Genomic DNA, 72,089 nt, shown 5'->3' on the forward strand with positions numbered 1-72,089 from the left:
AACTAAATTGTACTCCCCATGTTCAAAGCACTTCTAACCTAGTGGGGAAGACAGATCTCTAAGCAGATATTTTCAGTACAGTGTTTGTGTTGTTATAGCAGAGCTGAGTTCTGGTGATACATAAACACCTGGATAGAAAACCTAACTCAGGCCCAGAAGAGGTCAGGGAAGGTTGTTCAGGAGAAATGACAAATGTTTTGGCAAAGACAAAAATGCTAAATAACAAAATAACCAATTAACTCTTTCTTAGTTATCTAAGCACAAGAATACTCACCATCGATCAGTGAATGTTGGCTAAAATCAAAAATTGAAAGAAGCTAAAATTCCAGTCCTTAAACTCTTGCCAGTTGCCAGATCTGCTTTGAGTCACTTGGTGCAAGTGAAGCTTGTAACAGAGACTCAAGGCTGGGGCCTGAGGTTCTAGTTCCCTTTTTGGACTTGTAGTGGGGAACTAAGCAGATCAGTTCACCCGACTTTGGCTCCCAGGGTGCAAATGGGATCACTGCCAGCCTCCCTTCACATCTTACAAATGAGTTGCGAAATTCGGACTATGGGCACAAAAGCACTTTGAACTCTTAAGGAAAAGTAATCATGCCAACTTAGTACATCAAAGCCGCTCCCTATTTCGAAGAACTCATGGTCTGTGCAGGGCTTAGCCTCTGGTAGGAGCTTAGGACACCAGTAATTGGCAAGGGTATATCTTAAACTACCACTTGACCCACACAGCCTCATACATGATTTTACACGGCTTCATAGAATAGGGGGGAAAAAGCACTTCTTTTAAAGCTAATGTAAATTTGAATGTTAAGGGTTTTCAAAGTGGGGCTTTCAACTGACTTCGCTTTTTCCAGTTTTACTGAGAAATAATTGACATACATCATTGTATAAGTTTGACATACATCACTGTGTAAGTTTAAGGCACACAGCCTGATGGTTTGATTTACATATATTGCGAAATGATTACGACAATAGGTTCAGCTAACATCCATTTTCTCATATACACATGACAAAAAGTAAGGAAAGAAGAAACAAATGAAGGAAAAAAATTCACTTTGTGATGAGAACTCTTAGGATTTACTCTATTCACAACTTTCCTATGTGCCGTACAGCAGTGTTAATTAACTATGGTCATTATGTTGTACATTATACCTCTGGTACTTATTTATCTTATAACTGGAAGTTTGTACTTTTTGACCACCTTCCTCCAATCTCAGCCCCTAACCACAAGTCTGATTAAAGTGACTTTTTAAAACATATATATATATATATATATATATTTCTTTTTCTTTTCCTCTTTTTTTTTTTTTCAATCTAAAATAGGCATGTCAAAATTAGTCTGGCTCAAAGAAGTAACCAGGGTCATTAAAACCCCTAAAAGCTTATTTTCCAAAATAAGACTTGGCCTTGGCCTCCCAGATGCTACTAGCTTTATTAGACAGCAAGATAATGTTGGTCATTATCTTGTTTTCTATTGTAAAAGGGCACTGGGTAACAGTACGTGAGAAAGGGGTCAATTTCCTACAGCATTAATTACTTAGATGGGAGAGTATTTTTAATCTAAGCAAAGTTAATGAAAGATTTTTTTAAACTTAAAGGACAGATTCGAATTCTTCCAAGTATTTATCTTCCAATATTTAAGATATGGAAGAGCTGCTGAAATTTCATCTAAAATAAATTACTTTGACGCTCACCTGGCATTTTTCTTTTTTTCTTTCCTTCTTTTTTCTCTTTTTCTTTCTTTTTTTTTTTTTACGTGTTTGCTGATCTGCCTTTGAGGGCGACTTGCTTTGGCTCGGCTAGGCAGGAAGCCCAGCTTCCAAGGAGATTCCAACTCCAGGCCCCTGGAAACCTTAAATCTGAAATTGAACTGAAGGCCGGTCTAGTTCTCACACAAAACTTCCCAGCCACAGGAACGCGGGGTAGGGGGCAGGGAGACCTGCTTAATTTCAGAGCTGACATTTGCAATCCTGGTGCACTAGCAAAGGCAGAGCTGAACGCTCTGCGCTCCCCTGGTGAACCGGCATCGGCTCGCGGACGCGAAACCGAAGCTGGAGGGCGTGTTCATGGCGACACGGAGCGCTTGGGAGCCGGCTGCTCGCGCTGATCCTGGGCCGGGGTGCCCAGCCACTGGCGTCCCGGTTGGGCTGCGGTGTGTGAGGATGGCTTCCCCTACTTCCTGGGCGGCGCGGGGAGCACCGACGCCTAAAGAGGGCACCTGCCGGGAAGGAAACCGGCCGTGCTGACGCACGTGGGAGGAGCGCAGGTATCGGGGACCTTGCAAAGCTGGAAAGTGGAGGAAGAGATGGGGTTCGGACCTACCTTTCCCTAGCAAGAGTGACGGAGTAGACAGGACTTCCCAGGTTTGCAGCGACGGCAGAGTCACCCAACCCACAACAGACTCCATCCTCCCGGTAGCGCTGGTCCCCTCCCCAAGCCCCCATCCCCACCCCCCAGCCTCCCGGGACTAAAACCCGAGGAACTGCCGTGTCAGGTGGGCGGGACTGACTCTTTCAATACCTATCGGCGGGAGTCCTCAGCCCAGACCCGCCGCCGCGAGCGCTAAGTAGCTAGCAGGTCACCGAGCGGACCCGACTCGGGGCAGCACCGGCGCGGGCCGGGCAGCAGTGGGCGCTCGCGATCCTCCTCTGCCCAACGCGCTCTCCCTCAGCGCCCGCCTCCTCCGTCCCCTCCTCCCTCTCCTGCCCCTCCTCCTGCCCCTCCCCTCCTCGGGTCTGATAACCTAGCCTCGCGCCTGCAAAGTCCCCGGCTCGCGGGCAGCCACGAACCTCCGCCACTGCCTGGTCTCAGTGGGTGCCTGCGCCCGTGCCTCATCCGCCTGCCCAGGTCGTCCCGAGGCTCGCTCCGCCGGCCGCCGGTGCTCCACGGCGCTGCCCATGGCCAAGCCCGAGAGCCGACTTCGGGCGCCAGACCTGCTGGAAGGTGGCGCGGCTCAGGTGAGTGACGAGCGCGCGAGGCGAGGGCCGTCAGTCTGGGGAGTGGCAAGACGAGGGGCCGTCGAGGTGCCCTGACCTGGCAGCCCGGACTTAGGGCAAGAGCAGAGCCCAAGGTGAGTTGAGGCTGGAGCAAGTGGAGTGTACATTGGGGGAAAAAGGAAGGAGAGGCCAGAGGTTTTCCCATCCTTCTAACCTCCTGACTTGGTCCCTCAGCTGTGCAAGTCTTCAGGGACTGGCTTTTACAGGCAGGTATCCGGGTTCTGATTTGGTGAATTGGATTCTTTTTTTCCCCTTACCCCTTAGCAGAGTCAGGAGGTTCGCTCCTGCCCGAGGCTTCTCTCTAGGACCGACCGTGAGGGGTAGCAGGAGCTCAAAGCGCAGCGGAGCCCGGGTACCACTCTGGCTGAGAACTTGGGGCGCGGATACAGTCAGCAAAAAGTCAGTCTGTTGAGGGAGCATCCAGGGTGGGGAAACCTTGGTCTGGTTTGCTTTTGGAGCGGAGCAGAGATGGGGCATTTCCCGAGGGGCGGGGATGCTCGGGAGGAGAGAGATCGAGGCGACAGACAGTAAGTACCCTTTTCCCCTAATGCCAATTATGCACGGTTCTGATTTTTCGTGTTACTTTCTACTCTTTTTTTTTTTTTTTTCCCTGCATCTGTTTCTATTTCGAGCACCTTGGGTGGTGACGGCAGATGAAGGTGAGGGGAGGAGGGGCGCCAACCTGCGGTGGGAACGCGTAGAACCCGGCTCAGAACCAGGGGCACACTCACGGAGCCTGGTGTCTCCAGGTGCGCCCTCCGAGCCAGGTGGCCGACTGCGCGCTGCTCACCCTTCTGGCCCCTGCCTGTGCCGGGAGCCGGAGGGCCGCTTCCTGAGCCGGCAAAAAAAAAATGGGATGGAGAAGCGAGCGGGGGCAAGAGCTGGGATGCAGGGCGCGGGGTGTGAGGTGTGCTCTGCTCTGCGGACGTTTGCCGGTTCTGTGAGTCTTCCGTCTCATCCCCTCCGCCGGGCGGGAGTCCACGCTTCCTCGCACTCCCTGGCCCCTCTCTCGGGAGGGGATTGCATCCCTCTTCCTCCGCCCTCCACTTTGCAGGACCAGTTGTATCCGTTCCTTGTCTTGCGCGAGTCTCGCTCCTCCCCACAGCGTTGTCCGCCGGCTATTTTTATCCACTACTTCTACAGAGATGCTTTTGAGGGGATTCTAGGGAGGCGACTCCAAATCTACTGCCTTCTCGCTGCGCTCCCCGAAGCGGTGCCCTGCTAGCAGGGAGCAGCCAAGGGATGAGGATGGAGTGCGCCCACTTCTTCTGCAGCCTGAGCTCTCGAAGCCCCGGCACCACCGGCTCGGCTGCTCCGCCCGCCGCTTGCTGCGGGAGCCGATCCCCGGAGAGTTCCTTAGGGCCCGGGCGCAGGTGCTTGACCGACTTTAGTGGCCACAGCCCTTTTACACGCAGGATCCTTTGGGTCCTACACGGGCGTTCTCGCCTTGCCTGAAAATCTTACCTTATTTTGTTAAAATGTAATTACCAACTTCCACTCACGTGTTAATTTCAGGAATTTCATGTTTAAAAAAAAGGAAGGGGAGATAACCCAACTTCTGCCTCTCTGCATTTCTAAATGGGTTTCTAAAACCCAACGCCCCTCCTTTGGCTTTCGGAATTACTGTTGCCTTTTGCTTTCTCAGTAACAATTGGGTGCGATTCGAATAAGCGTGACCCAGTGAAATCTCAGGAGATGGACGCTTTTGCTACAAATCCCCGCGTTACTCTTTGTGTTTCCAGTGCTTAGATTTTTTTCTTTTTTCCCTCCCATAGGATTGCACAAATAACATTGAAATGGACCATTGTGTTACATAAGGTTTCTCCAGCGCTAGGCAGGGAAAGATCAGCTTCTCAAGGAGCTTTTCAGGGCTTCAGTGGGTCCTTTCTAACTCTTTCAGCCGAGTTTGACTGGGATCAGCAACTTCGTGACTAAGCACTCTTAAGTCGAAGCAGTTAATTACGGAGGTAACATCCAGTGAAGATCCCTTATGGAGACATCTTGAGCGGTGTTTCCGGGCTAGAGATCCAGGCTGAAGCTGCGGGCTGTTCAGGGCACCGTAGCTTTAAGATGGGAAATTCTTTGCTTGGGAAACTGGTGAGAAAGTGCTACCTTGAACTTGCAAAGGGCATCAGGAAAAACCCATGGTTCTCAGCTGTGTTGTGGTGTGCTTTGTGTGAAATTTCAAGTCCTCCACTTTGTAGATTTTCAGGAACCCTTGGACTCCACAATATAATTGGGGATGCACTTTTGTGGTGAAAAGAAGAAATCCTCTTACTGGAAAAGTCTGGAGTGCTCCTTGAAGGGAAACACAAAGTGGAAGCTTTTCTTATCTTGAACTAAAATTTGATGGCGAATAGAAAGGGGCTAGGGAGGTGGACTGGCTGATGTAAAATTGCTTGATGGGTAAACAGTGCCTTTCCCAGAACAGGGCATCTACCCAGGGTGGCCCATACCCACAGGGAGTACAGAGTCATTTTCTCTCTATTGAGGCCAGTTTGGAGAGAGGGACAGTAAAAGGTAGTGATGTCCTGATGGAACTGAGCCTGTATTCAGGGTCACAGCTGAGAATCCAGGTTCCAGGGCATGCTTCTAAGCCAGGGTCCTTGTGTGAGAGACAGTCTTGGAGGAGTAAAGGCCTGTGTAAAGGAGTAAAGGCAACTTTGGGGAGTAGCAACTTTCTAACTGCTCTGTGGGAAATGCAGTAACTTTCCAGCTGGTGTTGGAAAAGATCTGGGTTTTTCCCCATCACTTTGATGTAAGTATCTTCCTTCAACCTCACTAATGACCCAGTGCTTCTTAGCAAGGCCAACATTTTCCAGTGGGGAATGGCAAGAGTGCTAGCTGAATTTGGAGCCAGCTTCTTGCCCCAGGACCCTAAGCAAATTATTTTTTAATCTCTGAGCCTCAGATTTTACCTCTGCAAAATAGAGACTGAAAGATTAAAAGTGAGAAATGTATGTGAAGAGCATTTGGGCAGTTCTCAAACACTGGTGAAAAATGTACAAGGTTACTTAATATGCTTTTCCTGCCAATTTCATTTGGTCTATTTTAATGCTAAATTTTATTATAGTTTGTGAATGTCTGTGTGAATTACATATGCTAAACTTTAAATGAGGGAGAGGATTCCACATAATGGACCAGTATCTCCTTGTGATTATGCCACCTGAAATTCACCAGCATCAGGGCTCCTGGCTTTTGAGAACTATTAGTTTCTTGTTTGTAGAACCAGAGTTAAATTTCTGAGTGTTTTTTGGTTTTTTTAGCTTAATGCATTTCCTATGTCTTCAGGAAATATATGTTTCAGGAAGGGCCCTTATATTGATTAACCAAAAAAGGAGGAACTTGCAGATGAGTGTATCAGTTTCAGGAGATGACCTGGGTTTCCCTTGTCTACCTCTGTCATCAACATCAAGTGTCTCTCTATTGCATTTTGGTGTTCAAAAGTTGTCTCCAGGACCTAGCAAAGTGGCTAATACACGCTCGATAAGTTTTTTTTTTTTTTTTTTTTGTGGTACGCGGGCCTCTCACTGTTGTGGCCTCTCCCGTTGTGGAGCAGAGGCTCCGGATGTACGGGCTCAGCGGCCATGGCTCATGGGCCCAGACGCTCCGCGGCATGGGGGAATCTTCCCAGACCGGGGCACGAACCCGTGTCCCCTGCATCGGCAGGCGGACTCTCAACCACTGTGCCACCAGGGAAGCCCTGGATAAGTATTTTTGAAGTGAGTGAATGAACAATTGAACTGAATCTTCACAAGCAACTCCATGCTGTACACAGGCAGATGGCATCATTTCTGTTGTAAAGATTTGGAATCTGCTGATTAGAAAAGTTAATTAATTTTCTGAGGGTACAGAGGATTCCAGATTGGAGTTCAGGTCTGTCTGTTCTCATTCCATTCCTCTGTACTGCCTGTGTTGCCCTCCCTCTCCCATCACCACTTAAAATCTCCTCCTAATCCACAGTGGACTTCTGCATTTTAGAAGGTTCCCAGCAACCAAACACCCTTCTTATTCAGGGGGTACCACCTCCCCTCATGGAGGGACTTTTCCATGGTGGGGTGGGGCTCTTTCTCTGTGTCCACATCTCTGGGCCTTGAACTGGGGCTCAGCTGGATGATCCCACCTGAGACTTGGAATCTCGAGGGACTAACTAAGGGACAAAGGGACAATTGAGCATTTATTTATGACCATGGGTCATGAATCAAGTGGTGTCAGCAGCAGCCTCAATGTCACAGGATGTCCCAGGGATGCCATTCCTATGTCATTATCCTGACGGTCCCTGGTGCCAGGTTCCCTCCATTCCTTTTCATTTCCAAGCTTGGCTTTTCGGCTTCTCATTAATTCCTAGAGGTAACTCATAGTCTTCAAGTAAATTCTTTCTCTGTTTGATTTAGCCAGAATTGTAACCAGCTGATGCACAGCCGTTCACAGTTTGTCTTCAGGCCTGCCTCTGGCATGAAGCATTCTCAGCTTCCTCTACCCACAGGGAATTAAGCTCATAGCTTTTTCAGGCCGTTAGAATAATATTTACTGGGCCATAGTTTGTCAGTTGTTATGTGATACCACCAGAGTTCTAGAAAAATGAATATATTATTCTTCCAAGAAATAGTGTAAACATAACGGAAATAGATCCCAGGGGACATCTTTTCTTTTCTTTCTTTCTTTCTTTTTTTTTTTTTTATGTTACATGCTTTTTGGTAACTTTCCAGCAGGGGTCGCTCACTCAAATGCCTTCAGCAGCCAGGCAAGGAATAGCCTGAGCAAAACAGGCCTGGGAACAATCAGGGTAAAGGGGCGGGGGGCTGCAGCTCTGACCCAGCACACAAGTTGGGACCTCAGGCCCTGTCTTGCCACATCTGTTTTTTTTTGGGGTTCTTTTTTCCAAGATAGGCTGCAAGTTCACAATTTTATGTAGAATCTACTGACTTTTAAGTACCAGCCGGTAATTCAAAGCAATTCTATAGGTAGGCCTCCTCATCTATATCCCACAGGCCTCCAATTTATGGCCTCTGGGTTCTGGGAATAGAAAAGAAATTGGTTGGAATATGAGGCTAAGTAAAATCAGTTCTTGGGAGTATTGAGGCAAGGGTATGTTGGGAGTGTAGTGTAGACAGTGCTCCAGTGAGTTAAGTTTCATGTCTACAGAATTTGTGTTTGCGGTATTCCTTTTCCTTGTCCTGTAAGCAGTTACACCAATTGCATTTATCCCTTTAACATATGTTTATTGAGTTCCAGTCATGTACCAAGAGTTGTTCTTCTCATTGGTGACACAGTAGGGAATAAAACAGAGGGAAAGCCTTGCCCTTCTGCTTGTCTTCTAGTGGAAGAGACAGGTAAAAGCAAGATGGGTAAGGACAATCTATCCTAGATTAGATCGAGATGTGCTAAGAATAAAAATAAATCAGAGGAAGTATCAGGGTGCTGGGGTAAAACCTGCGGCAGGCGGGGCAGGAATCTCCAAGTTCAGTCTCTGACTCAGCATAACCAAAGTCAAGTTTCACTGTCGGAAATAAAAGATTTTGGGGTGTGGGAATTTGGACCCTGGATTATATTCTGGGAGTCGCTATTGTGGGTAAACCCCTAATAACAGACTGTTATCTTAATTTTAATGAAATCAACTATTGAGCCCATTCATTGAGTGTCTAGCAGGTGCCAGGCGCTGGATTAGGTGCTAGAATCCACTAACAGACAAAACCAATCAAGGGACAGTCCTCAAGGAAACTGTAGACCAGCATGGAAGACATGAATAAATGATAGCAAAAGAGTAGATGGCGAAAGTGAGCAAGGAGGGTGGAAAGGGTATCATAACTATTGAGTTTTGACATTCGGAATGCTGGCATTCAGCATCTTTTTAATGGAGCATCTGATATGTGTCAGGAACAGTTTAGGTCTGTGCTTCTCAACCTATTTGAATCCTGGACCCCATCATCAGTGAAGATTTTTTTAAAGCTTTTTTTACTTGGCCATGACATTTTGTGTGATTACCAAATTTCATTTTGTGTCAAGAAAACAAAGTATTTAAAAAATCTGTTCTAAGTGTGAAATGTACTTATGATTTTTGAAACTCTAGTACACCCTCTCCCCAGTCGGCCCAGCCATTGACAGTGACTGTTGTTGCCAGGGAAGTTGTGCAGAAAATTAAAGAAAATAGTTCTTGTTCTTGAGGAACTTACAGTTTAGTATGGTAGTCAGATAAATTAGCAATTTTTTTTTTTGCATATGAGCTGAGAAATGCATCCTGTTTGAGCCTTTGCCTGTGTCATCAGGTAAGCCTGTCCTTGAGAACACCTTCTTTACAATCACCCTATTTATTTCTCTCATTGCAGTACTCGCTCCCACAGCATGGTTTTGTAGCCATAATGTTTATCTGGAGTCCTCTCATTACTTCATTGGTTCACTTGCTCACTATCTCTCACGCCCCCATCAGAATATGCACCCTGTGTGAGCAGGCATCTGGAGGCACAGGCTTGTTTCTCCCACCAGCTTCCAGAACAGTGTGTCTGGTTCCAAGTAGTTGCTCAGAAAAGAAACAAGAGGCAACATTTCTGCCTGGGGGAATTAGGAAAGGCTTCATGGGGGAAAGAGAAAGGCTTGCAGAGAAAAGCCAAAGAACGATGATGATACAAGATAATCAAAATATGGCCCCAAGCCCTAGGTGCGATCTCATTTGTCGGTTTTAGGGATTCCTAGTGTGGTCAGCCCAGGTGAAGAGCTGACATGCTAAATACAAACCCTTCCCTGATTAGATCCTGGCAGCTCCAAAGCACTCTGGCATGAAAAGAATGAAAACGATTAAAAAAGACTGAAAAAAATGGAAAAAGAGAGAAAAGAGTGAAAATGATAACTCTTTACTTCCATCTAGTATGTTAATACCCACTGTCTCCTTTTTCTTGTGTACCCAGTCCTTCAAGGCAGACAGGGAGCTCTTAGCATCTTCATTTTGTATTTAAGGAAACCAAGGTCCAGGAGCGAAGCGACTTTTCTTAGATCCTCAGAACGAAGGCAGCAGACCCTGGATCCAGGGCTGTGCTTCTCCGCCTGCAGTGAGCAGATCGCTCAAGGTGGAGACTGGTTAAATCCCTGGAGGACTGAGTTTTCTATAAGCGAAGAAATATATTTAGATTTCAAACATTCACGTCTCCTTTGATTCGTTAAGAACTTCCATTTCAGCACTTTCTGAGATGTGTTTTGTGTCTTGTTGAATTTCCCCTAGAATTCTGCAGATTAGGTACACCCTGCAATAGGGTTGCTTTATGTAAATGTCTTCACTCTTTAGTTTAGGAGAGTAAATCAGAGTCCTGCATCAGCAGTTAAAATACAGTGGGAGAAAGGTGATTGCAGATGCAGCTGAAATAAAAAGGCATGCTCTTTTAGCTGTGCTCAGAAAAATACATACTCAAGTGGCATGGAGTGAAAGCAGGCTGGCACTGTCTCTGGAAAACTCACTTGCACTTGATGTAAATTACGTCTTCAACCAGATTTTTCCCAGTGTCGGGGACAGGAAGGACAGAAAAGGTGTCAATTACAGATTTCTGGGATTAGATTTCGGAGTTATTCTTGAGGTGGAAACAGCATGGCTTTTGAAGTCATGTCTGTTGGCATTTCTGATTCCCCTCCTTACTGATTGTATCACCCTGAGAAAAAGACAGTTTTTCTGGGTCTCAGATTTTTCAACATTCTAATGAGGATTAAAAGAGATTGCCCATATCAAATGCCTAGTGTAATGCTCAAGAAAACTTATATTCATCTTATGCAGAGTTGCCTGATTTAACAAATAAAAATACAGGACACCCAGTTAAATTTTAATTTCAGATAAATAGCATATACTGTTTTAGTATAGGTATATCCCAGATACTCAATATTAACACATGATTGATTGTTTTTTCTGAAATTTAAATTTAACCGGAAGTCCTATATTTTATTAAGCATCTCTATTCTTGCAGTGAGAGTTCTGGGTGATGCCTTTGGTGAAAGTTCCAGAGCTGTAGGCAGTTACAGAGGGGAGAATACAGTAATTTGGAGGTGAAATGACTTAGCCAGGGTTCCAAGGAGAGCAGGAAGGGCTGTTTTCTCTGATGAGCTTAGCAACAGATTAAACCAAGGCAAGCTTACTTGTTTGCTAAAAGAAGCAGAAGAATTGTGGACAAGTCAGATCTCTGAGTGCATTTAATAAGTTAGTCAGATATCTCCCATGCATGCACCAGATTATTCCCAATCCCTTTGGGAAGAAGGTATTTTAATCCCGTGAGGCTACCAGGGGAGCATTCAGTCCGCTAACGTAGCACATGATTCAACAATATTGCTCCGAGCTCATTTACTGCACAGGGCTGGAGTTGGAACTACGAGGCACACACAAGGGTTCCACTGAGTACACTGAAGGAATACTTTGTGCTTTGAAAACTCACACCTGCAATGTCTCCCTCGTCTGATGAATCCAAAGCTCATAAAACGGTGAGAGGGCCTTTCAGACCCGCTCCTCCCAAGTAGATGAACTCAGGTTATGAATTGAGTCTGAGATCTCCCCAGGACTGCTAGAATATGTTATTCTGAGGATGGCCATGAAAATGTGTTTCCATTTCAAGTAATAACCTGCTGGGGAATTCAATAAGCAAGACTTTGGCTGCCGGTAGACTTTTCCCAAGCAGAATTTAATGCTTTCTTCTATAGTGAGATACTGCTCATGCCAAAATAATCAGTTTCTGTTGCAGCTTATATTACTAACTCCTCATTTAACCTGAGCTGCTTACTAGCATTATGTTTATATGGAATATGGACCAGAAAGAAAGCAAAGGGGCATGTTGGTGAGGATGCAGCCTTAATCAGCCAGAGAGATCTGGTTAGATCTGCTTTGCTACTTCTTGGCCATGCAGTAGGAGGTGTTACTTCCCCTCCCTAAGCCTCAGTCTCCACATCTTCAAATTGGGCACAATTAAAATTATAGCAGAGGATTGCTTCGTGCGCATTAAACCAAATAAGCAATGTCAAGCATTTACATGGTGCCTGGCTCATAGTCAGCCTTTTAAAAAATGTTGTTAATAAGACGACAAAAGAAAGCAGTGTAGACCTTGAGATTGCAAACTCAATGTCATGTCACAGAGACCATGGACTGAATCTCATGCATCATACTCATGGGAGACTCTCTGAGTCTTTTGCCCTTTGTTTCTTTAGTCTTTATTTATATAATCCGTACAGATCTTATTATTTCATTTTCTGGGCCAATAGCTTAGAAGCAGTAATGTAGAAAAAGTTTTACTGTTAGGGGAAGACACAAAGTACAGAGAGTGAAAGGGAGGGAGGAAGAACCTGGGGAAGAGGGAGGGAAGAGAAGAGAAGGGAGAGAAGCAGGGCAGAAAAGGAATGTAAGAAGACAGAGGATTTGAAGCCCAGGGAAGTGCAGTAACATCTTGTAACAATAAGTCCCTGGTTAAATCCCATCCCGAGGTAGTCATTTAAGTAAATGCCACTCCCTCTCCCTCTCCCAAGTCTTCTCAGTACCCCATCTTAATACTTATGACCTTGAGGGAAGGACTGCAAGAACTGTAATGGTGAAACTGGAAAGAGTGTGGAACGTGATGGAAATAGAGAAACTGGAACCTTTCCCCCTGCTCTGTAACAGCATAAAGTCCTAGATGACAACTGAACACAAGGGAACCCAGTGACATTGTGTGGAGGACACAGCCACCGTGCCCATCTTGGTCCTCCTCTTGCTGCGAGGGGTGGGTCTGTTATTTTGGGTTTAGTTTTACATTTCCCTTCATTAAACATGGACTCTTATTAGAGAGAGTTTCAGTGTGGCATCTCTCCTGCCCCTATTTCTCCCTGTGAAATGGTTCCCTCCCTTCTGATCTTTAAGCACTTTCCACACCACACATCAGAGGAACTGACCTTTTCTGGGGGGACAGGTCGGTCCTCCTCAGTTGTTCAGCAAGCTGGGAGCATCCTCGGGGCCAGAGCACTCTGGAGGTCACGAAAAAGAACTGTCCCTGCTCCAAAAGGTAGTGTATTATCTGAGGTGTTTGACATTGGGAAAAATGATTTTGTTTTTCCCAACCTTGGTTGCCTTGTTAAATGGAATTATACTTCATGGACCTTTTGCTGCTAGAATCACATTTAATAACATATGTGAAACATTGATTTGAGAGTCTGGACCAAGGAAGTGTGTATAATGCCGCACTTAGTAGTGATCATTAGCTTTTCTTGCTGGTAAGCCTGATTTTGTGTGAAAAGCAGATCAAGAATGTTATTAAGACTCTAGCTGTGTATTGCCTTCCAGTTCACCTCCCACTTCCGCTGATCTCTGTCTAGGTGGTGAGAAGCCCATGGTGGCCCCAGCAGCCTCCCTCATCCCTTTGCTCTAACATAGGAAGGGAGCAAGTTTGGGGAACTCTTTTAATTGGGGAAGGAAACCTTTCTCAAAAGCCTGCAGAAGATTCCCCGTAGGTCCCATTAGCCAAAAATTTGCCCACAGGTTAGAATTACAGAAGGAGAAACTAAGGCACAGACATTTGAAACTGTGGAAGAGGCCAATTAATCGAATATGGTCATCCCGAATTGATCCCTCTTGCCTTTGAGCAACTATTACATTTATGTTTGTATCTTGCAATTGGCAATGGATCCTGCTCTGCTTCATATCATCTTTTATTTCTGTCTTCAGCTGAAATACAAATCTTGTATTCTCCTGGTTATGCTTTTCTTTCCCTCCCCAGCTCCATAACTTTTACAACCATTTGCATCTGCAGTATTTCTCTATGTTAATTTCTCCAGCCCTGACCCGAACAATCTTTACAAAACACAACTATAATCAGGTCCCTGCCCTGTCCCTTGATGAAGAATGTCCCATGGATCCCCGTGATTTACAGTATTAGTGTTTGAGTGCGGGACACTTAAACATAGATGAGATCTCGGCTCAGCCATGTTGCTACATCACAATATCCCTTTGGGCAAGGTAATCGTCTCTCTAAACCTCACATACTCTGTGATTTTTAATTATGGATTTTTTCATACACTTATTTAATGTTTAATCTGTTCCAGTAGATTAAATCATAGGAGGATGGAAGCTACCACCCTGGATCAATTCTGAACCAATGCCTGGTAGGCAGTTGGCACCCAGGAAATAACTGTTGACTAGAAAAACCTAAGAACCCAATATATTCTGTTTTTAATTCTGATTTGTCAGGATTAAATGTGGTGGTGCCTAGGGAACATTTAATGCTCAGAGTGGGTGCTCAAAACCTAGTTTTTCTTTTGCTGTTTTGTTTTTTTTAAAATATAATTATAAGTAATGATGCAATTCAAATCCTGCAGCATGGGATTCACATTCTAGTCTTTCAAGCCTCGTCCTTCACCATCCTCTGTTCTGACACACACCTTGTGTTCTGACCACAGGACTGCCCATTGTTTCCCCAGATAAATCAGGAATGTGGACATTCCACCCTTTGCCCATGCTGTTCCCTCTGACAGCCTCCCCCCCTTTTCTTTAAATTAATTAATTAATTTATTTATTTTTGGCTGTGTTGGGTCTTCGTTGCTGCACACGTTGCTGTTGCTTTTTGGGCTTTCTCTAGTTGTGGCGAGCGGGGGCTACTCTTGGTTGCGGTGCACAGGCTTCTCTTTGCCGTGGCTTCTCTTGTTGCGGAGCATGATCTCTAGGCACGTGGGCTTTAGTAGTTGTGGCACATGGGCTCAGTAGTTGTGGCTCGCGGGCTCTAGAGCGCAGGCTTAGTAGTAGTGGCACATGGGCTTGGTTGCTCCGTGGCATGTGGGATCTTCCCGGACCGGGGCTCGAACCCATGTCCCCTGCATTGGCAGGCAGATTCTTAACCACTGTGCCGGCAGGGAAGCCCTTCCCCCTGTTTTGAGCTCCAGACTCTGTCCTTCCCTTAGGTCTGTCCTGGATGCTCTCCAACCACCACACCCCCCAGCTCCATCCATAATAAATAACGTGCATGTGGCAGCTCTGCGGCTCTCTCTCTTCCAGGCACAGAGTAGGGTTGCATTTTTCCTATCTGAAGATTAGATGGCCTTGTGACTTGGTGTGGGCAGTGAAAGCAAGCGGAAGTGAAGTGTCACTTCCTGGAGCTTGAAGGGCCAGCTGAGGTTTTGTGCATTTTCTCCCCACTCTGGCGTGATGGCCTGCACTGTCTTTCTAGGTCTCTGAGAGCCTCAAGGCAGAGTCCTGCCACCGACCTGAGTGGGACAAGCTGCGGACGGAGGAGGCACTGAGATGTGGGGTCGATTCTCAGTTCTCCTGGCTCCTTCTGGCGCCATGACGTTGCTGTGATTGCTGTGGGCTTCACCGCATCCCTCAGGAAACAGCTGCCCCCAGAGAGCAGGATAAACCGCTGCTCTTAGAGCTTTGCACCCGCTCCCACCTGCTCCCTGATCTCAGTGCAGGATTGCTCAACAGAGTGTACCGCTGGGAAGTGAAAGTACCGTTATCATAAACAGAAACATCAGTCTTTGAGAGAAGCCTGATGTTTTAGTTCAGATTTTTTGAGCTCACGTGGGCAGCTGTCCTTAGTGACCCACCAAGGAATGAAAGTGACCCCAGAAAATGTCCTCTGGGTAAAGTCAGTGCCACCCGGCGCGCTGTCCTTTCCCAAGCCCTCTCACTGCAGGCAGCCCTGTGTGCATAAGCCTTCCCCTAGCCTGGGAGGCCCCTGCCCCAGGGAAGGCTCTACACTGTTTACTCTTGAAAGTGGAGCCAGCCTTGGCCTTGCTCTGATCCCGGCCACGCTTCCTCCATCACACAAATTCAGCAGATGCAGCAGAAGGGCTCGGGATTGGCATGGAGCCATTAGTGAGGATTCTGATTACACAAGCCACCGGGCCCTGCTGATTTAAACAATCGCATGTGTTCAGAATTGCCTTCACCTGCTGCCTTTTCTTACTTAAATAGTTCTTTACAGTCCTCTGCAAAGATGGTTCAAAGGGTAATTATCTCATAATTGTTGTCCTTTAAAAACATTAGATTGAGCCACTTGGTGCTTTTCATTCTGTTGTTTTCTTTGCCATCTATCTCTCTGCATAGCTCTCAATACTCAAAAATTTCCACTTTTTCTGAAGAATGCTTTTCCTTGTCAATTTTTGGAATGTTGCAATTCCTTTCTTACAACAATTATTTAGCAGCCTAGTTGTTACAAAAATCTGAATTTTAATTGCTATTATTGTCCTTTTATTTTTCTCTTCAAGCTAATTCATCATACTACTGTTGATTGAACTAATTTTGTTGAACTCCTATGCATTGAGGGTCTAACCCTGTGTCAGATGGACTGAGGTATTTTTCTGCAATATCTCATTTAATTCTTACAGCCACTCTACATGTTAGGAAGCATACCCTATCTTTGGATGGGAAATAATAAGACCCAGGGAGGCATGTAGCTTTTCCGTGATCAAATAACTAAGCCAGGATTTAAACTCCGGCAGATATCAACTCACTTGCTTTGATCTTCCCACACCGTTCTATTTATTTCTCTATTTTTCTGTTTATATACTTTACCCTGGATGTCAGTTAAAAGCGTTGAGCTTGGTTTTTGTCCTCATCAGACCTCTGAATGTTTCTTAGGTATTTTTTTCATGAAGCATGTCACAAACTTCCTCTTCCTGGCCTCCTTTAAGTTGCTAAAACAGTGTCTACCACAGAGCTTCTTCCATCTCATTGGGCTGTAAGTATATATTTCCACATCCATCTTTCCCCTTCCACAGTGGTCTCCTGGAGCCTGAGGGGGGACCTGTCTCCTTCCTGTATCCCTGGGCAATGCCCGGAAGGGACCTGCCCTCAGGAGGCCTGGTGTCTGTGTCCTGAGCAAATCACGTAGACTCCTGGGTGGTGTCTGAGGGAAGAAGGAGAGTAATATGTGTAAGAAGAAATCTTCTTGAAATCTAATTTAGTGACTCACACTAAATGTCTTTCTTCCTATGACTCTAAACATTTGAAGGAGACTTGTGGAAAGCCAAACTATGAATTTCAACACAATCTTCAAAACCTCATTTAATTTGAACACTTGTGCTTTGGCCAAGCCCCTCCTTTTCCCTGGCATGTTGGACACCAATGCTAGTTTGAGTTTGGTCCTAATCTGGAGTACAAAGCCAGGCCTGCACGTTCCTACCAGCTGATGGGGGAATGAAGGTAGTTGTCAAAGTGGGAAAGCAGTGTGGCTCAATGATCAAGGGGGACACAGTCAGATTTTTTCTTTGACAACTTTGGAAACTCATTGTCATGGAAGCATCACATGGGCAGGACCTCAAGACACGTGTTAGCTTCATTAGTGCATTGATGGCCTTGAGAGGGTGTGAAAGTTGCAGGAAGTCTTGAAAACTTAGTTCATCATTGGAGCTATCTCTCTCTCTCTCTCACACACACACACACACCCACACACACACACACACACACAATTTTATGTAGCAAATTCCTTTCAGAAGGAACTGGAATGGGGAATCCCATGGATGAGCCCTACTGAAGTTCCATCAAATCTAATCAACACCAGAAAACAAAGAGCAATGCAGAAAATCACATGAAGACTCCCTCTTCCAATGCCTTTGCTTTTTCCTTCTTGTTCACTAAGAATTGGAGAAAGAAATACAGTTATTGGGACATGATAACTCATTCCCACGCCATTTTCCATCTTTGATTTTGAAACACAAACAAGCTATTTCTAAATGTAACTCTGTTACAATTCTTCTCATCTCTTGACACATTAATAAGACCAAAATAATTTGATGTGTGATGTATGTCTTCCCATTATTCTGTTGTCTATGAATCTTTCTGCTAATAAGCAGCATATCTGTAGCCATCTCTCAGCCCTAACCTTAGTGCAGTCATCACATATTTTGCCCCCTCTCCCTCCATTTGCCTCCCAGTACACCCTACACCCCTGCGTGTACCTGAGTTATTTGAGGGAAGGAACAGGATGCAAGCTGTATCTCCAATTCCCCAGTGCCTGATACACAGCTAGTCTATTTAGGGCTTGTCTGAATTGTGGCTACGCTGAGCAGGCTGATAATTGGGTTTTTGCACGTCCTACTATTCTTCAAAGGTTGCATCTTCATTTATTTAGGGAGAGACTGAGTGTTATGTGTGGTCAGAACCAAGAAAATGGACCCCTGTGGCAGCCCTCAGCCCTTTTCTGTTGTCTTAGGCAATTTTGCTCACTCCCAAACTTACATCCCTCTCTTACACAAGCAAAAGCCCTAGAGTCCACTGCTTCTATCCAGCCTAGAAGGTCCTGAAGCTGACCCTTTGGAGTTGGGTGTGGGGAAGGCTTATCTCAGCACACACAACCCCTCAGCCCCTACCCCAGCCTGAAGGGCTTGGTTTAAATGTATATCTTCTTATCACTGAGAAGCCTTTTATATAATGCTATTTTTCTTCATCTTGTTTTGTTCTAGTGGTGACTAAGCATCCTTTGGAGATGGTTCTCTAATCTAGCTGATCCATCTCTTAATCAGGTGCTACGTTCAATTAATATTTGTTGAATGAACGCTGGATACGATCTGAATAGAACCAGAGCAGCAGGTAGTTTGGGAGACCCTACCCAAGGGGACAGTCTTTCCTGCTAGAAGCTGTATTATTTTCCCTTATATCAAAAGGACTTTGGCAGTGTAGAAATTCAAGACATGTTGCTACCTTTAACCCATGAAATGTTAGACTGATGCCAAGTGACAAAGCTTTATGATTTACTTTTAACAGTAATTGTTTTGTTTGGAATTTTGGATAATAGTATCTTGCTTTGATAGTCAAGAATGTTTCTTAATTCTCTAAAGCCTTTGCGTTGCAGATAGATATAAGAGGGCGGATGTTCTTAGCATTTGTGGTCCGATTGTTTCCTTTTGTAAAAGAGGCTTAGAGTATTTCTTTGTCTTGGCCAAGGTCACACAGAAGTCAGGACAGAACTTGGGACTAGACCCCAGCTCCTGACCCCAGTTCAGCACCATGCTCACTCTTGTGCACTGGTCCTTTCAAGCAAAGGTGACTTTGTGGAGATGCATTTTATGTGCCTGAAATGATCGGTGTTAGCAATATTGACTACCTGAATAAGACCTTTATCAGCCACTACAGTGGAAAACAGAGTTCTGCCAGGGCTGATGATGACATTTGGTGAGGGTTTTCCATATGCCAGGCCCTCTTCTTAGCGCTCATGTAGTAAATATCTCCTTTAAGCCTCATGACAATCCTACAGAATTAATACTGTAACCATCCCTACATTTCAGGTAAAAAAAAAAAAAACAGATGAAGCACACAGAGAACACATAACTTGCTCTTGGTCACACAGAGGGAGTAAGGGATGGAGATGGGATTCAAACCCACACTCTTAACCACCAGCCTGCTCCCTCTGAGCTCTTGTAATTCATCTTAGGATTCCTGAATGTCTCCCTTAGATGCCAGATCATTTCAAATATGTTATTTAACTAATAATAAATTGAAAATATTTTAAAAGAAGAAACCATAAATCACTCTGCAGCAACATTCAGAAAGAATAAATGACCAGGCTGATGATGATTGAACTTATTGTAGTGTTATATTTAATCTGAAGATACTGAAATTATAACAAGAGATAACAAGAGATCACAGAGAAGCTTGTGTCAAGTGCAAGATCTTTTCGATAGATTAAATGGCATTTAAAGATTTCAAGATGACTGAGATAATAAGGTAGGTGTTTCCTGTTTAAAGTAAATTCATTATAGATAAGTTCAAGCTCAAATCAGAGGCACATGAGACACTAATTCATTTTTTAAAACCTGAAGCTTAAGAATAAAGGAATATTTAACTTGAATAGTGTTTTTAAAAAAATTTTAAGGGATGAACAGAAATCACAGCCCTATGTGTATGCGGGGGGATGGAGGAAAAAGCCATGCACCACCATTGCTGTATTCAGTGCTGTTACAGGAACAGCAGCAATTTAATTCAAAAAAGGAAGAAAAAAAATACAGACAATGTAAAATCAAAACCAGCCATGGCACCATGCTTTAATTCTGTCCATGCCTGTTTCCCCCTCAGCGACTTGCAGGCAGGGATGTCAGTCCTCACTGCACCCCCAGTGTGTTTCAAGGTCAGTACTAAGCTGTCACTTAAATGTCTGCCTTTAAATGATCATGTTAAACCAAAAACATGCATAACCAAAGCAAAGACAAAATCAAGCTCTTAGACCAAAAGATAGCAGTAGTTTCCAAGATTTTTCATTAACTTGCCCCATCTTGGAGTCTGTGAGTGGCATTGCTGGGATTCAAGCTCAGCACTTTTTGCTTTGTTCCATTGCCATGGCTCTTTTCCCTCCACTGTGTTTCCGAATCTCAAGTCGTGGCCCCTGCTGGCTCCTGCAGCCTCATATCTGTCACCCTCCCCCATAGACTGTACCTCCACAGCCAACCCCAGCACTGGCCGAGTCCTCGCAACCTGCCCTGCCCTGCCCTGATTCTGCTACAAACTCCATTTGGGATGATTGTCCCTGGGGGACTGCCTGCTGAGCAGACCCCAAGCCTCCTCTCAGGTTATACCCGGCCATTGATCACCTTTTAGTAGAATGGCACCAGGCCCTCCCTGGTCTTCTACCTGTGTGGCCTCTCTCCCCTGGGCTCTGATGCAACTGTACCTGATCCTGCCCACACTGAACACGGTAATAGGTCTCCTTCCGCCTGTATCTTCTACTTTACAGGGTGCTCTGAGGACGGTGACTGGGTTATTTCTGTGTCCCTGGGAACTCATTACAATCTTAGAAACGTCATAGGTGCCTTGTAAAAGTTTGGGGGGGCACCTGTGGGCAAAGTATAGACCTGAGGCATCTGCAGACTTGCTTTCTAATCTTTTCTTTTTTTCATCTTCACCTGTCTTGGCAACTGATAGCCATCTATTACATTCATAAATAATAATAATCATGAGTTTTCACATAAATATCCATAGTTCAATCTTGAGAACTCCAAAGATCAGCCCACACGGGTCTCTTGTCCCCAACCACATCTGCCAGAGTCGGCAGCAGCTGGCTCCTTAGACAGACCACGTACACACGTGGCTGCTTGCTGCAGTCCCCACTGGCCAGCAGCCTTCCTAGGTGGATGTCACTTGCCTGATCCAGGAGACCGCTGTGTGCTACCCCTGGGAAAACTTACACAGTGGAAGCAGTCCCAAGCCGACTCTTTTTCTTTACTATTTCTTCTAAGGGCTATGTATGAATCTGTTCAGGTAGCTGTAACAAAATGCCATAGACCGGGTGGCTTAAACAACAACAAAAATGTATTTTTCCCAGCTCTCCAGTCTGGGCAGTCCAAGACCAAGATGCCAACAGATTCAGTTCCTGGTGAGAGCTCTGTCCTGGATGCAGATGGTTGCTGTCTCCTAGTGTGCTCAAGTGGCAGACAGAGTACCAATCTCTCTTCCTCTTTTCATAAGGACACTCATCCCATTGTGGGTCTTATCCTCAGGACTCCATCTAAATTTAATTACCTCCCAAAGGCCCCATCTCCAAATATCCACCGCACTGGGGATAAGGGCTTCAACCTCTGAATTTTGGGGGGAAACAAAATTCTCTCTGTACAGTCTGGCTCAAGAAATGAGACAAATCTGCCCTCTACCTTTGCCCACCCAGGGGAAGAATTCACTTTGGCTTGTATATATGTATTTTCAGCTGCAAAAGTATTCTAATGTTCCCTGTCCCAACATAAAAGAAACACAGATTCCCATGTGTTTGGGCCCTGGTGGCATGGGAATCAGGAGACCTTGCTTTCTGATTCATTTCAGCCCCTACACACTTGACCTTGGGATTCCCGTTCTGTGCCCACCTGTTTCTCCATCAACAGGGATACGGACAGGACAAGATGACAGCGCAGGGTTCTTTGGCCTCTGATGCTCTGTGTGTCTTTCCTTGCCATTTCTGGGGGAAATGTATGGATTTCATAGGTGCTGGCCATCTGTGGGGTGATGATGACCGTCCACCTCAGCCAGGGAGGTTCCCACAGTCAGATGGTACCTGTTGGGAGGTTGGGTCACAGCTGGAGCAGGGATCGAGCCATGCATACCCAAGTGCACTGAGGCAGCCCAGCTCCTGTCTCCTGTCTGCTAGCATGGCCCTCTTTTCCACTCAGCCGCACTGAGTAATAAGAGAGGCCCTGTCTGCCCTCCTGTCACAGAACTCTGCCTGTGCCAGTGTGTTTCTGCTTCTAATGAAGGATTTATTTAGGTCACTGCTGCCTTCTGTGCACAGCACCGCAGATTAAACATGTTGAGGAGAAGTAGCCCCTCCTCAGCCCTCCTGGGGGCCTCCCCACTGCACACATATGGCTGCCCATCACTCAGGCAGGGGGTATTCATGGAGGACCCTCTGTGTGCCCCCTCCCCAGATAGAGAGCCTGGATTGCTTCTGTGTGTCACTGTCCTTTCTTCTGTAAGCCTCTGTCTGGTTGAGTCACTGCAGTACTTTGGATCATGAACAAATGCGTTTGACTAATTATCATCCTTGATTCCCATTATACCACACAGCCTTCTTTTTTAGGGACAGAAATAGCTACCACGATTGAAGGGCTTGCCTTGGGCCAGGCAATATGGCAACTTCGTAAGCACCACACAGACTGTTCTATTTAATCCTCAAAATTGGTATATATTGGGCCAAGGCATTCAATCTAAGGCTCTGAGATTTCAATACTGTCTTGTGGATTTTAAGTTGTACAGCTGAGGTTTGAGCCTGGGTTTTTGGCTCTAATCCTCTGAATTCCAACATCTCCCCTCTGCCCGCCTCCACAGATAACACCACCTCTGTGACGGGACTGATCCCTCTCTATTTGGTCTACTGCAGGTGGTTCCAAACCTGGATTTAAAAACAAACTGCCCCAACAATCACAAGAAACAAAAAACACAGGCACATCAGCCTTCACAGCCCAAGGCCAAGGGCATCAGGGTCTGAATGTGAATGAACACAGTTGTTCCAAGCTCACTGAGTTCTTGCCATTCTGAGGGCTATGGGTGGGCAGACCAGTTCTCCTGGGAGCTTATTGAAACACAGACTCGCAGGCCTCTCCCCAGAACTCTTGGATCAGAATCTGCATTTTGAGCTACATCTCTGGCGGATCGGTGTGCATGTATAAGTTTTCAAAGCACTGTTGCTGGTGATTGTCATGGGGCAGACAGAGCTCCTGGGGGGATGCTTTAGTCACCTCCCACTTGCAACTCCTTTCTAGATGCTTCAACCCTAATCTCTCACTAATTTGGAAAACAACGTTGTATGCGTTGACTTCAGACTACCTAGGGGACAGTTTTCCTTTATCATCCTCATAGTATCATGGAATTCTCAGAAGCTCGGTAAAACACTGTGACTGAAATCTTCTGGCCCTAAAGCCTTGCCCCACCATGCTGCCCTCCCTGGTTGGCCCAGGTCCCTCCTTCCTTCAATCCTGAAGAATTACATTTATTATGCAGGTAACCTTTCGTATATATGGAACCTCCCAGCCGTGCCATGGAAGCAACAGAGCATAGAAAGTCTGGAAGAGGGAGTGTTGGAAGAGTCCTGATCTTTTTCAAGGGGAAAACAGGGCCAATTACTCCTCCTTTTCCCAGATAGCCAACGTGACCCAGAGAAACTTATTAACATTATGTGGACTGACCTGGGGTCTTTTCTACCCTGGACTCTTTCCACCCCATCCTACCTCACAGCAATTACCATAAGTAAACCCAAACAGAAGTGAATGTCAACACTGGATGACAAGTGTCATGTGTAGGCAATTTCAAGAAAATAAATATTAATGCAAGTCTTGAGATCTCACTGTCCTTCTGTAGACTGACAGGCATGAGCTAAATCTGTTTCCTCTTTCTTGGTTTCCAAGATGATCTGCCAAGGATAGAAATTTGACAGCTCTGCCATGCACTCTTAAGTTAGCAGTGCAAAGGTAAAAGAGAAGACATTTTTTTCTCCTAAAGATGAACAAAAAATCGTATACTGTTGATTGCTTAGAAGTTTGGTTGGATATGGAAATGACAGTTCTGATCAAACTGTCTTGGCTCAGGTATCAGTGCATTCCAGAAAATTAAATCACTCAATACTCGGGGATGCTTGGAGAGAAACAATTCTTGTAGAGCAGCACAAGAGCTCTTATCCTTCCTGCTATGTTATCATCATTCTTTGGAGTAAGCTCTCCCCTCTGCCGGGAATGCACTTGCCACTGCCCACAGAAGGCATCTCCATTCAAAGGCAAAGCAGCACAATGGGCTTTACAGATGGCCTGCGGAATTTTAGTCATCACACTTCCTGGTTCTGTGACCTTGAGAAGGTCATTTAACCTTAATAGCATGTTTCCATGTCTGCCTTGGGGAGAGAGACAGGCCATTAACATTCGTTGAATGCCCACCGAGTGCCAGGCACTGCACTATCTCTTTGGTGTGGGTAATCTTACTGAGTCACGATGGCATCCCTGTGAAGTAGATTTTAGCCCATTTTGCAGAACGGCACATTGAGCCCCAGGGAGGTGAGAAACTTAGCTGAGGTCAGTTAGGTATAAGAATTCTAGCCTGGTTCTGTCCAATTACAAAAGCTTTGCTTTTCTACTACTGCACACTGCCTTTTCATTGCTTAAAAAATATATAAAATAAAAGGAGACTAACCACCTCTTACTATCGTTACAAGTATTAGAGGAGATAATTTATACACGAGTGCCTACCGCCTGATACACAGTGGGCACCCAGGGAGGAATCTATTTCTTTTCAACCCTTTTGTCAGATCCCTTAGACGACTTGGGTCCCCATGTTTTGATCGTCCCTGTTATCCAAGGAGATTCTCACCTGTGCCAGCTGGGTCACCGTCTTTTGTTGAGAGGCTGGGAAGTTTTTCCTGCAGACACAGGGACCACAGGCGTCACTGTTCCCGATGCACTGAATTTCCCTCCTGTTAAATATTCTAGTTATTTCATTTTATCCGCAAATATACTCCAGTGGTGAGACTGAGAGCAAATATATTGTATTAGTTACATTTGAAATCTGGGTCATGATGTGAATTATGTAGTAAGAAGACTTAAGGAGAAAATTAAAATATTTTTGAAGGGTGATTTCACTGCTTCCCCTCCTTTTGTAATGAAAATATGTTTTAGACTCTCAGTGATCTTGTCCAATCGCCATGAGAAAGTTTGAGTCCCCCTCTTAACATCTGGTTTCTGCTTGACCCTCTAGGGAGGGAAAACTCACTACTTTTTGACACAGACATTTTCATAAAGGGACAGACTGTTAAGTTTCTCTTTCTGCTGAATTAAAAGCCTTTCTCAGTGCCTTCAATCATTTGCCTGACTTTCCACAACATTCAATGTATTCATTCAGCAAATAGCATCTCTAGTACGCACTGTGTACTAGCAATCATGCCAGCCCCAGAGGATGCAGCAAAGAAAGACAGGACATCGATAAGGAAGCTCTGAATTAACATTGTTGGGTGGAGAGGCAGGCAGTAAACAAGCAAACAATTTTGGATAGTATATGAGGAATATAAAACAAGATGATGTCAAAGAAAGTGATTAAAGGAGAGTGGGGGCGCTGACATTGCGGGAAAGCCAACATTTGAAATAAAATCTGAATGACAAGAGAGAGCCAGCCTCGCAAAGCTTGGGGCTAGCATCCTGGAAAGAGGGAGTATTAAATGCCAAGGCTCAGAGCTGGTGTGAGCTTGGTGTGTTCAAATGAACAGAAAAATCAGGGCTTGGCTTAAAGGAGGCGGGAGGGGCAGGCAGGTCCCATCCTAGGTTCCTCCCTGACCTGAAGAGGAGTTTCGATTTAATTTTCTTTTTTTTTTTTGCGGTACGCGGACTTCTCACTGTTGTGGCCTCTCCCGTTGCGGAGCACAGGCTCCGGACACATAAGCTCAGCGGCCATGGCTCATGGGCCCAGCCGCTCCGCGGCATGTGGAATCTTCCCAGACCGGGGCACGAACCCGCGTCCCCTGCATCGGCAGGCAGACTCTCAACCACTGCGCCACCAGGGGAGCCCTCGATTTAATTTTTAATGCAAGGAAATCTCCATCTGGAAAATCCTGTGTCCTCTCCCATGTGTTCCCAATGCCTGGTGTATGGTCAGCATCTTCATGGTGGGGCCCAAGGACGCCTAGTGCTGCTGATGGGAAAGACTCTTGTCTTTGGAATTCTTGAAACTCTGGGCTTGGTTTATCACTGCAGGATGAAGCAAACAGCCTCCCGGATAAAAGTGAGTGAACAGGGAGTGGGCTGGATCTCTTTTGGGGACCTTTTAACCCATCTACAAAGGGAAGGATGGGGTTCATTTTATGCTCATTCTAGCAAGACTGGGCCATTCCAAGGAATCCTGTTCTTCATCAAAGAATCAGTGGCTGGCATGATGGTTCAACAAGACCAAAGACAAACCAAGGAGCCCCTTAACTACTTATACACTAACTCTGGGTGTTGCCACCTAGTGTAAGGGGTGGTGAGGTTCCTGGCTTTGCCTGCTCAGACTGAGTTTGAGTCCTAGTACTGCCTCTAACTTTCTAGACAAACCACTCTGTTTCTCTGAGCCTCACTTTCTTATAATGATATCAGTTCTATCGAGAATGCAGTGAGCATCACAGGGGTCCTGTGTGCAAAGTTGCCAGCCTAATGTCCGCTTAGTGGCGAGGGCAGATGGCAGCTGCCATCATTGCTTTTGGGAGGAATGTGGTTCGGGTTCCAGGTTCTGTTGAACAGTCTTTGTCTGTGCCTGTGCCAGCTCAGGGCTCCAGACTTTCAGAAGATTCCTTTGATAGTACCTAGTTTACTTCTGGGGGGAGAATAATCAACTTATCTTTGTGCTGCTTGCAAGTTCAAACTTGCCTTCCTGGTCCTTTTCCTGTTTGGGAAGCTCCTAATTTGTGAATGGGGTAGAGTATCTTACTTATTAAGAAAGCACTTTCCACAATTAAAGGGATTTCCGAGTAAGAACTGCAACACTGCTCAGTGTTCTAATATCTCTTTGCTGTCCACCTCAGTTGCCAGTAGCCACATGTGGCCTTGAGATGTCCTGTAAGAGTAAATGTATACACACTGGATTTTGAAAACAAAAAAAATGCAAAATATCTCCTTAATTTTATAGAGTGATTATGGGTTGGAGTGATAACATTTTGGAAATACTGGCTTACATAAAAGATGCCTTTTTAAAAAGGGGCTCCTGGAAAATGTACAAGTGCGTATGTGGGTCATTTTAACACCTATAATAAAAGTAACAATAAGACATGATCTGTCTTAGGGCAAGATATGACTAAGTGTCAGGGACATAAATAAATAGTGGCTGCTATCACCTTTGAGGGGAGTTGCTGTTACTTTCCTGAGCATCTCTAGATCGCCTAAGGAGATTTGAGTTTTTTTCTCCGAATGTAGTAAAACTGTGCATTACACTTTTTATTAACACAACTCATCTGCTGCATAACTCCTATGGGGAAGGCATCGTGGTTGGCATAATGGAGGGGAGAAAGTATTGGTGAAAGTGGGGAATTCATCTCATAACTTAGCTAAAATGTTAGCTATGTAGCATGAATTCAATCAATATTTATTTGATAATTGGAAAAAAAAGTGCATATGTGCTTCACATTACATTTCTATAGGACAGTGCTGATAACCCATCTCACTTCAGTCCCAAAGTAGCCATTTGAGTCAAGTGGAATTATTACCACTTTACAGATGAGGAAACTGAGGCTAAGAGAGTTTACGGCACTTGGACCAAAGTCAAAACTGGAGACAGGATTCCTGACTCCATAGCCTGTGTGATTCCTTTAACTCTTCTACTGAGTAGAACAAATGAATGAGTTTCACCCACGTGCTATATGTATATCCCCTGTGTACCAGCTGATTCTGGAGTTGGCAGCCAGGGCTTGTCACTGCTAGGTAGGTTTTTTCGGGGGGCTTTCTTCTTTAGGATCCCCAAAACACTGCCATTGCTTTAAGACCACATGCTAGGGAGATAGCAATAATAGCAGAGAGTACAGAACTGGAACTCAGGATCCACAGGTTCTAGGCTCTGATTTTCTACCTGATCTTGGGCCTGTCACCTCAGGGCCTCCTCACCCATAAAATGAAAAAAAGGGACTTAATGACATGATGCTCTGATGCTCATAATTCCATTGTCAAGATCAGCTGGCCCAGATGTCCTGGCTTACAGGTTCACCTGAGCTTGGGGATCTTTCCTTTTCTGAGAATGTTACTAAAAGGCACAAAAATTCTATCTGTACCACTGAGAAATTCACATTATCAAACTACAACAGGAAGAACTTGGCTCTCAATGGCCACTGTTGTGTGTGTAACTACATTTTATATATATTTAGATGTACAAATATATGTGTGTATATATACATAATATATATGTGTGTATAATATATACATAAAACTTAGCTAAAGTTTCATACACACACACACACACACACACACACACATGTACATATGAGACTTTAGCTAAGATTTTTTTTTCCATATACCTCAAGTACTTTTGGAATGTAATGTAGATGGCTTAGAATAAGTAAATATACATTTTAGAAACTATTACATTATAAATGAGGAGCTTTTAAACTACAAACTGCCCAGTTTTTTGGTTGTTTGGGAGGGTTTTTGTTTTTGTTTTTTGCTTTGTTTTTGTAAAGGACAAACTATATTTAGTTTCTTGTTTCTGCTGTCTGCTGGTAATTTCCCTTTAGGAAAAAGATCTCAGATGTGCACTGTGCTAATCAAGATGCCTCATAACAGAATGGAAAGAGCACAAATAGTCAGATAATATGAATCTCAGATCTGGGCTCTGACTCTAACCCTTAGATGTTGTAGGATCAGGTTGTTTCCTAAGTCTGGATGCAGAGCTGTATGATGGGGATGACAATACCCACCACAGAGAGTATAGCAGTTTAGTGTGGAGAAGCTACTCTCTCCATCACTTCACCCACCCCACCCCCTGCACACGCACGCACACACACATACATGTGTGCACACACGTACACACGTGTACACACATACATACATACATAAACACACAAAAGCATACACTTGCACCGGCACACACATACCCCAAACATGTAAAAAGCAAGCACAACTGGTCCCTTTGGTCAACCCACATGGGCAGTTGAGAAGGAAATAGAATTTCACTGAAACATACTAAAACGTTCATTTGACTGAAGCAAATGGCCCATTAAATTGGGCTCATCCAATCAGTAAGACCAGCCTTGAGCCCCATCTTGTTTGGCCATCCCTCCTTAAATTTTCCTCTTTCTTTTTCCTAAATAAGTATGTCAGGCGATTTGGCAAGTCCCTTTTCTAGTGTTCTGTGATTTTCTAAAGGTTTCAGCTTTTTAATTGCTTGATCTTTAATATACATTTTACAAAGTGGCTATTACAGTTAATATCTGAGGGAGGTAGATCAATTGGTCTGATCATAAACACGGAAGTCCTGCCTGTTGTTCTTTGTTTACACATTCTAGACAAGTTTTAAGCTAATAAAGTGAATTTTAAACCTGGCATAAAGAAGATGATGGGCCCTCTTGATAGAAAACATTTTTCTGGCTCTGTAAATCCCATAGTCCCCAAACTGGGCCTCTCTGCAACTCTTCCTGAGCTGTGTTTAGACAGAGATTACTTAAAAGAGAGTTTCCAGGACTTCCCTGGTGGTGCAGTGGTTAAGAATCCGCCTGCCAATGCAGAGGACACGGGTTCGAGCCCTGGTCTGGGAAGATCCCACATTTCGCAGAGCAACAAAGCCCCGTGCGCCACAACTACTGAACCTGCGCTCTAGAGCCCGCGAGCCACAACTACTGAAGCCCGCACACCTAGAACCCGTGTTCCACAAAAAGAAAAGCCACTGCATTGAGAAGCCCGCACACCACAATGAAGAGGAGCCCCCACTCGCCGCAACTAGAGAAAGCCCGCGCGCAGCAATGAAGACCCAACGCAGCCAAAAATAAATAAATAAATATAAATAAACTTTTAAAAAAAAAAAGAGAGTTTCCAATCTGCTCTTTCCGGGAGAGGGTCAAACATGGATTGCTGCTTATCAGACTCCTAAAAACAACAACCATAGCTCATGTGTCTTTGGGAACTCCATGCCATGTAGCCCAGCAGTGCCCGTGTTCCTGAGGGACTTTAATGCCCAAATGTGATAAGTCTCAGTTAAAGAGAAAAAGGTATAAAGGAGGCAGTTCACGGGAAGAGCCCTGAATTTCGAATTTTAAATTTGGACCGTGAATTTTGAAGTGGACTAAATTTTTGTGTCCTTGTGTTTCTATAACTGTCCTGCGTTTCTCCCTTACACTGTAGTGTTAAAATGACAATCCACTGAGCAGACTGCGAGACCTGTTCTTGATAAATAGTAAACCTTTGCATGCATGAAGTTTTTTTGCTCTTTCCAATAACCTCGCCTGTTTATCCCTCTAGGCCCACTTCAAACATTTGCTTTACTTGGAAGACATCCCTGATCATTTCAGGCAAAATGAATGAACACAGGCCCTCACAGTACTCTCCCTAAATTATAATCGTAACATATATGGCACTGATGCTTGCAGTCCGGTTGTATCAATTAACCTTTGCCAAATTGGTGCTGTAATACAAACCACCCCAAAACTCACTGGCTTCAAACCACAAGCATGCATTCTCACTCCTGAGGGAGATGGCTGGGCTGCATACAGGGGGCTGATGGGGCAGCTCTACTGCAGGTGTCTCTCGTCTTCCTCCTGGGACCAGCAGCTGGCTGGCCAGGGCATGTTCTTCTCGTGGCAAAAAAAAAAAAAAAAAAAAAAAAAATCAAATTGCTAGGAAGTACACTCCCCCTACAAAGAGGCTAGAGCAAGAATTGGATTCAGGGAAGAGTAAAGAATTGTAGTTAATCATTCAATCTTTCAAACAGGTTCACCTGCCCTGTTAGATCAGGAGCCCCTGGTGGGTTGGAAACAATGCCTGCTTCCGTATCGCTTGCCCCTCTGCCTGGGGCTGGCAGCTGGTAGATATTCTCTGATGTTTGCCAAGGTCCAAAAGTCCTTCCCAACCTTTTCCTTTATAGCAGATGTTGGCAAACTATGACTGCAGACCAAAGCTTGGCCTGGTTTTAGTGCCAACAGAGCTGTAAAAATACAAATGTTTGAAAAAAATTAAAAGAAGAAGACTATTTAATGACCCATGAAAATTATATGAAATTCAAATGTCAGTGTCCATAAATAAAGTTTTATTGGGACACAATCACACCCATTTCTCTGTGTATCGTCTATGGGCGCTTTAGAGCAAAAGAGCATAGCTGGAGTTGCCATAGAGACTATATGTCCCCAAAAGCCTAAAACATTTACTCTCTTGCCTGTACAGAAACCATTCGCCGCCCCTGCTTCATAGGATAAAGGAACCCCAGGAGGAGAAAGCCCCAGGAGGTGAATGTCGTGCCCAAGACGACAGAGTTGTCAGCTTGATTAAGCCCAGTATTTATGTGGGGTTAATACTTCTCCCCTTTGTTTCCTAGTAATCGGAAGCCTGCGACACCCATGTGTCACTGATCTGGAGGCATCCCTCGCGGCAGCGCTTCATGACCCAGCGGCGCCCCGCCCAGTGAAGCCACCGTGGTGTCCAGCATGGCCGCGCTGCTTCTGGGCGCGGTGATGCTGGTGGTCCAGCTCCAGCTAGTGCCTTCCCGCCCCGCCGTGCCCGGGGCCGAGCTGGGCCAGCTGGAGCTTGTGAGGAAAGGGGCGACCTTGCAGGACGAGATCCGGGAAGGCGCGGCCCCCAACGGCTCCGCCCAGCAGCTGCCGCAGACCATCATCATCGGTGTGCGCAAGGGGGGCACACGCGCGCTACTGGAGATGCTCAGCCTGCATCCCGACGTGGCGGCTGCAGAGAACGAGGTGCACTTCTTCGATTGGGAGGAGCATTACAGCCAAGGCCTGGGCTGGTACCTCAGCCAGATGCCCTTCTCCTCCCCGCACCAGCTCACGGTGGAAAAGACCCCCGCGTACTTCACATCGCCCAAAGTGCCTGAGCGGGTCCACAGCATGAACCCGTCGATCCGGCTGCTGCTCATCCTGCGGGACCCGTCAGAGCGCGTGCTGTCCGACTACACCCAAGTGTTCTACAACCACATGCAGAAGCACAAGCCCTACCCGTCCATCGAGGAGTTCCTGGTGCGTGATGGCCGGCTCAACGTGGACTACAAGGCTCTCAACCGCAGCCTGTATCACATGCATATGCAGAACTGGCTTCGCTTCTTCTCGCTGCGCCGCATCCACATCGTGGACGGCGACCGCCTCATCAGGGACCCCTTCCCCGAGATCCAAAAGGTCGAGAGGTTCCTGAGGCTGTCGCCGCAGATCAATGCCTCGAACTTCTACTTTAACAAAACCAAGGGCTTTTACTGCCTGCGGGACAGCGGCCGGGACCGCTGCTTACACGAGTCCAAAGGCCGGGCGCACCCGCAAGTCGACCCCAAGCTCCTCAATAAACTGCATGAATATTTTCACGAGCCAAATAAGAAATTCTTCGAGCTTGTCGGCAGAACATTTGACTGGCACTGATTTGCGATAAGCTAGGCTCAGAACCTTTCCTATTGTAAGTTCTAGTGTACATCTAGGGGGGAAAGAGAATTTTAAAAGGGCATTTAAGCTATAATTTATTTGTAAAATCCATAAATTACTTCTGTACAGTATTAGATTCACAATTGCCATATATACTAGTTATATTTTTCTACTTGTTAAATTGAGGGCATTTTGTATTGTTTTTCATGGTTGTTAACATGTGTAATATGTCTCTATATGAAGGAACTAAAATATTTCACTGCAAAAAAAAAAAAAATTCTGGAGATGCTGTCTTTTTTGAATGTAATTAACTTGCCCCCAACTCAAGATAGCTGTCTGTGTTCACTCACTGCACATATTCCTTTATTACTTACTTAAAAAAAAAAATGTTTTTCATAGCTGTTATACTCCTCTCCCATTCTCTCCCTTCTTCATTACCTTTTAAAATTTTTAATGGCTCGCTGTGGTCATCAGATTTATTTTTTTACTTGCATCGTGAGATTTCTCTTCATTGAGATCCCCTATTATTTTTGGAGGTGATAGTCTCACCCATTCCCAACTTCAGCAAGCACCTGAATGTGGATTTTAACCCCATGTAAACTCCAAGTGGACAATTAAGCTGGAGAAGTAGTTACTAACCAGCAAGAGGCTTGCCTCAGAGAGTGCTTGCACTTACTTCTGACTGCAGCAATATGTGAAACTACAATAAAGGGAATTAAACCATTGGTCTTCAGAACGATCTTGGGGCTGTGTACTTTGCCCCAGGTGGCAGTGGGTCTCTGGAAAGCCACTTAGAATAGAAAAGGGGAATTGCAAAACCTATGCATGTCCCTATTTGTAAAAAGCTGACTAAAGTGGTAACTGTTTCCTTGAGTTGGGAGTCTATTAATCTATTTCCTGAAATATAAATATTATACTCCATATACTTTGAGACATAGGTGTATGTATGTTTAAAAATCAACTCTGGAGTCCTGAAGGTGAAAGGAAATTTAAACTCCCAAGGGTTGCAATTGAAAAGAGAAAAGTGCAAAGCAAATGGTGAAAGGTAAAGAATCCCTTGCACCTGCCTCGATAGGCCAGAGGCCCAATTTCAGTTTCACTTCTGCCCCGAACAACTGGGTTGTTAGAAGTGATAGAATAAGCCCTTCTGTGCCTCAGTTTTCTCATGTGTTCTTCATTCAGTCAGCCTTTTACAGAATTAAATAAATCGGATATTTTTTCTTATTATGAATGAAATAGACACTATATATAGGAACTCATTGAAATTTCCCCCAAGCAACCCCAGGAAGAAGGAATTATTACAGCAAGTTCAAAGAGGAAGAAATAGGCATGGAGAAGATAAGGAACTTGAGCAAGTTCACACTGGCTATAAGCCAGAGCTCAGAGTCCACTTAAAGCCAAAGCACAGGGTTTTTGGGTTGTGTTTTTTTTTTTTTTTTCCTACACAATTTTTTCTAAATTCAAATGGAAAGGCCCAGACTCAGAGACAGTTCTTCCTGACATATTCCTTCCCTGGTGCCAAATGTCTTCCACCCCAAGAGGTGAGCCTGAGCCAGAGGAAAAGGGCAAGAATGAGCCTGAGGTTCTCTCAGCAGTGCTATCAGGGAAATGAGTCACCTTGGTTGTGCTTTGCAGCTGCACCCTGGCTTGACCTTAGCATGGCCCATGACCCAGCCTGGGCCTTGCACAGACAGCAGAGAATGTCTTCTCTCCTCCTTTATTAAGGTTGTCATTAAACAACCAACTCCCCAGAGGGTGTGGCAGAAATATAGCAGGTTTCCTGTTGACATGGTACTTTGCCATTTGCAGAGTGTTTCTCTCTGTAGCACATCATTGGATCTTACTTTTATCACACTCATTCAAGACTGAAAAAGTGAGAGGCCGGGCTTCCCTGGTGGTGCAATGGTTGAGAGTCCGCCTGCCGATGCAGGGGACACAGGTTTGCGCCCCAGTCCGGGAAGATCCCACATGCCATGGAGCGGCTAGGCCCGTGAGCCATGGCCGCTGAGCCTTCAGGTCAGGAGTCTGTGCTCCGAAACGGGAGAGGCCATAACAGTGAGGGGCCCGGTACCACCAAAAAAAAAAAAAAAAGAGAGAGAGACCAACAAAGGTGAAATTGAGTTATCAAGTTCGCCCAGGAATTGGCTGACAGAGTGGAGACTCCAGGGTGTGTTTTCTGACTCCTAAGAGGGTGCTCTTTGCAAAATACTTATGCATGTCTGTTCCCTGATAAGGATGGTGTGCTTAAAGCCTGCACTGTTGGGGCAAAAGGTGGTGGGTGGGGCTGGAGGAGGGGAAGACCAAGCACTGGAGACACATCTAGCTGCTGCGGCTCACACAGCTGATGGTAGGGGATGATCCAGTTTAAAATGATCAGAAGGTATAAATTCAATAATTGTTGGTTTGGAGGTATGAGTCTTGACTAAAAATGCATTCATGGGGTCCACCATGGGCAAGGGGTCAAGGGTCAGATGAATATTTCTATTCATCTATTTATGGTACAACCCGAGCCAGCCATTTGGAAGAGATAAGCAGTAGGAGCCTATCGCTCCAGACCTAGCCCAAGCACTTAGATCTCATCTGAGCTCTGTCAAATTCAGAGGAGGTCCTGCAGTAGACCACCTGCACAGAGAGACAAATGCAATGACTCGGGAGCCAGATGGGCACCTGATCCCTCTCCAAACACACCTAATACTAAGTCTGTTAACAAAGAGAGAGATGCTGAGGGAGTGAGGTTGCTGCCTGGACTGGTCCAGGCTCAGGGGCAGCCTGGGGGCCTCTGGATGACAGCCTCCCAGAGGTGGCTGAGGGCAGTTGAGCAAGGGCCTCAGCTATTATATTTGGAATATTCACTTCACTTGATGCTTCTGAGTCAGGACAGTCCCCTCCCATCCTCCAGGAACTGGATAGTGCTGAAACCCTGGTAACACTTTGGTTATCAGCTCACAGCCTGAAAATTTGCCATTTTAGCAAAAATGATGATGTGCCTCTGAGCAGAGTGCCTTGCCCTTTCTATCCTGGGAGGCTGTACTCAGCAGAAGGGAGGTGTGAGGCAGAAGAGGCCATTGCTCAGGGTGCCTGCTACTTACAGAGGTGGAATCAGAGATCACTGCCAAGAGTTCAGGTATTCATTAAAATTGTATTTTTCTTTTGAGTCCCTACTATGTGCTTAGCATGGTATTAAGATCTCAGGAGTATGAAAATGTTAATGCAATAACGAATAGTCATTAACTGTTCTGTGTTTAAATTAAAAACAACAACAGCAATATGGAAGGGCTAGGAAGGCTGTTCTGTGTTTAAATTAAAAACAAAACAAAACAAACAAAAAGACACACATGGAAAAGATGGAAAGGCTAAAAAGGCAGGTAGTATTAACTGTGTGTAGACTGACCAGTGCAGTCATTCTCATTGAATTCAAGAACATCCCTGGGAGAAATCAACTAGCCCTGTGATAGAAAGGACTAAACTGGGCATAAGAAATGGACCTGCACTCATTGTTTTAGAATAAATAGAGGAATATTACTCACGGTAGGGGGATGGCTGTCCCAGAGATGGGGAATGTTGGAATTAAGGATCATACACAGAAAGTGAGAGATGACAGAGACATGTTTCATTACTCAGGAGTAGCAAGAGATGGGAAATCTTCCCGAAGGCTGCACGGCCAAGCTGTGAACCAGATCACTTACCTTGTGGGCCACAGGGCCCTGTTCTTTCCACAGGAAGTCTTGGTGAAATTGCCATAGAGCTGGAGTACAGGAGGCAAAGGACATAACCAGAGCAGGGCATTCTGAACAAGGGCAGCTTGAGGAATCACGACAGTGGTGATGAAGAGGGGGAAGGAAGTAGAGAGATGCAGGCAAGAGACTGTCTACTGGTCATGGGAGTGAGTTAAGCACACTGGGAACTCACTCTGTGGCCTTGACATCCGCTTTCCAAGTGGTGGAAGCTTGCTTAGAAGGCACCCATGTGTCTCTGTCTCCTGTGCAGGTGTATCTATCATACAAAAATAACTACCATTTTTTGCATACCTGCTATGTGCTTGGCATTTGAAATAGGTTGCTTCTAATCCATGTGACAATTCTGAGAAGCAGGAAATGGCGTAGTACTAATTGTACAAAGGAGGAAACTCAAACTCAGACACTAAAGGGCTTGCCCACGATGCCAGAGCCATTGATTGCCACAACTGAAATTTAGGGTCTAATGTCCACGCTCTGCTGCTTTGCAGTCTATGCAATTGTGGGACGGGGGAGGAAGAAATAAAGCATAGGCATCTGTCTGTTAGGCAGAGCCTGGAAGAGTGATGGGCATCCAGAATGCCAGGATGCACAGAGAGAGTTATATCAGATCACCTTCAAGCCAGGAGTGGCTGGGACCTGATACAAGGGACACATGATAAAGCATGTTCCTTACCAGCAGATGTTCATTTAGAAAGTCTAAGCTTGAGCTAGAGACCAAAGCAACACAATGGAGCTCTCCAAATGGCAAGCAAGGGGTGAGGACCAAAGCTACAGACTGTCTCTGATTGAGATGCTTGACTGAAGTATTTTGATATAAGAAATGGCTTTGGTTCTTCGGTTCACCCTGATATCAATATCTCTACTCCATTTTCCTCAAGTTTCCCAGTTAGGTGACCTGAGAGAAAAATCAAGTAGAGCCCGGAGACCTGGATGTGAATCCCACCTCTACCAATTTTTAGGTTCAAATTCTCAGAAGCTCAATTTCTTTCTCAATGTAAATGCGCTTAACTCTGTTTGGGGGAGAATTCAATGAGATAAGTAAAAACTGCAAAATCTGTGGGTATGTGGCTTAGTGGTTAAGAGCATTTAGAACTTTGGGAAGTAGACCAAAACTGGTTTTGAAACAGTCAGCAGGCACCCACTGCCTTGATTTCTCCATCCATTTCCCAGCTTCGGGACTGTAGCCTTTGCTGTTGGTGCACCATCCAGAGCCCATTTACCAGGGAAGTGTCCCCATTCCCCACCATCAGAAGAGTTGGCTACTAAAAGCTCACCCTGTACTGTGTTCTGGAGCATTTCTCTCAGTTGTCAGCAGCTGCCTTCCCTGGAGGTACCTAGGAAGTTATGCCCACCCTTCTTTTCTACTCTCCTTGGGGTCGCCTGTGAGTAACACTTGATTGATGTGGGATGTGGAGTGGGGTCTTGGGGAAGCAGCCCAGATTCCTGGTCTCTGGGCAGGGCAACCTCTATGGTACAACTTATGCTCCAGAACTCCTCCTGGTCAGGCTGAGGCTAGACTTCCGAAACCACACTTTTGCTTAGTTTCTTCTACTTTATCCTGTGCCCCTTGTTACTCACTTCTTCTGTAATCCCATTCTTAGTAAATGACTTGCCCAAGAATACAGGAATCCCCATCTCAGGTTTGCCTCTAGGGTATACAATCTAAGATAGTAAACTTGCATACATGTCTTATTCTCTCTATATTTCATATGAGTAATATGACCAGCCCACAGGGTTATTATAATTTTTCCAGTTAAATAACAGACAATAAGGAATGAGTCTGTTTTATCCTCTGACACATAAAAGAGCTAAATACAATAATAGACACAATTGTTACCAAGTATAATAGTTGTCTCTTCTTTGGCTTATCAGACTATCAACATAGTGTTCATGCATCAACATCAAACTTTAACTTCATGAAAGATTTCTGGTTCTCACAAATATAAGGGCATCACGCTATCTTATGTTACAGGATATCGTATCTCTATTGTTTGATAAGTATTTCATTTCGAGCCTGTGCATGAATGTTTTCTGCTCTTGGTTGCAACAACTTGGCACCTAGCACAGTGCCTGGCACATGGTAGACAGAAAGTACTTGTTTGTGGATTGAATTGTAATTCTAGCCCAGTTGTCAATCTGATGTGAAAATCCCCTCTACTATATCCCAGCTTCATGATCTGACCTCCTGGGAACACCTTCTCTGGGCCAGGCACTGCTAGCACTTCACAATATACTGCTTTATTTAATCCTTAGAAACCCCTAGGGAAATAATCAATCCAAGCTCATTGTTTTTTCTTTACCATCATATCCCCAGCAAATAGAACAATGCTTGACATAGGAGTTGCAAATATTTATTAACTAAATGAATCATTCTAATGCCCAAGCTCTCTCCACTACGCAGTACTATACAACCACACTTCCTGATTATAGCACTAGTGGAGAATCCAGTATTCTCTAAGGCAACCCATTACATCTCCAAATTGGCTACAAAAATTCACACTTCCTGTAACTAAATCTCTATTCCCGTAGCTTCCTCCAATAGAAATGAGTTTACCACAGGGCGTCATGGAGAACAAGTCTCATTCCACTTTTCCGTATTGGCACACTGGATGAAACACTGGCCTTGGGTTCTGAAGTCCTGAACTTAGAGATTTTTCATAGCTGTGTGACCTTGGGCAATTTCCCTAGCTTCTCTGAAATTCTGGTAACTTTCTGCAAAACAGTATAAATCATGCCTTCTTCACAGAGGTTCTATGAGTATTGCATGGTTAGTGACCAATGTATAAATATAAGAGATCAGAATTCTATAAAAATTCACCTAATATTGAAAAGTAATTCAGATCTTATGACTGGTGTCATCCCTTATAGAGGCTAATGGGATAATTACTGAGTATTAATGAAAGCTGGGTGTATATTATCTCACTTTATCTTTAGGTCAACCTCTGAGACAGATATTACTATTAACTCCATTCTATGGATGGGGAATCCAAAGCACAGAGATATTAAGTAATTTTCCCAAAGTCACATAGCTAGTAAATAGCAGAGCCAGATCTATTCCCTAAGCTGTCTGTCTTCATGGCTAGCATACTTAACCTCCTGGTTACCCTACCTTTCAGTGCAAAAGAGAACCCTTTCTCCAACATATCTGCCCATGAAAAGAGCTAGAGCACAAAGAAGAAAAAAATAGAGATTAGGAACTTAAGATAAAAATCAGCAAAAAGACGTAGTAGGCAGAATTCAAGAAAGTCTTCCCAAGATTTCTAGCCCCTGGTGTACACACTCCATGTACTCTTCTCCTCTTCAATGTGAGCAGGACTTGTAAATAAGATGGGATGTTTACCCTCTTGATTAGGTTATATTAATGGGATAATGGATAAGGATAATTAATAAGGATAATGGGATGTGACCTATCAGGTTATCTAAGACTCCAACTTAGCAGACTGGGAAGGGAGAGAGATTCTCCTACTAGTTTTGAAGAAGTCACCTGCTATGTGAGAGGGCTAGCAAGGGATTACAGTGGCCAGCAATACTGAAAGTGTCCCTTAGCCAGCATCCAGCAAGGAAACAAAAGCCGTAGTCCTACAGTTGCAAAGAACTCAAGTGTTCCAGCAAGCTGTGAGCTTGGAAGAGGGCCCCAAGTTCCAGATGAAAACACTTCTGGCTGAGACCCTGACTGTCGCCCAGTGAGGGCCTGCTTGGACTCCTGTTTTATGGAAACTGAGATAGTAGAAGTATGTTGGTGTAAGCTGCTGAGTTTGTAGTAATTTTTTATGTAATAGGAAACTAATACAAAGACTTAAATCTACTTTTTAGCCATCTTCTCAGTTTATACTCACTTTTCTATACTCTCTCTTGAAAACAAACAAAATGCATGACTTTTTGCTACCCAAGGAACACATGTCCATTATACGAAAACCAGATTCTTCAAGTAAGATTATTCAGAAATAATCACTGTCAACATTTTGATTTGTATAGTTTCAGATTTTTCCAACACATGAATGTGTGTGTGTATTAAAAAATAAATTACATCTTTTTGATAACTCAGCAACCTCAGAGTAAACATCAGCTGATACCTATCCATTGATAGAGTTGAAATGGATCTTAGAAGTCAGTTAAGCTAATCTTGTTTTATGGAAGAAGGTTGTGAGGTTTGGAGGAGTCAGGTCACTGTTCATGCTGAATCTATATGAGAACTCAGAACTACTTCCTAATACCTTCCACACTGTATGTTTGATGTCTAATCACTTGTCTAACTCCCCACCAGAAAGTTTGCTCCCCAGGTGAAGGCCTGCACTTCCTATGAAACCAGTGCCTCACAGTGTTTTGCAGGAAGCTGATATCTAGGTGAGAGTGGCTGATTAAAGTTCTCATTTAGCAGTGTTTTTAGTGCAATGGGAAAAACAATAAAAGCTAGGCAGATGTGGTATTACAGTTACCCATGGCTGTGTAGCAAACTATTCTAAAACTCAGCGGCCTAATGCAACAATTTATTATCACTCACAGTTCTGTGGGTGGCCAATTCTTCTTTGGGTGCTCACCCAGTTGTAGTCAGATGGTGGCTAGGACTGAAGTTGCCTGAAGTCTGGACTGTGTTGGAGGTCCAAGATGGCTTCTTTCATTACATGTTTGATGCCTCAGCTGGAATGACTAAAATGCCTGGGAGCTGGCTGGGCATCCTCCCTCCCCCCCACACACACCATGTGGCCAACTTGGGCTTCCTTATAGCATGATAGACTTAAGGTCATTGGTGGAATGTTTTATATGGTACCTGACTTTCCCATGAGAATGATTGTTCTAGAAGAACGAAGTAAAAGTTGCAAGTGTTACATAATGAAACTACTGCTACATTGTGTTGTTCCAATGAGGCCAGCCCAGATTCTGTAGGAAAGTACTACATAAGGAGCTGAATAATAGGAGGTGTAGTTCACTGGGAGGACTGGCTCTCATGCTTGGTTGTTCCTTGACAATAAAATGGACAAAACACCTACTTAATGGATTTTTGGTCATATTTAAAAGGGAGATTAATATAGGTATGAGCTTTCATGAACCTTAGAGTCCATTATACAAATGTAAGCTATCATTATTACAAGTCCTTGGGCCTACTATGTAATTTCAGCAATTTTGACCTAAAGCATTTGCCTATTTTCAGTCCAATCTTTTGATCACATGTGATGGTGTTAAGTGATTTTGCATGAATCATTTGTTCCATGTTGCTTATACTGTATTTTTATTATAGCCCAATGAAACCACATGAGAAAAAGATATACTTAGAACAAATTGTGGACTCTGGTCAGCAGGGAAAATTTTGTCCTCTAATGTAGGCAAACCTACAGAACATCTTAGAAAATCTGTCAAACACAAAAGAAAGTTGCTGAAAAAAAAAAAAAAGAAAGTTGCTGAGACATTTAACACTGCATATTAGAAACTGTGTATAACATTCAGAAAAGAATGCATGGCAGATTCCATTTCTACTTTCTTTAATTTGGAAGTTCTATTTTTAGTAACAATTTACAGTTTCCACACAATTAAGGACTCCACCTCAGCTGTGATTTACATTTTTTTCCCCTCTGTTTATCTGTTTACCTGCTTCCCAGTAAGAAAACTACGTTTTAAATCTTGACTTTAGTTGTGAGTAATACTAGACAAATTTGATTAACTATTTTAGAGGCTCAGTTTGCTCATATGTTAAATGGGAATAAGATTTTTTTAAGCAATTCTTAAGTAAAAGGCCAAGAGCACAGTCTTTTATTTACTTATCTTAAAGGCCAGGAGCACAGTCTTTTATTTACTTATCTTAAAGGCCAAGAGCACAGCCAGGTGCATAGTAGGCATTCAACACATGTGCATTCATTGTTCTTTTAATGAATGTTTTTTTTAAAATTTATTTTATTTTATTATTTTTAATTTATTTATTTTTTATGCGGTACACAGGCCTCTCACTGTTGTGGCCTCTCCCATTGCGGAGCACAGGCTCCAGACATGCAGGCTCAGCGGCCATGGCTCATGGGCCCAGCCGCTCCGCGGCATGTGGGATCTTCCCGGACTGGGGCACAAACCCGTGTCCCCTGCACCGGCAGGTGGACTCAACCACTGCACCACCAGGGAAGCCCCATTGTTCTTTTAATACCCTCTTTGTGGACCCCTCCAAAGGGTCTGCGGTAAAGAACTGGCTTTTGGAATAGAATAGCCCTTGGGGGTATCACTGCCCATTATGAACATCAAGGGCAACACATCCAAAATCAGTGAGATCTTGTTGTGCCTCTAAACATAAACATTCACATAAATCCAGGCCATTGACAGGCAAACACAGCTTTTGAGACAATTATCTGAATAATAAAAGTCTATTTGTTTTCCTGAAATATTCAAATAATGAAGAAGATAAGTTTGAATGGCCTCTTTGTTCCTTTCTTTTCTATACATGACAGATGCAGATTAAAGGTAATTTAGAAAGAAAATATAGTCTGCTAAATAGTTTGTAAATTTACCTGTTTTGATAAAGAAGACTCCTAACTATTTGCCAAGGACATAAAATGACTGTTTTTCAATTAACTGTCATTTCTCTCATCTGTACCAAAATCATTCCTTTAAAATCCAGTTTCTCCCATCTCCCAATGTACAATGTCCTCCTTAGTTCCCCCCCTCCCCCCTGACCCAGGGGGTATGGCAAATTTGAAAAGGAAACTGGAAAGGGTTTTAAATTTCAAGGGATATTTTAGCCATGACCATCTATTTATTAAAATCCAGTCTTACTCTCGTTCACAATCACCAAATGGAAGAAACAACTCAAGTGTCCATAAACAGATTACTGGATAAATGAATGTGGTCTATCCATACAATGAAAATTTATTCAGCCATGGAAACAAATGAATCCTGATGAATGCTACAACATGGATGAACTTTGAAAGCTTTATGCTGACTGAAATAAACCAGACACAAAAGAACAAATATTGTATGATTCCAATTATATGAAATAACTAGAATGGCCAAATTCAGAGAGACAGAAAGTAAATTAGAGGTGATCAGGGGCTGAAGAGAGAGGGGAAAATGAAGAATTGTTATTTAATAAACATAAAATTTCCAATGGGGTAATGACAAAGTTTTGGAAATATACAGTGGTGGCTGATGTACATTTTGAATTTAATTAAAACTCCTGAATTGTATACTTAAGATGGTTAAAATTTATGTTTTGTTATATTTCTTACATATATATATATATATATATATATATATATATATATATATACAGATATAGATAGATATAGATACATATAGAAAAGGACACATATCCAACCTTAGGTTCTATATTAACTTTTTACTTAATTGCAAGCAAGTCAGCTATGTTCTTAATTCATCTGCAGTTTATGCAGAAGGACCTTCATAAAGTGTTAACTTCACGTGTCACCAACAATTGCATGACAATTCTAGTTTCCAATTACTGCATTATTTATCAGTTTATAGATGGAAAATAAACATGATACTTAATGTAAAGCAGACCTAATTACCCCTACTTTTCATGTACCTAACTTATGACTTATCTTCAGACAAAATAAACTATTTACAGTTCTAATTTAAGCTACTGTACACAGTTTTCAATTCCTCCCATCCTGAGAAGTACATTACTGCCTCTCTAAATTGTATTGTTCCCAATCTACCTGTGAAATGTTCAACATCACAAACTTGGGGTCTCAGCATCATCAGTCAGGTCTCTCCGGAGTGAAAATTAGCCCATGACTCTGTCAGCTCTGTTTGACAATAATTTCCCATCATGAGTTGAGCCTAACTGACCAAACAGTTGGAAATAAATGATAAAAAAAAAAAAAAGCTCCTTAGCAAGCAAAAGCAGATGATATATGTAATCAGAGTGTCTGCCTTGTATAGGAACGGGTTGTTCACCTACATGTGGATTTAGGTCAAGCCAGAAGACCCATCAAGGTGCTTATATTTGCTTCCTATGGAAGCTATAACAAATTAGTGTAAACTTAATTAATGGCTTAAGACAATGTGTATTTATTATCTCAAAGTTCTGGAACTCAGAAGTCCAAAATCAGTCTCAGTGAGCTAAAATCAAACTGTGATCAAGGACCCATTCCTTCTGAAGGTTTGAGGGGAAAATCCATTTAATTGTCTTTTCTAGCTTCTAGAGACTGTCCTCATTCCCTGACGAGCAGGCCCATATCACCTCACCTATTATTCAGGTGATCTCTGCTTCCTTCTTACAAGGGTCTTTGTGATGACATTGGGTCCACCCAGATAATGGGTCTACCCAGATAACCCAGGATAATCTCCTCATCTCAAGATTTTTAACTTAATCACATCCACAAAGTCACTTTGCTGTGGAAGGTGACATATTCACAGACTCTGGAGGATTAGGGTGTGGGCATCTTTGGGGGTCATTATTCAGCTTACCACAGGGCTCTAGAAGTCTGTCATAGAACTGATCATTACTGGAGATGATATACATTTATTTGTAGGTTAAATATATATATTTTACTCATCTTTCTTATTTCAGTTTTCTTGTGCCAAATGTAATTTGTTCAATTATTCCATGGATATTAGCTGAGCATCTAGTGGGCCAGGCACTGTTCACAGGACAGGGAATGCCACAGTAGATAAAAAGTAAAGTTTCTTCCATCATGAAGCTTTCTTTTGGTGTTGGTTTACCGCCCTCCCCTGCTAGAATCTCAGCGCCATGAGAGTAGGGACTTTGCATCTTCTGTTTATTCCTGAACCCTCAGAGCCAGAACAGTGCCTGAGCCCTACTGTTAACACTTAGTAAATGAATGAACAAATGATCTTTCAAATCTGTCACATAGAAATTTACCCCAGGGAGAAAAGGGGTACAAATTTTGAAGATATCTCACAGGTAGAGAATGAAGGGATGGAATGCATCTCATACTTAACCCTCATGATTTCCTGTGGTCTGTGTTTGTCCCTATGGTCAGGTGTGGAAAGTGGGAATCAGAGACATCCAATCACTTCCTCAGTGACACACAGCTAGACTGGGACAGAGTCTATTTGACCCCCAGTTCCATGCTCTATATACTGTATCTGTTCAGAGCAGCGCAAGCTTACTGATTAGTGACTAGAAGAAAGAGTGAAGGATTGGCAAAGACCTCAGTTACACACACAGTTTCTCTACACTCTACCACCATACATTCCATGTAAAGTAGATGTCTAAAGAGCTAAGGTTTAGATACATGAAAGTATAAATCACCTCAGTGTTTATGAAAGAAAGAGAAAAAGAAGAAGAAGAAGAAGGAGGAGGAGGAGGGTGGGGAAGAGATGGAGGAGGTGGAAGAAGAGAAGGAAGAACAAAGAGAGTAACAAAGTAGGGCTTTTAATTGACTATTTGCTCACATTGGTATTTCATCCTGGCCTACAATTCTGCACTTGATGTTGTTTACCATCCTAAAGGGATTTCTCAATAGTTTCTTGTGCAGGATTCCTACACACTCCTCAGTAGACAGCCAAGATTCTCCTCCCAGCTGGGCGCCTCCCTCCCATTCACTGCAGTCCCATGATGCCTGTCCAGAGCCCAGCTCCTCTGGCAGGTGGCCAGGAGCTCAAACAAGCACTGTTCTCTGAGCATAAAAATAAAGTACCATTATACAAATGGGAGGCTGGATTCTGCAATTCAAATTTGGGCCAGAAAATCACCTCTTACCTAAGCTGTTGTTTATCTAGGCAACAGGGGGCTGTGGAAATTGCTGTACAAAATTTCAGTTCATCCATTCACTGGTTCTGTGGTTTTAAATACGTATCTTCATCTCTCTGAGCCTCAGGTTTCCTTCTTTGAAAAAGGTCATAGAACTAGATGATCTTTATGTTACTGACAAGTTCTAGAATGCTATAATTTCTCCTAGGTAAGAAAAAGAAGAAAGGGCTGTCTTCTCACCCTCCCTTCCTTCCTTCATTTCCCTTTCTTTCTTTTTCCTTTTTCTGTCTTTTCTTCTTCTTCTTTGTGCCAAGATTTTAAGTAACAGGCTGCTCTGGCTGAAATTAGTACCTTAAATTTTTGAAATTGTCCTGGGTAGAAGCCAGAAAAATAATCACTTAAAAGCCATAACCATTTTGTTATGCTCTTAGAGGAGGAAACTGGAGGACAACTTTGTTGCCTCTGTCCTGAGAGCATCTATTTACAAATCTTATTTCTTGAAAAGTCACCCCTCCATCCTGATAGGATCTAGAGACAGGATTTCAGCATGGGTTTAGAAATGCAAATCCATTTTCTATTTCACATGTTATCTTGGTCAGTCATTGGTGAGGTGTGAGTGGCTAAGATAGGCTCTCTTGGTCTAGAGTTGGAGCCTGGCAAGGGACTAGTGAGAGGAAATGGATTTAGAATGTTCTGCAAACCATACCTTATCATTGGAGAGATGGAGGTGGTGTTTGAAAGTTTGTTTTCTGAGACTTGCGTGCAGGAGAGGAGACATGGAAGAGGGTAGATGAAGGAGTTGATTTCACGGGAGATTTTGTGGAATTCTGGGTGGAGTAAGGTTTTCTTAAGATCCAGTGAAAATGTGACTCTGAATGGGGGGAGGCCAGTGTCCACATCCCAGCCCTTTCCTCCCCAGCCATACAGACAGTGGGTGTCAAGCCCTTGAGATTCAGGGGTGTCGCTATTGTAGAAACCTTACATTATATGATACAACCTAAGCTTAACCAGACAAACAACCCACCAGGCTGTGGTAACTAGTTGATAATTGTGAGTGTATGATATACTCCTTTTGGGGATCCAATAAAGAATTGGAAGATGATGATGAGAGGAAATGAGACCCTGTAATCAAGTCAGTAGGGTTCATGACACCATGGTTTTAGATTGCATGTAAATGAGATCTTGCTTGGATTCAGCATTAATGTATTTGGTATATTCTGTCCCCTTGAACCTTGACAATGATTCCTTAGAGGAGAGGACACTGAGGCTGGGGTTTGAGCCAGGACTGTCTCACACTGCAGCCAACTCTCCCCATCAGACAGCACTGAGTCTGTCTTCCCTTTTGCTCTGCTCTCATCTCTGTCCTGCACATGCGTCATTTTGAAGTATGCATGATCATACCCCATTATGTATCTTACTATCACGACACTAGAGACAACAGACCTTTCCTGTTGCAGACCTTGACATATTCATAGTGTAAAAAAAAAGAAAACAACAACAGCTAATGTTTGAAATACTTCATGCTTGGTTCCTCTCCCTATGAAACATGCTTGGAGTTTGAAAACCCTTAAGCTCTTGTTCCAACACCATGGGGACTGATAGAATTGGGAAGCTTTCAAATGTAAAGGAATTTGTTGTTTCCTTGGCAATGTCATAATTCAAATGACTTCAGGTTTTCAAATGTCACAATTGTGATATACTATAGACAGTCATTAATAAACACAAATGTGTTTTTGAGGTTTAGATAAAAGTCAGTAAATAAAGGGACGGGAACCTCTATGCAGAAAGAAAGTGGATGGTGTTGGGAGCTCCATTTCTGTAGCTGGCTGGCATTTGCATGGAGTTCAAGTTATCTATGTTGACTGTGATCTTTGGAGGGGTATTTGTTATTTCCCGCTCACAAACCTTGATGGCTGCCCATTGATGGAAGGTAAGTTTGCTTTTTTCTTTTTAAATGTGGCATTTAAAGCCTTTTGCAAGATTGGTCCACCTTTACCTTCTTGTCTACTTTCTCTGCCTGTCTACTTTCTTGGCCACACTTTAAGACACAAGAGTGTCAGACACCCTAACCTAGATTCCCAAACAGGCCACAATTTTTCATGTCTCTATGCCTTGTTCAAAACATGTTCTCCCCTTTGCTAACCAGCAGTGGTCTCCATGGCTTTCAGAGCCCTCTTGGATTTAACTTTCCCTGGTCCTCACTGGTGGAAGGACTTAGCACCTCCATGGCATCCTCAAAGCACTTTCTAAGAATATCGTCTGTGAGGCAGGCCTGACCATTCAGTGTCATGGTCAATTCTGGGCCCGAGTCCCTGACCAGGTACAAAGTCCATCAATATTCCTGTGTCACCTTGTCTCCCTTGCACCTCAAACAGCAAGGACCTCATAGCAGAAGTGCTAAAAAAATGTTTGGTGAAAGAATATCTGAATAGTTAATAGATAGTTCATAGATACTGGTGTTCTTCTACCTGCCTTCATTTAATATTTTCTTTCTCCACTTTGAGAGAAGGACCTGCTTTTGAATCCAGGGACATCCCAAGCCCACAATGGGCTACACTTCAAAACTTGATACCCTGAACCTCTGGATCAGTAACCGTTTGTGTAAGTGAACAAGCATTAGCCAGAACCACAAACAGCACCAGAGAGGGAGGAATTAGAATATTAGCAAGACATGCATCGATAACCACCAGCCAGCTGGACATTCTCCTTCTGGGGCTCCTATGCTCTTTGTTCTCTTCATTTTGAAAAGTGAGAAACTGAGGGGCTGTGTAGCCAAATTTAAGAAATGTATATGTAGAGTAAGGAGACTTTCTATCAAGGTCCACCTATAATTCCAGGAGCAGGAGGGAAAAATGTATACTCCCTAGAGGTAAAATACTTACTAAAAGAAGATATAGATAATTGCTCCAACACTCCAGGGATAATTTTTAAATTAATTGTAATAAAAGTGAATGACGATTTCACCCACCAAATTATTAAATATTTAAATATATATGTGCATATATAATTTACATGTGTGTAACATTTAACACTGATAAAGATCTATGGATAGATTAGGACATGCTCATATAATCTCAAGTTCAAATGGTGAAAACATTCCAGAAAGTAATTGAATAATATATATGAAGGTCCTTAATAATGAGTAGAGTCCTCGGCTCACTAATTCTGCTGCAACAAATCTCTGTTAAGAAAATAGCAATACCTGAAGCAAAGACTTATGAACAAAGATTGCATTGAAGTGATATTGTAATACAGATATTGTAAAAGTTATATTGAAAGCAACTAAGTGTGTCTATTAAGACACACATGTGCTATATATCAATCTAAAATGTATTTATTACAAAATATATAAAATGAGAGATCTTGCTTGAATATTTTACAAACATCAGCCCACCTGGCATAAGGTCTGAATAAATCCTGATGTGAAGAAAATACTCTCTAACCATTAATTTTTCAAGCCTCTGGGTCAGTAATCATTTGTGTAACTGATTCAGTATTAGCTAAGACCACAACGATTCCAGAAATGTTGGAAATGAAACACTAGCAGAGTTTGCATTGATAGCAACATCTTGCTGGCCAAGATGTGGTTGTACAGAAATTCTTACACATTCCAGGGAGAGATGGATGATTGGTTAAACATTTTGGTACTTAGTGTTAATCCTGAGAATGAAACCTGAGGAAGAAAACTAAAATCAAGGGCAACAACAACGGAAAGTCTTACTTACAAAAATATTTATTGTAACAAATATTATAATACTCAAAGCTTCTAAAAAGTCAAATAAGAACAACCTACTTATCAAATGGTGGGATATGGTCAAATAACTTGTCTTTTTTTTTTTTTTTAAACATCTTTATTGGGGTATAATTGCTTTACAATGGTGTGTTAGTTTCTGCTTTATAACAAAGTGAATCAGCTATACATATACATATGTTCCCATATGTCTTCCCTCTTGCGTCTCCCTCCCTCCCACTCTCCCCATCCCACCCTTCCAGGCTGTCAAAAAGCACCGAGCTAATATCCCTGTGCCTTGCGGCTGCTTTCCCCCAGCTATCTACCTTACTACGTTTGTTAGTGTGTATATGTCCATGACTCTCTCTCGCCCTGTCAAAACTCACCCCTCCCCCTCCCCATACCCTCAAGTCCGTTCTCCAGTAGGTCTGCGTCTTTATTCCTATCTTACCCCTAGGTTCTTCATGACATTTTTTTCCCTTAAATTCCATATATATGTGTTAGCATACGGTATTGGTCAAATAACTTGTGACCTAGACATGCAATGGTGTATTATGTTGTCTTCAAGCAGCTTTTCAGAAAGCTACGTGAAAATATGGGAAAATGCTTGTCAAGTGAAATACAAAATGCAGGCTAAAAATAAATATATGGTTACTATACATTCAGAGGACTATAAATTATTCAGGAAACTATTAACTGGGTGGTTTGAACAGTGAGGTTGTAGATTTCTTTCTTCTTTTTTTTTTTTTTTCCATTTTCTCCTTTTCTCCCCACCCCCGATTTTTACTGGTCTCTTAAAATGAAAACATATAATAACATTAAAGATGTAGAATTTGTCTTCAGGGGAATCTTTTGCATAGTCAACTGAGGGCAAATTAAAGGCTATAATACTTTATTCAACACAGAGGAAGCATCTAGCATCACAAAAGAATGAGCAAAGGGAAAGTGTTTTCCTAAGATGTGAAGACTGGAAATATAAGTAGACTATTAAAAGTCTTAGACATTTTTTGAATGGAAGGTGTACAAAGGATTGTTAAGCTCAGCAAGATATTTAAGGAAAGTACTTAGCTTCAAATTTGATTTTTCCTGAAATGCTTTCGAAATCTTTATCACAAAAGCCTCAGACTGAACGTGTCCAGATTTTTAGGTTTCTATTAAGATCTGCCTTGTGGACTTGAAGAACTTTTATTTGGAAAGATACATGGGACCCTTTCTGCCTGACTCCAAGGAATGGAACAAGGGGTCCCATCACCTTGGTAATGGAGACCTTTCTATTAGTTAGGAACAGTCTGTGGTAGTCAGGGTACCAATGAGAAACAGATGGCAAATTCAAACTGGGTTTGTTTGAAATGGGCTTATAAATGGCGCTAACTACAAAGGTATGGGAGAACCACGAAGGATAATGTGATAACCACGGCTAGTAAAAGAGCACGATGAGATGGCTATCAGCACCCACTAGTTCGAGAGGAGTGGTGACTTCAATCGGGGACTCGCTTGTCCTACATCACCCTTAGGACAGGACCCAAGGAGAGAAGTAGCCTGACTCCTCTCCTCTCACCCACCAATATCCTGCTGGATGTTGGCTAAACCTATTGGCTCAATCTAACTGGAAATGAGAATACGGTCCCTAGAGACCATCCTTATGGAGAAAAGCATGTCAAAAAAGGAATATCCAACCATATAAAAGAGTATGTTTTTCATCATTGCTGTTGGTGAAGAGAGGCTGAAGGATCATTTCTTTGGGAAATCCAAGCAGAGCATGGTGTTTGGACCAGATGGCTTAAATTTTTCCATTTAATTCTGAGATTTTGTAATTCTAAGGTACCTCCACTGAACTAGAAACATATAAATAACCAATGCAGCTGCAATTGTGTATTATGATCACCAGCCTCAAGTCAGGAAAATTGAGCTCTTTATTCCTTTTACAGTGCAATAACAATTTTCAGCATTCACACTGATTATCTTTGGAAAATTTTTACAAAGCAATAAAACCAATGATATATTTAATTGAAGTGTGGGTGTTGATGATCAACAAACACAACCTGGGATGAATATGTAATTGGCCCTCTTTACATTTGTCACCCAAAGACCAGGGTGGATGAGAAGCACATTTTAATAAGAGCTGTTGAATATTAAATGGCCACCATGCACTAGGCATTGAGCCATGTACTTTATATTAACTCATTTCATCCTGCCAAGTGTTGTTTGAACTATGCACTATGGTTAGTGTCTTCCAATCTGTGCCCAGAAACAGCCAAGGAAATGTACCACTAAGATTTCTTCTGTAAGAGCACAATTTGCTGATAGTCCCAGCTGCTGCCCCTTTGCTTTCATTACCATGTGTGCCAAAAGCACACTTCCCTTGGGCTACTCCCAGCCCAATGACAGGACACTCTACTGCATAGTGAGATGCAAGACTCCTCCAGAGAGTGACTATCTCAAGAACACCTATTAGAGTTACCATATGATCCAGCAATCCCACACCTGGGAGAACATCATCTGGAGATTATCTGGAGAAAATCATAATTCAAAAAGATACATGCACCCCAATGTTCATAGCTGCACTATTTACAATAGCCAGGACATGGAAGCAATCTAAATGTCCATCAACAGATGAATGGATAAAGAAGGTGTGGCACATATATACAATGGAATACTATTCAGCAATAAGAAAGAATGAAATAATGCCATTTGCAGCAACATGGATGGTCATGGAGATTATCATATTAAGTGAAGTAAGTCAGACCGAGAAAGACAAATATCGTAGGATACCGCTTATATGTAGAATCTAAAAAAAAAGGACACAAATGAACATATTTATAAAACAGAAACAGGCTCACAGACTTAGAAAACAAACTTACGGTTACCAAAGGGGAAAGGTTGGTGGGGGGAGGGATAAATTAGGGGTTAGGTATTAACATATACACACTATTATATCGATATATAAAACAGATAATCAACAAGGACCTAGTATATAGCACAGGGAACTCTGCTCAATATTTTCTAATAACTTAAATGGGAAAAGAATCTGAAAAAGAATAGATATATGTATAGGTATAACTGAATCACTTTGCTGTACACTTGAAACTAACACACCATTGTAAATCAATTATACTCCAATATAAAATAAAAAGAAATTTTAAAAAGGTATATATGTGAGGTGGTGAATGTACGAATTAACTTAATGGGGGCACTGTCACAATGTCTATGAATGTCAAATCATCACATTGTATACTTTAGACATCTTACAGTTTTATATGTCAATTTTAACTCAATAAAGCTAAAAAAAGAACAAAAAAATACTTATTAGCCTGGCCTAACCTTTCTTGAAAGTGGGCTGCAGTAAAAGATCCTTCCTACTCAAATCTTCCTCCCTTTTCTTCTTTCACAGATATCAGATCCACATAGGGAGAAGGCTCTGCCTGCTTTCTGCTCCCTCCATGCTATGGACTGTGTTATATCCCCTTCCCCTGTTCCTAATCTCTCTCTCTCTCTCTCTCACTCTCTCTCCCATGTGAGGACACAGCCAGAAGGTGGCCATCTGAAAGCCAGGAAGCAAGCTCTCACTAGAAAGCCAGTTGCCCAGCACCTTGATCTTAGACTTCCCAGCCTCCAGAACTGTGAGAAAATAAATTTCTGTTGTTTAAGTCACCCAGTCTATGGTATTTTGTTATGGCAGCCTGTGCTGATACTAATCCACTCCTCCAATAAATGTCTTACACCTACAATCCCATCTTGACATCTGGTTCTCAGTGGACCCAAACTAATGCATGCGGCATTGGGAGTTTCAGGTGTTTGCCTAAGTTCACAGACCTAGGCTGGGGCTCAAACCCAGGCAGTTGGACTCAACTATCTGTTTACTACTCTGCCTCTTGTGTTACTGACTAGCTTAACTTGCCTAGGAACACCTTTTTGGAACCCCTTCTATCCTCATTTAACCAAAGCATCCCTGCTTTCTTTATCTATTTCACCTGACTTGAAGTCAGACATCTCTTGTATCTGATCCGAGACTTCTGCTCTTCAGGAAAACACCTCTGATACTTTCTTTCATTCCTCATGATGGAGCAGCGTTCAGATGCCTCTTCACTCTCATTCTCCTGAGGCAACTTAGACAGATGTGAATGTAACCAGTTCTAACATTTCCCAGCTGTGAAACCTCAGACATACTGACTGCCCTGAGGCTTTGTTTAATTATATGAAAAAAAAAAAACAAAAAAGAGAATCTCCATCCCCAACTCATGGGTTCCTTGGAGGATTCAGTGAACATTTAAGGGTCTAGGACACTAGCTGATCCACAAAGCCATTTATAAATAATACGGTTCTCCCCTATTTGGACCCACTTTTTGATTTATTTAAATTGATTGCTCTTGAATCTATTGCCCACAAGTGCATAAGATATTATCATTTACAATACTCCTCCCCTCATGAAATTGCCAATGAATATACTCAGGACACCCTACTCAGAAGCTCTGTCTAGATTTGACATTTTCCTTTATATTCCTGGGACTCAAGAGAATTCATTTTGATTTCCCAACTTGTTTATCTCATTCCCAGAATATCTTATGAACTTGATAATCAAGTTCATACAAACACTTGAGTTACAGTCCCAGCTTATGGCAGAAGTTGCTTTTTCTAAGGGAAAAAAGTGAGTCATGGAGGTGATTTTTTCTCATTATGATCTGATCTTCAACAAAGTACTGTACTTTCAACTATTTCTAATCATTCTTAACTTGAATCCATCTTAAAAAGTTAAAAAAAAAAAACAAACAATTTTTAGACCATTTTGAAAATCGAAAATGAGAAGCAGTGTGCTATCCTGGGGGCTGGAATGACCTTTAGAGTAACATAGGTGAGAATTTGGCTGTACTGATAATGAGCTGTGTTACCTTAGACAGTTTTCTTAACTTCTCCGTGCTTGTTTCCTGCCACTGGAGAAGGATAATAACGTTCCCTTTCTTGGGATTTCTTCTTGGGAGGATTAAATGAAATTATGAATGAAGTGCCTCCTTGCTGACAGGCAGAAGCACCTAAATAAATGGTTGTTGGTATTGTCCATGATATTTTCATTAATTTGGTACCCATTTCTTCTCTTTCCATATTGTTAAGTGTTCAAAGCTCTTCAGGGTTTTCAAGAACTTCTAACAAAGAATTTCCACTGTTTTAAATTCCAAGAAAGTCTAGGATGACTTGTTAGAACTTGGAAGTTCCACTCGTGTTTTATATAATTAATAGACTGTTATAGGTTTTTGCTCCTTTGGTTGTTTATTTTAAATTAAAATAATTATTAATTATCTCCATCAAATATAGGTTTTGTTGAGAAATCAAATTTTAGGTCCCACACAGTACTCCTTTGGATATGTTCATTTCTTTGCTTATCTGGTCTTTAAAGGGCTCCTTTGGAATATACTAGAACACCTGGAAAGTCCCACTGAATGGTCCCTCAGGTATTACCTGCACTGTGAAATACAGACAGCAGGTACTCGTTCCTGTTCCTATAGGTTCTGGAAGAATTATACTATTCTCTGAAGAACAATGCATCTTACTGAATTATCTTCTTAAAAAGGATTTTGTTGAATATGTCATGATTTCTAAAAACCTTAAAAATGTTTTTTGTTCTCTAGCTTACTTCTTAATGTATCTCTCTGCATGACAAGCTCTGATGTTGACAAGCATAGGTATATGCACGTGATGTGCCATGATTCCTTCATCATACTAAGTGTATGGGAATTTTTGGCCCTTGAGTAGGTGACTGCATCACAGTGAGATGGACTTATGGCTGGGGTGCAAGGGCTCTGTGCTCTTATGATAATTGGTGGCTTTCATGAACCATACGATTGTGTTAATTGCTTTTCAATACTGTTCTATACTATAGTATGCCATTTTAGACCTTCTTCCCACATGTGTCTTCCAGTGAGAAATAAACTAAAAGGCAAATAAAATATTTATTTTCAGTTCCTGAGAAGAATCTGTAAGCCCTACTTTTGAGTCTATGACACTCCAGCTCCTGAATGGACCCCAGGGCATCCTTTAAGAACAAGACTTGTCCCTGTGTCTGAGCTATGTCTGCTCAGGACAGGAAATGTGTCTGCAGCCTCAGCCCCAGACCCCAGTGGGAGTCTAGCAGAGTGGAAGTGACCCTGGAATCCTGGCTCCATCACTTGTAAGCTCTTTGAACTTAGGCAAGTTACTTAACTTCTCTGTGCCTCAGTTTCCTCTTCTATAAAATGAGACTATAACACCCATTTCAGTGGTTTACTTTGAGGACTAACCAGAATATTACGTGTAAAGTGCCTGATACATAATAATCCCTCAGTAAATGTAAACTCTCATCGTTATTGTTTTCTCCTCTCCCTCCAGGTGGCCCCTGCTACTGTGTCGCAATCCATCTACTCTGCTTCAAGCCTGTCCCCATTCTTGTACAAAGAATGACTGACCCACTAGCTCAGAGTTCATGGGGTCATGCTAAGCCTCACCACTTTTAGTGACTTTGGAAATTTATTTCATCTGCAACTTACTTATCTCATCTGTAAAATGGGTATCATACCATCATTAGTGGTAGTGTAAAGATTACATGAGCTAATTCATGTTAAGTGTTTAATAAAATTCCCCAGCAGCATTGCTACTCAATAATTTATATCAAAATGTATGCAAAACTGAGTTATATAAATCTTTGAACCCACAGTGTGTTGGGTCTGCTCTCTTAAGAATCCCACCTTTGTGCTTAGCTGCTGATGTTGCTTCTTTCATTCCTATAATAGTCAGCTTGCACTGTGTTTTGTTTTTGTTTCTGTTTTTATGAAACAGCCCATGTTCTGAAAAGCAGACCCCTCAATTTGAGGGTAGAGGTACAGAGCAGGCATCACAACTCCCGTTCTTACTGATTCCATAGAATGGCAAAATTCATACAGAGGCACTAAATACATTGCTACACTGAAAAGTGAAACTCTGCTAAATAAATATTCATAAAATACCATTTACAAAATGAATACCTGTGCTAAGTGAATATGCATAAAATAAAACCTAATTGAACAGGTACAGAATTTAACCAAATTATAAAATTCATTAACCAGTAAGTACACTCATCCATTAACAAATTAATCAGTTTTCCCTGCTTTAAAAATGAATTCATAATTGAATGGCTTATTATACTGATCTTTCCTCATTGAAGACTTTTAATACAGGAACAGTGAACACGGAGGCAAGGAAGGTATAGCTAGTGTGTTTTCCTTTTCTTTATAACTGTCCTAAAGTTGTACTGATTCTTCAGTGAAGACTCATGTAGGTTGCACGACAGGGAAAGGACACAGTATTTTTTGATTTGCTGTTTTTTGGTATGTTTTTGACATTTACTAAAAGTCAATGAGCATACCTCATTTAATTTAATTTAATGGGTTAGGAAGCACTAACCCATTTTGGTTGGAGTTGGCTTGGACAGAGTTACAGGCCTCAAGCATCTCAGAGCAGGAACGTGACTAAGGGCTGTCTGATTCTGAAGCCTGGGTTTCCTTCACTCATACCCTGTCAAGCAGAGATAGTAACACTGGTAACTGCCCTAACTGATGGCAGGATGTCAGCCAAACTCTACAACAAATCCCTTCTGCAGGCATTAGCCTCTGTTCACTGACTCACTGCCCAAACCTGCCGCCTGTGATACTGTTCTTGGCACTTTTCCTGTCCTCCTCTCGTGAGCGAGCATACTGTACGTAGCCCTCAGCAAAGCACTAATATGAACGGGGCCTTTACCACACTGGAATCACTCTAAATTAAAGTTAAGGGAAACCCAGAGGCCATTTCCTTAAATCTAGCAGGAATCAATCAGGTTCATTGTCTTGAAGAGAAACAGTGCAAGCATTTAAGGAAAGTCACGGTGGCTTCGGGTCATAGAAAGTCAGAGCTCGGTGTCACGTGTTCACTCCCCTCATTTCCTCATAGATGAAGAAACTAAAGCCCTCTCTCTTATGATATTTATTGGCCAAGTTGTGTAGTTTGGAAAAAAGAATAGTTCAACAGCGTTTAAAGCTGAAATAATTATTATGGGTTGAAGTGTGACGCCAAAAGATACGTGTTAAAGTCCTAATGCCCAATACCTCTTAACGTGACCTTGTTTGGAGGCAGAGTCTTTACAGAGGTAATCAGACCATCAGTGTGGCCGCTAATACAATATGACGGTTATCCCAGTGAAAAGAAAGATTCTTGACACAGAGACAGACACATGTGGAAGGAAGACAATGTAAAGGGACAGAGGGAGAAGATGACTCTATTAGTCTGCTTGGACTGCAGTAACAAAGTGCCACAGACTGGGCGGCTTGAAAAACAGACGTGTATTTTCTCATGATTCTGTTTGAGAAGTCTGAGATCAAAATGTCAGCAGGGTGGATTTCTTCTGAGGACTCTCTCCTTGACTTGTCGAAGGCTGTCTTCTTCCTGTGTCTTCACACGGTCTCCCTGTTTGTGTCTGTCTCTTACTCTCTTCTTTCAGTCATGTTATTGGATCAGGGCCCACCCACAGGATCTGATTTTAACTTAATCACCTCTTTATCTCCAAATACAGTCACATTCTGGAGTACTGGGGGTTTAAGTCTTCAACGTATAAATTTTGGGGGGATACAGTTGACACCCAAACAACATCCATTTACAAACCAGAGGGAGGCTTGTGGCAGATACTTCCCTTACAGCCAGGAGTCAACCCTGCCAATGCCTTGATCTTGGACTTCTAGCCTCCAGAACTATGAGAAAATGAAAGGAACTTGTGGTACTTTGACAGCAGCCACAGAAAACTAACACAACGTTTACCTGGAAGTGCCTAGCTGGAGTTTTCAGCCACCAGGTGCAAAGGTATAAAGATGCAACTGATTTCTAGAAAAATAAAATTGCCTATTTTGCACCCAAGTTTATTTCCTGAAAAAAGTTTTTCCTGTCCTGTGTTGTTTCATCCTAGTCTCTCTTCAGGTCATTCTCTTGGGTCTTTGTTGTTTTATTTTGTACTTGGTTCCTGATAACTCATCAAATAGGGAATATTTGTAAAAGATGACTACAGGGGTTACGTTTTACTTCCAAATACCATGGTGGACTGGAGGAGATGTCCTTTCTGGCATCTTGGAGACCTTGGAGCATGAGACCTTCCTGGGAACACTGTTTACACCACTGTAACTTAAGTTCTTTTGCCTTGTTCTCCAGGTGATCATGCCTAAGTAATACTGCAGGAGAGAACATGGTAATGTGAGTTCACACAATGCTTACCTTCTCGAATCTCAGGAAACTACATTTTCTAGAGTGAATCATTTTCTCGGAATTGGTAAAACTTGGTTCCTTTAAACTTTTACATTTAGAATGATCCTATCTTGATGGATTCATTCATAGCAATGAAGCACATTTTCCTGTGTTCTTAGATGGAAAAACTTTTTCCTGGAAAATTATTATCATGTTCATGATATTTGTACAATCATCATATGTACCCTTAAGTTGCATTGAAATGCGTAGTCCCCTGAGGATATGTTTATGTACGTAAGATTTTCCCTTTATTTACTCTGGGGTACTAATTTTTTTGGAATTCCTGTCTCTTCTTAGACACAACTTATCAGAAATGTTGGAATAAACATTTTAAATCAGAGGAGTTTTGTTAGATGCAAATGGTCTACAGTAACTGTAAACCATAAACACAGTACCTGGTACATGTTAGTTCATCTCTTTCCTAACTGGCTGGAAAATATATTGTCAAACTACTTAGAACTGTGAATAAAATAAAACTTAACAGGTGCTACATGCTGGTCTGAGTAGTAGTCCTTTGAAAGTTGTACATGAACTTTAGTTTCTGAAATTTTTTGGTGGTTTAAAGGGAGTGTGTGTGTGTGTATGTGTGTGTGCGTGTGCGTGCACATATGTATATTCTTTGTTCTAAGCCTGCTTGTAGGTGGGTGGTGAGTGCTGTGCTTTAAAATAGAATTGGGATTGAATCCTGCTGTATCAGTTTGCTAGGGCTTCCATAACAAAATACTGTGAACTAAGGGCTTAAACAATAGAAATGTATCGTCTCACCTTTCAGGAGGCCAGAAGTCCAAGATCAAGATATCAGCAGGGTTGCTTCCCTCTGTGAACTGTGAGAAAGAATCAGTTCCTTGCCCCACTCCTAGCTTCTGGGGTTTGCTGGCAATCTTTGGCATCCCATGACTTATAGAAGCATCACCCTGATCTCTGCCTTTTTGTTCACATGGCATTCTCCCTGTGTGCATACCTGTCTCCAAATTTCCTCTTTTTATAAGGATATTGGTCCTATTGGATTGGTGCCCACTCCATTGACCTCATTTTAACCTAATTACCTCTCTGAAGACCCTATCTCCAAACATAGTCACATTCTGAGGTGCTGGGAGTTAGGATTTCATCATATGGATTTTGGGGGAGAGAGACACAATTCAGCTTATAATATCTGACATTTCCAGTGACTATCTCTAGTGATGGCAAAGTTATTTGACCTTTCTTTAGTCTCAGTTGCCTCATCTGTGAGAGGAAGCTCATACTGCAAACCTCCCAGGAGGTACATGAGAATTTTTGAAGATATATGGAAAGGTACTTTGTGACTGCCCAAGTGCTACTCATGGGTATTAGGCCATGGAGATGTCACCATGCCTCATGCATGTGAGAGCCCTGGAGGGGTTGTCAGGGCACCTGGATTTCAAATCCTAATAAGGGAAGTGAAGAACTTTTGATAAGCCCTTACCATATGCCAGTATGACTCTAGTTGTTCTTATGGGGAACTCAGGTTTGCCCTGCTCTATCTAAAAGGGGCTGAGTGGGTTGGGCTGCAAGCATCAATTTGCTCACACTGGACTTGTTCCTTTTTTGGCTGAAGTCTGAGGCAGAGGAATAGGCATTGGGGGAGTCATAGCTATGGCCATAGTCACAGACTATGGGCCAAACTTAGAAGTCGAAGAATCTGGAGCAGAAGCTAAAGGGAACTCTTCTCTGGAAGCCTGTTGAGGAGTCGAAAGTTTGCACCAAACCAACTAGGCACCTGAGGGTTTTATAGGTTTGAGATGGCCTGGACTATGTCTCCATCTTGGATGTCAGTGGCTCAAAAAATTCCCAGAAATAATACTGCAACATAGGGGGCACTTTGAAGGGAACTGAGGTCATATGATTATGCTGGAAAGTTAGGTAAACAATGCTTACGGGATTCCATCTGTACGCCTAAGCTGAGGACACTGGGGAGGTTTCACATTTGTCATCTAATTTCAACCTTATAAAAACCCATGAGTGGTTATTATGTCCTATTTTAAGAATGAGGAGACTGAATATCTTCCATTGAGCTATTTGTCTGCCTAAGTGTTTCCCAAATAATTCCTGTATCACTTACACAGTCTGGGCCACATATACCTACCACTTGTATTTGATATTTTCTTTAAACTGATTTAATTTTACTTAGAGTTGTCTTGAGAAACAATATATATAATTAAGGGCTTACTGTGTTATATATAAACATACAAAATACACATTTAAATAAATATGTAATTAATATTAAAATATTTTTAACATCTTTATTAGAGCATAATTGCTTTACAATGGTGTGTTAGTTTCTGCTGTATAACAAAGTGTATCAGCTATACATATACAAATATCCCCATATCTCCTCCCTCTTGCATCTCCCTCCCACCCTCCCTATCTCACCCCTCTAGGTGGTCACAAAGCACCGAGCTGATCTCCCTGTACTATACGACTGCTCCCACTAGCTATCTATTTTACATTTGGTAGCGTACATATGTCCATGCCACTCTCTCACTTCGTCCCAGCTTCCCCTTCCCCCTCCCTGTGTCCTCAAGTCCATTCTCTATGTCTGCATCTTTATTCCTGCCCTGCCTCTAGAATCACTGACCAACAATTCCAATACTAGGTATATGCCCACCCCCCAAAAAGAATGAAAACATATATTCACATAGAAACTTGTATATGAATGTTCAGAGCATCATTATTCATAATAGCCCCCAAATGGAAACAACTCAGATATCGATCAATGATAAATGAATAAATAATATGTGGTATATGCATAAAAGGAAATGTTATGAGGCCAAAAAAGAAGTATTGATACATGTTACAACTTGGGTGGACCTCAAAACATTATGCTAAATAAAGGAAGCCAGACACAGTAGGTCACATATTGTATGATTCCTTTTATATGAATTTTCCAGAATTGGCAAATCCATGGAGATAGAAAATGGATACGCATTTACCAGAGGATGTGAGGAATGAGGACTGATTACTTGCTAGGTACAGGATGTTTTAATGGGATGATGAAAAGCTTTGAAACTAGAGAGAGGTGGTGGTTGTGCAACATTATTAATATACCAAAAACAACTGATTTATTTACTTTAATATGGTTAACTGTATTTATGTGAATTTCAGCTTCAACTAAAAAAATCATCATCTGTGTGCTATAAAATTGCCATGTCTAGGTGTAGGGCGACCACAATGCAAACCTTTTATTTTTGGCTCCAAATCTCTGCCCCACTCTGCCTGATGTTGCCACAAGCTGATTGAAATGGAAGCCCAGCTTTTACTTCAGCCGAATGTTTGCAGACATTCACTTCAGCAATTGCAGGAGATGGCAGGGGCAATAGGAGAAGAAGGAAGGAGAATTGGTTCCAGACTAGGGAACCCAGCTCCAGCTAGAGCCACACATCACACTCATGGTCAGCACGCGGGTTTCCCTCGCCATGGTTGTCGCCTTCGATGACGGCTCCTCCCTGTTTCAGGTGCCGATCCGGCCCATTAAAGATGAGAAGGAAAGTGTGAGGCCGTTGGTTTTGGGTGAACCTGTCTTACCTGGCTGCTCAGGCAGCCAGACTGCTGGAATCACGCGGGACACACACCCAAGAGCCTTTTCATTTCAAAGGATGCTGGCTGCTGGGGATGGGGCACAGGGGCGTGATCAGAGGGAAGATGCTCTGAACAGCCGCCCGCCCCCGACCCCCGAGGGTGCGGGAGGATAGAAAGAGAACTCCTGGGTGTGGAGGCTGGGCTCTACTAGCAATCACCTGCCCCCAGCAGAGGTTTCAATCTTCTCCTTCGCTTTGGCATTTACGCAGGTTCATTTCCTCTCATTTTAAATAAAAGATCCCATAATCTCATGCCCCCACCTATTAACACTGCTTTTTTTTTTTTTTTGCGGTACGTGGGCCTCTCACTGTTGTGGCCTCTCCCGTTGCGGAGCACAGGCTCCGGACGCGCAGGCTCAGCGACCATGGCTCACGGGCCCAGCCGCTCCGCTGCATGTGGGATCCTCCCGGATCCGGGCACGAGCCCGCGTCCCCTGCATCGGCAGGCAGACTCTCAACCACTGCGCCACCAGGGAAGCCCAATACTGCTTTTTAGTGAAACTTTTCCAAAGGGTTTCCCTGGACCGCCTGCCCCTATGTCTCGCGTCTCATTTGCTCAATCCAAAGGTATACCTGGGTTCTATCCCCAGCCCTCCCCTTCGCGGTTCCTGCATGCTGACACCTATTTTACAGGAGGTTCCCGCAGTCTTCGACCTTACCCGCCACACCCTCCAGTTTAGAATGCTCCATTTCTTAGCATGCGTGATACCTGTCTCCCCGGGCTTGTCTCCTCCTCCACCCCCTCCATTGGACCCTAAGCAGAGTGAGGTGGGGAAGATGTCTGCTTCCTTCAGTATCCACACACCTGGCAATGCCTGAATCACAGTGAAACCCCTTGGGGGAAAGGAACTAATGAATACCTCGATTCTTCCAGGTGGAAGACCTGGATTTCATTCTCTGAGATGTGATAAACTTTTAAACAGAAGCAGTGGACTGTGTCACACTTTACTTTCCCCTGGATAGCATCCAAGCTCTGAAAATTGTAGTTGGAAATCTTCAAACGCTCTGTGAAAAGCTGATCCTGCTTCTGTGAATCTCTTGAGTAATAGGGAAGTAGATTTCTTCAGTTCTGGAAGCACCATGGCTAAGAGCCATGCTTGGGCATCAGACTAACCTGGGTTTTAATTTCAGCTCTACCAAGCAGTAGATGGAAACCTGGATTAAGCCCTAGTTCCCACAGATGTTATTGGTGAAAGTAATATCCGCCTAGTAAATACTGACATAATACCCACCTGCTATTATGAAGCTAAATTAAATGAGATTATATACAGTCAATTTTGCTGTAATGTGACGTATGAGTCCCTAAAAATCATTACACTATGCACAGTCATGCAATAAAAATGACAGGGCTCAAGGGAAGCATGGAGTTATTGGCACAGCACTCAAAAACTTCATCACTGATACATTTAAAGAAGAACCAGATAGGAACTTAATAAAAGTGGTGGCACAGCTTTACACATAGTCAGTAGATAAGAAATAAAATACTTCAATAAATATGGCCCTTGACTTTGAAAAAGACCTGAAGTTTGTATACTGTGAGTGATGGAGAAGTGAGGAAGGAGAGGCATAAAATTGGGTGGAAAGTCATAACACAGGATGTGGATAGGAGAGTGTGGCTTAGGGCACACGCGAGCGACTGGGTAGTTGGTGGATGTCTGAGGTACGTTTTGTGTTCGTTTTTTAAATTTTCATATGTCTCTGTTCACATGGATGCAGTTTTCTTTGTTTATCTAATGCTTCTTGTGGATAAAATTCTGCTAAGCAAACACAAAATTTGTGTTATGCTCAAATTGTTCCCTGATATATCAATTATGCTGGAAAACATTTGTGTTATAAAAATAAGTCTTGTTTCAGAACTGGCTGTAAGGAAGGTGCTATAGTGTCCCTGGCCTGCAGTAAACATCCAAATAAATGGTTGGTATTTTTCCTTTATTTTTCTCTTCCCTAAAATCTGATCTTGTTTAGGGCAGGCACTATGTTTTGTCCACCTTTTTGCTCCCTGTGACAGACACTCCTTAGCCAATCAGTAAGTATCCCCAATGGTAAGAGCAGGACAGGGCTCAGCCTCTGGGGAAGAGGCTGCTGCATTTGACAAGACCTAAATCACAAGGGAAAATATAACAACTCTGATACCTGGTGACCTGCAGGTTGGAGTAAGCCCAGAACCTGCTGGCCAAATGCTGGACCCTGAGTATTGACCTAGCCCAGAGTTGGGCCTGCAGGTGGAGGGGCAAGTGAAGGGTTCCAGAGAAAAGAAATGGCCATACTGTGGTTTCCCAGGGGCAAATGACAAATTTCGGAGATGTGACACCATCACAGATCTGGTAGGTGACAGACTGAAGTCTTGATCTTGGGCAGAACTGGCTCCAAGCCCATGCTTTTACCTGCATGTCACTACTTACCAATGCCTATGACAAAATCAGTCAAATCTACAAGGTGCTACCGCAGTACTGTGAACTTTCTACCTGACGTCTTATTTAATCCTCAAAATCACCATGTAATACAAGATTAATTTTCTTATTTTACAGATGAAAAGAAAATGAGCTCAGCGAAGGAAAGTGACTTGCCCAAGGGCACACAGGAATATGTGGACAGCTGGCTCCTCATTTAGAGCAGGGCAAGGAGAGTTCCGGCTGCCTGTCCTGCAGGGCCGGGGGGAGGATGGATGAGAGAGTGGATAATAAACGTCAGGGCTGCTGTCGGCTCTCAGCGGAGGGCACCAACTGTTTCAGTGAACAGGATCACTCTGCTCTTCCCCGACAGAAGCATAAGTATGGCCCTTCTCTGCAATGAGCAATTTCCTTAGCTCTGCTGACACAATGGGAAATATCCTCAGCGAGAAAATTAAATATTGGTGTCACAGGACTATTAGAGAAGCAAACAGCATCCCACACTTCCTCCTCCCTCCCTCCTTTTGCATCTCCACCTTTTCTCAGGCTGGCATGAAGTCCTGAAGACGGTCCCAGGTCCCAGCTATGAAAGTGAAGATTTTTGAGATGTCTGGGACTCGGCTTTGTAAGGTGAGTCATTCGTTCATCGATTTGACACATTTCTATTTGAAACAGCATGAGGTCTTACCGAGAGCTTCTGATTCACATTTTAGAGCTCAAGTCTGGACTCTGCCTCTGAGACGCTGTGAACTTGGGGGAGGTTACCTAATCTTTCTGAGCTCCAGGTTCCTCTGGACCTGTTTCTTTCTCTATAAAGTGAAGGTTCTCACCATCAGTATAATCATCCTCATGAAAATACCTCCTTCATTGGGTTTCGGAAAATGAATTGTGTCAGCCTCCCAAGTCTAATGCACAGAGTGTGTGAACACCCAGGAATGTGATTTTGTTTTCATTCCTAGGAGGTCCTGGAGCTTGTGCTCAGCGATGTGAGAAACATAGACAGCGTCAGGGATAATCCTGCCCTCATGGGGTCCACAGTCTGCCAGGCACAAGGACCCACATGCCTGACTCCCCAGCCCGTACTTCAGAGCATCATCACATTTTGGACTGTGAAACACCTTTTTAAAAGTCTGCTTTGCAACCACCACGGGAAAGTGCTTATCAATTAAATATCCAAGTATTGAAAAAAATACAAGACTGTCATGTATTAATAAAAATGTAAAATGCGTCAGGATTTTATTTCACAAACCATCATTAATATGCATTTGAAAAGATATTAGAACTTATAAAGGGCAAGGCATTTTATCTGGGGTAGAGACAAAGCATAGTACATATATGGTTCAAGAGCTCTTGAAATCACTTTATGCCTCCCATCCCCATGGCCTACACGTTGAGAATTACACAAAAACAAAAAACAAGAAAAAACAAAACAGTCCCTGGAGGGACTCTTGCCTTCTTTGCCTCTTGAAGAAAGGTTAGAATAACCAATACATTTTGTGATGATGAGGTGAAACCCATAAAAGGAATGATGTCTCCAAAGCTCTACAGGGATACCCAGGGCCTCAATGACACACACAGAGGGATAGCAGGTAATTTAGAAATAGAGGGTGGAGCTGCTCCTCAAATGTAACATTACAAGTTAATCCCATGGATGGGAAAGAGAGAACTGTAGAAACTAATGCACTTTGGTAAGTTTACCAAAAATTAACCGAAGTTAATCTCTAAAGTCAGTGTGGCATGCTCTGCTCTGTTGAGGAAGGAGAGATGAAATGGTGGCAACATATTTTACACTAGCTTTGTTAATTTTTGCTTCTGCTTTTGCTCAAAATATACACATCTGGCAAAGCCTAACATCTAAAGGTCTGTTGAAGTAGAAAGCTGAGCTTTTGGGATGAGAGTATAAAATTCATCTGGAGATAAATTTTTAGTTTTCACTCTTGACTGATGCTCAGATACTTATGTGAGGACGGAAGGAAGTATCTGATGTGGTTTTGGATGGAATGGATTTGACATTCCAGGTGAGGGCTCGTGCCATATAGGAAAAGAGCACTTGCAAATACTAGACACTGTGTGTTGAAGCCGTCGCTGTCACACCCACTCCAAGCTATGATTTCTCACGTGGGCATAAGAATAGCCTCCTAATTGGTCTCAGTACCTTCATCTCCCTCTCCATGCCCCACCCCACTGCCATCATGCACCATCTATGCAAAAGCCAGAGAGAGTTTTTAAACTTTCTTTTCAGATCACAACACTCCTCTGCTGACCTGGCTGCAAAGCCCTCCCTAATCTGGGTCCTGTCTTCCTCTCTGACCTCAACATGACCTCCATCTCCCTTGCTCCCTGGTTTTCCTTCTGTGCCTCAAACACTCCGACCTTGGGCATCCTTCTCACCATTTGGATTTTAGCTTCAGTTACTTCCTGTGAAAGGCCTGTGCACACCCCTGCCTCTAACATACTTTTGCTCACATAGACCATTTTCTGTCACATTTCTTTATTGTAGTGTCTTCCTAGTAGTTGCCTTTATCTGAACTTACCCTGTTTATCTAGTTGCTAACTTGTATATTGTCTGTGGACACCCTACTATAAAGTAAGCTCTGTGAGAACTGAAACCTTGTCTGTCTTGTTCCAGTGCCTGGAACGAAAAAGGTAGGCAATAATCACCTGTTGAATGAATGACTGAATGATTGAGTGAGTGAAATAGCTTAGTTGATTTACAAAGCTTTGGAATGGTTTGGGAAAACTTAGGAACCTTTATAAAAGAAGAGAAGCTAGAATACTGGTGGAAACATGAACACCTAACTACATCAATAAAAATGTGTTCAGTTCCTACGACTAAGTCATTTAATCTTTGTGATCTCACTTGATTTCTCACAACTGCTAACGGAAGTAGGCAAATCATATACAATATCGTTATGCATGTTTCAGAGCAGATCAAATCCTAAGGTTATCAACCTAAGCCAACAAAGTGAGGTTGAGAGGAAGGGGTTGAGGGAGGGAAATGGAGTCATTCTCTGCATTGGGGTATGTCCCAAGAACTCACAACTTCTTCCACATCCATTGCAATGTTCAGCCTTTGCACCAGCTCTGAGAGGTGGTCAGATGAGCACGGCACAGAGGCAGAAACACAGAGGGATGGTGTGGGGTGACATTTCTGCTCCTCCCATACTGGGGTCATGACTTTGGGAACATAATTGAATCACTTTGTGCCTTAGTTTCCTCTTCTGTAAATGAAGAGGAACGTAATCTCATAGAGTGAAGGTAAGGATTAAGTAAATCAACCCAGGTAAGGTAGTGAGCGTGGTGTCTGGCACATAGAAAATAAACAGCTCAAATGTATTACATCATCTTTCAGAGAGTGTTGAGACTCCTTTAAGGTCCTATATTGAACAAGTGGAGGAAACAGGATTCAAACTCAGATCTGGAAGCCGCTAAAGCTGAGTGTTGCCCCTGAGCCATGTGACTGCTCTCCTCCTGGGGTCTCAGTTACTGATGGTCAATTCCACACAATTTATACACTTGGACCATTCCTTGCCATTTTAGTGTGTGCATATTTATTTTCCTCAGTGGGGTTATAGGCACCTGGAAAGCAAAGATTGTCTGTCTGGAAAGCAGGGCTTACCATTTGGTAAATCCCAACACATCTTGTTAGTGTATAGACTTTCACTTAAACTGCATCTAAAACCATCCACCCTCCTTATTGTCCCGATGATTCCCAAGGTGAGTTTGCCTCTAAGCCGGCATCCTTGGAATCCCCATGTCATACATTACTGGTATTAGTCGTTCAGGTTTTTCGTCTCAATATTAAAAGCACTCGGTAAGTCAGTATAGGTCCCCGATGTGGCCTCTGCCACTAGCTAGAATTGCTATTGTTTGATTGCCTAGAACAGCAGCTTGGATAGCAACACAATTCATCCACTGCCCGGAGGGAGTTTATAGTAACAAACTTGAGCACAAAATAGTGCAGCAAACATTGAAATGCACTTAGGATGCAGAGATGGCCCCGCCCTCGAGAAAATGCAGTCCACTGAGGAAATGATATGTATGAAATAATCACAAGACAGTGTGGAAAGTCCCATGACAAAGAGGAGAGGAGGGAGAGCCCAAGGTTGGAAAATCTCAGAGGAAGAATTTGGCCAGGCTAGGGAAGAGGGAACAGGCCAGGTATGGGCTCAGGGGTGACTTTCAGAAGAAGGTAATATCTGAATTGAGTCTTATAGAATTAATGGAATTATATCATCTAATAAAGATGGAAAGATTATTCTGTGAGGTAGTTTGAACAAAAGCATGGAGGTCTGATGCATAAGGAAGGGGGTTGGATGGGACATAGTAAATTTTGAGTAGCTGGAGCATTAACTCAAGACATCCAGTGTCAGAATGAGTCTCTGGGTACTTCCCAGGCTGTACCAGGGAGCTGGGACATTTTCCTGCAGATACAGGAGGATTCAGGAAAAAACAGTGAGACAAGTCAGGGAGAGCAGCATTTATTCATACTCTACCAGGTACCAAGCACTGTGTTAAGTGCTTTACAATGATTATGCCATGTTCGTAACAGCCATATGGGACATTGCAGGCAGAAAAATGGTCCCTAAAGATGTGTGTGTCCCAATCTCCCAATGTTATCCTACATGGCAAAAGGGACGTTGCAGATGTGATTTAGTTAAAGATCTTAAGACGGGAATATATTCTGGATTATCCAGGTGGGTCCACTATAATCCCAAAGGTCCTTAAGAGGCAGGAAGCTCAGAGATAAAGAGGGAGAAGTCATGATGAAAGCAGAGGTTGGAGTGAAGCATGACCATGAGCCAAGGGATGTGGGCAGCCTCTGGAACCTGGGAAAGGAAGCTAAATGGATTCTCTCCTAGAGCATCCAGAGAGAGCCACCTCCGCTAAACCATTTTAGACCTCTGACCTCCAGAACTGTAAGATAAAAAAAAATTATATTGTTTTAAGCCACTAAGTTAGTGGTAATTTGTTACAGACACCATAGGAAGCTTATTCATGGAGTCAGGTATAAAAAAGCAAAATCATCTTCATTTCAGTAATGAGGAAACCAAGTCTCAGAGAGGTTAATTTGTCAAAGGGTCACAATGCTGAGAAAAGGCAGAACTAGTTAAACTGTGCAAATTCTCGCTCCAGCGTTGCTTATTCTGCGTGAACCAATTTTTTGCTTGAGTTGAGGGTAATTTCTTGTCAATTTCCTTCACTCCCCATTCTTGGCAACACCCTTTACACAGTATTCATGCTCACCAACATGTGTTTCTTTACCAAACAAATGACAGTAAAGAGATCTTTTACTCCTGCCAAAAACCTAAAGGAAAGGGGGAAAAGCACAGGTTATGAGCATCTCACTGAGATTAGAGAATCTGAGTTTAAAAATTAGATTGGGTGATAAAAAGCACATTCTTCATAAATATTTAACCTCCATCAGCATGACAGTAATTAGAGAGCTGAGTGGAGTACACTGCTTGCAGTGGGCTGTCCTGATTTCTGAAAGGAAAATCCTCTTTTTGCAGCTGTATAATTCTTCTTCGAGAAATAAATGATTGAAATCCAAGAAAATGAAATACTGCTTTGGTCACCAACGTTTTATTTGAAATGCCCCCAAAATGATGCTTTTTAAATTGTTGAACTCTTAGCAAATCTGCCTTCCATTTTCAAGCTATAATGGACCTGAAAGCTGTACATAGTCAGTGCAAACAGTTATCCCACTTCATTCTTCTGCATTCATTCGCTATTCCTCTTGTGGTGGATTGATCATTAATGGTCCTGATTTGTTCAAGCCTCCCTGAATGCACACCCCTTGGTAATGCCCTTCAATACTGACTCTGACTCCAGTCTTGGACATATGCCCTGCTTTGGTCAAGAAGTAGTAACAAACAAGACTTGAAAAGTGCTTGGACATTAGGGCTTGTCCTCTTCCCTTTCTTAGAATCCTGAATGTGGCAAGCTTGGACAAGCCTATTAGATGATAAAAAGCATGTAGTCCAATTGTCTTATCAACCTAGATGGCAGCAAGCCAACTGGCACACATGAAATGTGGCCAATTTACACTATCCAGACCCAGAAAACGAGAAGCTGCCTGCTGACCATTGATATATGAGTGAGACCAGCCCAGCGTAGCTGAATCATCTGGTTGAACCCAACACAAACTGCCAATCTGCAGAATCAGGAATGGAAAAAAATATATATTGCTTTAAGTCACTAACTTTAGATCAACTTGTTATGCAGGAAAGCAAAACTAACTTACTTCACATCAGTATTCAAGCATGTTCTTGGGTCTTCACTATTAATTTAACACAATAAAATAATACAAGCAAAAAGAAACAAACCCACAGGTCATCCTTGCAAGGCAGCTGCTTCAAGTAAAAAGTCTATACCATTGAAGGGGAACAGCTTTGCTTGGGGGTCACTAGCTGTCTCTAATTTACTACTTAGACATTAGCTCTGCCCTAGCATCACTTGTATAGCTTCACTTGTACATTTCTTGGAATTATTGCATACTCATGTTATTCTTTAGTTTCAGGTAACTCTTTATTCACTTCAGTCTGATTTCCAGTCCTAACACTTCACTGAAACTGTTCTTATTGAGGATTGGTTAGGACTCTATAATTTAGTGACAAGAAACATAAACCCAAATTGAATAACTCACAAACTAAAAAGGAAAGTTATAATTATGGTATAGAGTATCTCACAGAACCCAAGAATGGGGTTCACCAACACCTCAGCCACCACTGGAACCAAGTCTTTCTCTCTTTGGGTCTCACCTTTGGACCTCTCCACATGTTTCCTTTTTTATTCTCTCTTGTTGCAAGCTAACTGTCTCTGTTCCTGAATCTGTAAAACAGAAAAAAAGGTAGCAGCCAAAATCCTCTGGGTTGCATCACTCAAGTTCAAGATAGTAGCTAGGCCTAACTGTCATCTCTTAGATGGATTTCATCTTCCCTGAGTATCTTTTTATTAACCCTACTTGAGGGAGACACCAATTTATGAAATGACTCATTGTGTCTAGGGTTTGGGGTCATACTGTGTAATCACACAGTATCTCTTATGACAACCATGCAGTTATAAATGAGGGAGGGAGGGACAAATCTCAGAAAAAGATAAGTTCCCAGAAATGTGGTAGAACTAGGCAGATAAAGCAATTTTTGTTCACTAGAGCTTACCTCTTGGTTTCCAATCATATATTCTATCAACACACACATTTTTAAAACTTTCCTACCCTAAATGAGCAAAAATCTTCACACTGTGGGTCTTAA

At 42.9% G+C, this 72,089-nt stretch overlaps 1 protein-coding gene across 1 annotated transcript; it reads left to right on the forward strand.

Annotated features, from left to right (window-relative positions):
- The first annotated feature begins 2,727 nt into the window (after positions 1 to 2,727).
- On the forward strand, positions 2,728 to 32,782 carry HS3ST1 (heparan sulfate-glucosamine 3-sulfotransferase 1). Its single transcript, XM_065878020.1, has 2 exons — positions 2,728 to 2,954; positions 31,411 to 32,782. The coding sequence occupies exon 2, from the start codon at positions 31,520 to 31,522 to the stop codon at positions 32,453 to 32,455; it is 936 nt and encodes a 311-aa protein (XP_065734092.1). The 5' UTR covers positions 2,728 to 2,954; positions 31,411 to 31,519; the 3' UTR covers positions 32,456 to 32,782.
- Positions 32,783 to 72,089: the final 39,307 nt, after the last annotated feature.

This window comes from Phocoena phocoena, chromosome 5 (genome assembly GCF_963924675.1).
Source record: "Phocoena phocoena chromosome 5, mPhoPho1.1, whole genome shotgun sequence".
In the NCBI taxonomy this organism is placed as follows: Eukaryota; Metazoa; Chordata; class Mammalia; order Artiodactyla; family Phocoenidae; genus Phocoena; species Phocoena phocoena.

What these genes read in the sequence shown, in the direction of transcription:
- HS3ST1 (XM_065878020.1), top strand. Translation starts at nt 31,520, where the DNA reads ATGGCCGCGCTGCTTCTGGGCGCGGTGATGCTGGTGGTCCAGCTCCAG.